This window comes from Myiozetetes cayanensis, unplaced genomic scaffold (genome assembly GCF_022539395.1).
Source record: "Myiozetetes cayanensis isolate MyiCay16 unplaced genomic scaffold, myiCay2020 scf1, whole genome shotgun sequence".
Classification (NCBI taxonomy): Eukaryota; Metazoa; Chordata; class Aves; order Passeriformes; family Tyrannidae; genus Myiozetetes; species Myiozetetes cayanensis.
This window is the reverse complement of record NW_026086604.1, coordinates 59,720,171-59,792,259: the sequence shown is the minus strand read 5'-3', so window position 1 is coordinate 59,792,259 and position 72,089 is coordinate 59,720,171. Positions and strand designations below refer to the sequence as shown.

The 72,089-nt window shown below is 38.6% G+C and overlaps 1 long non-coding RNA gene across 1 annotated transcript; it reads right to left on the bottom strand.

Annotated features, from left to right (window-relative positions):
• Nucleotides 1-33,529: 33,529 nt before the first annotated feature.
• LOC126643264 (uncharacterized) lies at nucleotides 33,530-47,604 on the bottom strand. Its single transcript, XR_007629695.1, has 2 exons — nucleotides 41,757-47,604; nucleotides 33,530-41,654 (listed from the first exon to the last, which is right to left on the bottom strand). It is a non-coding gene; the product is annotated as an uncharacterized LOC126643264 (long non-coding RNA).
• Nucleotides 47,605-72,089: the final 24,485 nt, after the last annotated feature.

Sequence of the window (72,089 nt, the reverse complement as noted above, 5' to 3'; positions counted from 1 at the left end):
TTCTTACAGGACAACACTAGCAGAGAATTTGGCCCTTGAGTTCCAGTTACCAAGACACCAGCTTCCATACATGTAAAGATCACTGAAAAGCAGTAGGGCTGCTTACATGCTTTGGTTAGACATCTGCTTCCTTGCCTTACCAGAAAAAGAATTCTGATTAGAGAAAACAATGGTTTTGGATTTAACTGAAAATGTATTTGTTTTAAAATGGATAATTGGAACTACAGATGTGAAAGCTGCTATATACTGTGGTAAGTTTGCACAGATGGTATGGCAAGGCATACATCATATATTACTCTGTTCCAGAGCTGGTGAAAAGGCAATATATTTTTCTAGGAAAGTATGTGAATGAAACCAGAAATGCCATTGATTTCACAAGTAACTGAGGTGCCACTATTAAGGACATTTTTGGACATGCTAGCCCAAACATGATCCCTCTAGTTATCCAAATGTAGGCATTGAAAATCTGAGGATAACAGTCATCCAGAAGCAATCACTGACATAGAGATCTATTTACTGGGAAAGAGGATGAGAAGAAAAAAGAGGAGATTTGTAGAGGAGTTAATAAGGGATTCTTCTGTGCATTGATAATTTAAAGGCTGCTTTAACTGTCGTCTGCCAATTATGAGCTACACAGAAGTTGATCCCACAGTTTTGGTTCCATTTTAGGACCTGACAGAAGTCTCCAAGATGGTATCTAGAGCAGTAAGAGAGGCAGGATTATATAGGGTATGACAGTATGAGTGCTCTCCAATGTACTCTCCCACTAAAAATGTAGAATGCTTACTATTTTTGGAGGTCTGACTTCCCTAGCCATGCATTGCCTTGCCAGAGCAGATAGCTGTAGGACTACCTGAAATGAAGGTCTAAAAATAAAGCCATGACTAATTCATTGTATGATGGTTTGAGTAGTTATGTGTCCACCAAATGGAACAATGCAGCCGTAATTTCAGTCATTCTGTTCTTTGACCATGAGAACAAAGAGGATGATGTGGCCCAGATGACATTCTTAACTCATTATTATTACACATCCCCTGAAAGGTATTGTAAAAATGACTCTACCTGCAGGTTTTCTGTAGGAAGTGCACTCAGTATATAAACAGCCCATTTGCCCTGTTCTTTGCCCCTGAGAGGTCCTTACTGGCTTGCCCAGAGAAATTGTGGATGCCCCATCTCTGGAAATGTTCAAAGCCAGGTTGGGTGGGACACTGAGCAACCTGGTCTAGCAGAAGGTGTCCCTGCCCATGGCAGGGGTGGGGTGGATGAGATGGTCTTTAAGGCCCCTTCCAACCCAAATCATTCTATGGTTCGTGTTGCAGAAACCATCACTGAAGCTTTTTGCAGCTGAGAAATCCACCTGGTTTGTGATTCATGTTTTGAGATAGTGTAGATGCAATTTGTCACAAGTGTGTCAGGCTGTGAAGAAACTGCTGCACTCATTGCAGCCTCCCAATAAAATAGCCATTATGTTTTGTATGTTTTTACATTTCCATAAGAAAGCACTGACGATCAAATTGTATCCTTGGCGCAAAACATGACGTGAACAATTTGCTTGGCCTGCAGGGCGTGTACCACATCTGCTCCATTACTGAAGGTACTAAAAGGGTGGAGTAGAGTGAGGATATTTGGCAATTTTATCATATCAGGAGCTCACTCTGAACTCCACTTGTAGGCTGTCTGCTGACAGATACACTGTCTTTCTCAGTGGGCAAGAAATTGGGCAGAGCATTTCTGTTGTGGTGTCTGTGTCTATCTGCCCTTGGTTCCACTTGTATTCCCACTCCTTTGTTTCCTCTCCGTCTTACATTTCCTGTCTTATCCCACAGAGCCAAAGAGTCTGGAAGAGACCTTACAAAAGGTTGGAACGTGCATCCTTCTGTAGTTCATTCCCTGGTGTGCTAGGTTTTTTTGCAGCAGATGTTTTCATATGTGGACCTTGGTTCCATTTCCTCATGATTATGAGTATACACATGCATCATATTGCATTATCTTTGTCTTTCTGATCTGGAGAACCACTTCTTCCTCTGGCCATTCCCAGGAGCATATAAACATGCTTACACACACAGAAATGCTTGCTGTAAAGCTAGATCAGTGGAATCACCTAATCTAGGCACTGCAAGTAAAGTGAATGCAAATGAACTGGAGCCTTTTTGGCTTCTGTTGCTGTCTGTTCTGCTCAGGCTAAGGGATGAGGTAAGGGAGTGGTGCCGTGGCTTGTCACTGACTGTTTGTAAGGACAGGCTGGGAAAGCAAAGATAGGAAGTTTACCCTTCATGTGAGAGAGCAGTGCATGGGCTCTGCCATGGGATGGATTATGAGCCAGTCAAGAACATAGGGGTTAGGATTAGAGGGCAGAGATATGGGGGCAGTGTTGCAGGATGTGTCTGCTATAGATCACCGCCTGAGGAAGAAGGAGATGATGACTTCTTCAGATAACCATAAGAAGCCTCATGTTCACAGGTCCTGGTGCTCCCAGGGGAACTTTATCCACCACAATATCTGCTGGAGGGACAACAGGGAAGGACACAAATGATCTGGTGACCCAGAAAGTTTCTGGAGTGCATTAATGATAGCGTTCTAACCCAGGTGATTAAGGAGCTGACAAGGGGAGGTGCTCCTCTATACTTTGTACTTACAAATAAGAAAGAACTCGTTGAGGATGTAAAGTTCAGGGCAGCTTCTTCTCAGTGGTTCCCAGTGGAAGGACAAGAGACAATGGGCACAAACCATAATACAAGAAATTCCACTGAGCACTTGCTCAGAAAGATTGTGGAGTCTCTGTCTTGGGAGGTACACAAAATCTAACTAGACAAAGCAGTGAGCAACCTGCTGTAACTGACTCTACTCTGAGCAGAGGGGAGAGGCAGTAGGAAGGCAGATGAGAGTGGAGAAGAAAAGGAGAAATGGGGATTGTATTGCATCCAACATAGCAGTAGAAGGAAGCACCTATCACTTTCAAAGTAAAGCAGAAAGACAGTAAAGTAGGGAAAAGCAAGAATGTCCCAGCCTACTGCCCATCCTTTCTAAGCAATAAAGCATTAGATAATGGCTCTTTTCCAAAGGGAAATGTGCCATACCTGGGTTGGAAGGAGGTAGTGAGAAGGGGCCAGCCCAGAGACAGTACTATTCTTCTGTCTGTGTTGTATGCTTTCAGCTGTAGATTCCTACCTTGTTTACCACGTAGTTCATCACATGCCATATGTGCTGCATGGACTGGTAGGACTGCATGTTTCTTCCCTGCTCCTCACCACCTCTCTCTTGCTTTGGAACTTCTGTGAACTTAGAGTCCTATGCTAGCACCTCTCTCCATCATGACCTGAAAGCATTGTCCAGCTGACCCCAGTATCTGCTGTACTGCAGAGGCACTTATCAGTCACATGTGGTGCAGCACTGAAGGAACTCACCCCCTTTGCTTCTGTGCCTGCACCGATGTCTTCAAACCTGTAAGATGATGCCTTTTTGCTGTCTTAAAATCTTTGTGCTTTGCTGATGTTTGCTGGGTATGTCAGGTCTGAGCTGGTTTACTGTTCATGGATACTTTTTAACTTGAGGGAGAACATGTCTTAAACAAAGAAAACCAAAAAACAGCTGAACGTGATTATATCCCTGTTTGGAAGAGCCTGGGTAACCATCCCTAGGGTAACAAGGAAAAGAGGTCACTGAAGAAATACTGCAACCTACAGCAAGAATGGGAGGAGGATTGAGGTATCTAAAGCGTAGGAGCTGTTGACAAGGAAAACCTGAACATTTATTAAAGGAAAGAGAAATTGTGTCAAGGAATATTTCATCATAGGTACCTTTCTGAAAAAGCTAAAGCACTGGCACAGGAAAGGGCTCAGGGGGACACCAGCAGTGGCAAACTTGCATGCCTAGGGGAAGTGATCAGCATTAAATGCATTTAAAGAAACTGCACAATGTTTTTCTTGCTGAAGGTGAAAAGTTAATGCCAATAAAAAGGTAGTAAAAAGGCAAGGAAGTAGCTTGTTTGTAGGTATAAAGACTCAAAAGATTTAACATGAAGAACAAGATGAAGACTCTCTAACCATCAAGACAGCGGTCCCAAACTGAGAGTCGAAAGGAAGGGAGGTCAAAGATGTTGCGAGTTCATTCAGTTTTGTTTATCTAAGGTATTTCAGCAGCTCAACAGCCTGTGGAGCAGCCCTAAGTGCAAATGTACATAAGTCTGTTTTGATTTTTGTGGAAATGTTCATGTCAATACACTCTCCCAGGATGCATACTTGAAATCATCATTGCTACTTTCAGTTACTGTCTATTTTTTAAAATATTAAGAAATTACCTATCGAAAATACCAGGAAAATGAAATGGATGTATCTGGTGTGAGAGAAAGGGCAGTTGAAGTGTAGGTCAAGCTCTAGTGTAAAGAGGCAGAGCACTGTGTGTGCCAAAGGAGCTGTTGAATGGAACTGTGCCAGCAAAGACAGTGTACCCTGTACAAAGATGATATTTCTTTCTACCCACAGAAGAAAGCTCTTCAACAGCTTGCAGAATCACAGTAGACATGAGGAAGAAATAATTTCCAAAGATCCCAGAAACGCTGAGTTGAAAGCAAGGAAGTGAATGTTTATGAGAAACATGTAGGAAAATATTAACTTTTAAGTTGAATGGGAGGGGTAGGGTTTAAGATTATAAGGAACTCCTTAAAAAATCATGCCAAGATATAGCCTAATGGGACCAACAGGGTACTGAAAAATACTCTTGAGAGTGCTGGTTGCATGCTTGTTTAACATGTGTAGGGCAAATTTAGGAAGATATTTAGTAGGAATCATAAAGAAGACATCAGCTGAAAAATACACTCACCCAATTCTGTCAGCAGTCATTTATTTATTATTAGTTGGTCAAATAATGAAGCCCTAGTGAAATACTTTCTCATTTTTTTCTTTTATTCTGGAAATATTGACTGAGTAAGGAAAATTAAAATAAGAAATAATGACTTAAGGAAATGAGTCTCCAGTCCCTGTCTGTATGGACCTTATACTGTCTGTATGGACATTATATATGAATTATGTTAGATGATTAGAAAATTTCTTTTCCAGAAAGGGAAAATATTGCTAAGAACTGTAGAAGATTCTGATATTGTCATTTCAAACTTCTTCTTGATTTTTCTAATACTGACATGTAGTAGTGACAATGCAGAACAGAGATTTAGGAGACAATGTTGGACAAAACAAGAACACTATAAGTTATTCATTGTAAAGACCATATGAAAAAGCTGGAATTATTTAGCTTCCATACTTTTAAAAAGAGGAAAAAGCAGGTCATGCTCTTTAGAAGGACTTTGTAACTTTTAATATACAAATGTGTATAATTTTCCAGATGTATGCTTTTTTTCCCTCAGCAGAATTGCCACATGTCTGACTCTATGAGGTTGAGGAGAGGCAGGAAAAACCTCACCAAAGGCTGCACCTTGTAGCAATCACTTTGTGTTGTAACTTGTTCTGGGTTGTAAAACACTTTCTGTAAATGTTTACTTTTGTAATGTATTTAAATTAACCTTTTAATTTAAAATGTTTCAGGTTTCTTGTGCATTCAGGTATATCATATTATCTTGATACTTCATAACTGGTCATATTCATGTTCTGTATCAAATTACTCTGACAAAAATCATTTGTGTGCACACCCCTGTGCTCCCACTGCAAAGGATTCAGTTGAGATCCACACCACCTAGGAGACATTTAAAACTGCTTTTTAATTTTAATAGATGGTTTCACTGTACGTTGTAGTCCCTGAGCATTTTGAATGATTCACCCAGAAACTGTTTAAAGAATGGGAAATCAGAGATTATTTTGGTGTCTAAAATCAATTTCTTCCAAGTCCTGTGTGTGCAAATTATGAGTATGGGTTTTGAGATTGAAATTATTATCTTCTACCTCCTGAGAAAAGATCAATAAAATGGATTTTAATTCATGATTTTGAAACTTTCTAGGTAGAAAAATGTGAGCAAATGGAGGAAAACGATGTAGAACTGAATTTTCTAAACTAAACTGATACCAATCATTGCAAATATAAACTTTCAATTCTTCAGTTTTTATTTTACTAGCATTAAAGAAAAGCATTAAGAATTCACATGCATTTCAGCATCTGGTAGCCTATGTTCTTATGTTTTTATGTTTCAGAACAATATTCCTGACATACAATCATAATAAAGCTCTATCTCATATAACTGGGAAACATTTTGTGTCTTAACTGGTCTTGGATATGCAATTTTGCATCCAATCCTATTATTTAGCACTAAAATATTATGGGCTGACTCTCATTTATATTTTTGTTCCTTTCTAAGTGTGTGATTGTGTAAAAGAGCTGCAGATTTGGCAGAGGCCTTCACAGACATGGCAGCTTTGATGAGTTCATAATGACTTATAGTGCCCAATATGTGAATGATGCAGAACAGAAGACAGTAGTTCATTTACTGTCATTTCCTACACTTGCCTCTGCTCATGCAGTGTGGCTGTGAAATATTTTCATACTGACAATATTGTGTTTTGCTTGCATTTTGCAGTCATCTTCCACATGTGTAAATGGAGCAACAGGTGCAAGATTCGTGCATTTTCAAACTTCAGTCCTTCCCACAGATGAAATTGTAAAACATAATAGAAAGAAGATGAGGGTACATATGCAGACAAGAAAATGTTTGTGCTTATGTTTATTATCTTGTGCATTAGAAATGCACGTGCTTTTTTTTTTTTTTTTTTTCCTCTCCCCAGGAAGCCCAGTCCTTTTGAGGTAAAGAGAACTTTAGGCAGAGAAAATTTTAGAAGTAGAAATACTATAGCATGCACTCAAATGCAGGCTTGGCATAGCACCACATAATAAATTCATGAAAACTATTCATGATGCTTGTTACAATTAGAGATTGGATTTATCTGTGGTGAGTAACACGAGCAGATGACATAAGGGGAAATTAGCTCTTTCATCAGTACTGTTTTTCTATCTCGTTACTTGTCATTATAATGTCAATAATAAGTTAGAAGTTTCCATTTAATACGAGAAAAGTTAGTATGCCCAGTACCCATGCATTTTCTGAAACCTGTATCTCAGATATAATTGTGTGTTCACTGTATTCAGGGTATTTATGTGTAGTGGTCACCACTGTATATTCAGTTCTTCCTTTCATATGCGTTGAGATCTTTAAAGGCTCTTCTGCTTGAATAAACTGTTACAGTTCGTGCAAAATTATATATAACTGAGCCTAAACAACACGTTTTGCTTCAGTTTCCTGTTTGGGTTCAGCTGTGACTAAATTTTTCTGTTTGTGCCAGTTACAATTCACTATGTGTAAATGACATATACACTGTATATGTATCTTCAGTCTTACACCTCCTGTGAGACTCTGCTTTCTGATATGGTCCCATAATAATCTCAAATTTACCATCAGCAAAACATTTAAGACCTTAGATAGCTATGAAGTGAGTCTGCTAAAGAGATTCCCTGTGAAAATTTACCACTCAGTTTTCAACAGTGCTCTGCATGAACCTTCGTGTCTAAGGGTAAAAGCAGAGATCTTTACAGCAGGTCACCCTACAGAAGGAAGTGGGGAGAAAAAATTTCTGGCCTTATAAGTTCTCTGATGAGTTGGATGAAGAGGAATGGAGGGCATTACTTTCTTGTCTATTTTTTAAACTTTATTATCTGGAATTATTAAAAGAAAACCAACACAATCAGTTTAGAAAGTAGATCACCTTTCAAATGCTAATGCAACTATGAAAATCGATAGCAGCAAATAATGTAAATCATGGTAAAACATATGTGATGCCTTAACATGGTTAAGTGAAGCCTGGTGTGCATCAGCAAGCATTCACAGTTAACTCATATCCCTCTGGTAGCACACTTTGGGATTATTTTTGAACATTTTCAAAGATAATTTTTTAAAAGCAACCCATTAAGTCCATTATGATTTCTTCCTCCAGAGCTTAGTTTTATTAAGAGATAAATATCCAAATTCTTCCTCATAATCATGCAATAATATTAAATTACCTAAAGAAGGGCTAGATACTACTTCTAGGTATGGTCTGGAGCAAAACCAATGGATAAAAGGCTGTCTGAGGGAATGCATAAGGAGAAACTGTACATTTTGAGACAACCTCTAGGAAGAGTTCCTCTGGCTTTCCTCCTTATTCTACCTTTGTGATAGGAATCTTAGCAACACAATTCCACCTTAAAAAGGCCAGCATTCTCAATAGAGATATCTTGTCAGCTCAACAGGATGTCTGCATGTGCAGTGGGTTGTCTGGGACAGAGCAGTGATTCTATACACTTGTCAGCGGAGGGGCTCAGAAATTTTGAGCAGAATGTTTTTCAGAAAATGCCAATTAATTCAGTTGTAAATGTTCTGTGGGAATGTGTGAGGATTGACTATACTTTGTTTGTTTTGCTTTCAATCAAAACAAAGCTTTTCGATAACTTTTTTATAATCTTGTCATGACAGAATATTTGGTGTTTCATTTTGGAACACATTTCATTCAGGATTGTGTTTGATATTATAAATTAGGAAATCAAAAGTCAGCATAAAAACTTTTCATATATGTTTACCTTAGGTGAATTAAAAGAAAATGTCCTAGGGGAAACATTTGCTTTGCTTTAATTTAGAAGGGGTGAAATGTTAAGATGTCAGAGTTTTCCAGGAAGTGAAAACTCTACTTTCATGACAAGTATCTGACAGAAGTCCATCACTTACTGTTAAAAAATGAAAGTTTTGCCATTCTCAAAACAAATTAAACATGTAGTTTAATTAATGAAAATAGCATAGAAATAATATTTTGGACTTAATTTTGAAACATTAAAAAGATAAGTTGATCTTTTATTTATTAAGTTACCCAAAAACTTTTTCCAAATGTCCAAACCAATATGTGGGTATTTGAGTCCTGTCACTTGGAACTACTGAGAACAGTCTGGCTTTTCTTCATTCCCTCCCATCAGGAGATGGAGAGATTATCCCCTGACCCATCTTTTCTCCAGACAGAAGAGTCTCAGTTCTCCTCATATGAGATGCTGCAGTCCCTTAACCATCTCCACAGCTGTTCACTGGGCTTGTTCCAGTAAGTTCATATCTCTCTAGCAGTGAGAGCCCAGAACTTGACACAGTATTTCAGATATGGCCTCATCAGTATTGAGTAGAAAGAAAAGGTAATCCCCTTCAATCCGCCGGTAATGCTTTTCCTGATGCAGCCCAAAATGCTGTTGGTCGCTTTTGCTTCTGTGGTGCATCGCTGGCTTGCATTCAAACTCATTGTCTAGGTTTTCGATGAAGAAATTAATTCCAGCTAATTATTGTTTAATTTTCAATTGAACAATATTGGCCTCGGTATTGACCCCTGGGGGACACTACCAGTGACTTGCCTCCAACTGGACTTTGTGCTATTGATCACCACCCGCTGGGCTTGGCTGTTCCGGTATATTCAGTCTGCCTCGCTGTCCACTTACCTGACTTTCCTAACCCATACAGTGTCACCTTGTCTGTAAGGCTGTTATGGGTGACTGTGTCAAAGGCCTTAGTAAAATTGAAGCAAATAGCATTTATTACTCTTCCCATAATCTGGCAAGGTAGTCATTTCATTGTAGGAAGATATCTGCTTGGTCAAGCATGAATTCCACTAGATAAATCCATGTTGACTACTTCTGATCACCTTCTTGTCCTTTGTGTGTTTGGAAAAGGCTTCCAGAATTAGTTGCTCCATCAGCTTCACAGGGAACCGGCCTGCAGTTCCCCAGATTTTCCTCCTTGTCCTTCTTGAAATGGCATTTGGTTTCTTTGAAGATAGGAGTGATCATTCCCTTCTTTCAAATTTCCTTTCCTTTTACTTATTCCCTTTTGCCATGAATAGACATGTAGTATTCCCATATTCATCTAATCCCTTACCAGATGCACAAGCAAGGCTCTGGATTTCCTTGATATATGCACAGTTGTTGTGGACTCCTGCTCAGAGCAGTAGGGAGATTAAGAGACAGAATACTTAGAGAGTACTACTGAGAAAGAACATTTTTTTTCACCCTACTTCTCTTTTGGAGGTACATCTAGAGGATATTTAACTTCTATTAAGGATGAGACGAAGAGAGCCGGAGGGCTTCTTTCTTCCCAGATTGAGAAATATATTGGACCCAGCCCACAACTGACTTGGATTGTCTTCCCAGTTGGGCTCAAGAACTACATTAATAAAACTGACTTTAGCCATATCCTATAGTGTAACTGGTCTGTCAGAAGTTCAGGGACATATGCAGCCCAAAACCAAGGGTTTTTTTTGTTTCTGATAGATACAAATAATAAAGGGCTTATTGCTCCATTTTATATTTTCACCTACACGTTAGCTCCTAACCAATCTGTCAGCAATTTGTCTGAGGCTGAAGTCTTTGTCAAGGACAGGAAAAAACATGAAGATGTAGAAAACTCCTGTTCATGTGGAAACTTGTAAACATGCAAAACCAGAACACCAAAGAAATAACTGAATACAACTGTAAAGATGAAAGAAGGACATCAAAACCCAGAAAAATGTGTCCAGTAACAGTGAGACATAATTTGACGGCAATTTTTATTTAAATGCTTACAGAAAGATTAAGAAAGAAGAAAATAAGCTGAAAATAGAATTGTCATCTTCTAGGGACCACCAGGCTAGATCAGAATAATAAAATATCCCAGATCAACTCATCTGGTGCTCAAACCCACATAGTTCTTTTACCCATGGGGAAATTTTAAACATGCAGACATCTGCTGGATGACAAACATTCAAACTTGGTTCATTAAAGTGCAGTTCTACTCTTTAAAGTGAATATGTGAGAATGACATCTAGGACCTCCATGTCTGTGGGCTCTCAAAGGTCACTCAATCAGTTTCTTTTTTTTTCTCTTACTGGTTAAAAGTTTCTTCTTTATCATCAGTACAAAAGCTTCACCTTAGTTCCTCAAGGTAGTCCGAGTTTTCTGCTTATTTGGTATGGTCATGAGAATTTTCACTGCATGATACATTTTCAGCCTAAACTCTTTTAGATATTTTTAAGTAATCAGAAAGCAGGAAACATAGCTGCTGGTGAGGCAGAAGGAGAAATAGAAGCAATTTCTCACTTGGTCTTTCATCCTTTGGGGCTTATTTTGTCTGTACCCTTACCAACTCCTTACTCAATATAAGCAATGGAGGGCACACGGCTGAAGCAGCTTCTTTGCCTTTTAAAGTCTGATTTCTTGTTACCTTCTTCTAGAAGTCACAGCCTGAAAATAATAGTATGAAAAGCAGCCATGAGAAATGGTTTTATGGAGACCAGTTATACAGTCTCCAGAAGAGAATAACTAAGAAATCTTAATTCTAAGTTACAGACCTGAACTGAATCTTAAAAAGAAGGTGCTCAGAAATATTGACCGCAAAACTGACCTATGATGAGAGAAATTAATTAAAATCAAGGGGCTTACTCTTGATTTTACTGTGCATTCTGCTTGTTAATGTAACCAGCTAGCTGGGCCCTCAGTCTGCCAAAGATAGGTAGAAGCTGAAAAACGAAGGTGGGAAATAACAAGATGAGATTCAACATGGAGAAGCTCAGAACAAAGTTGGAACAAATCTTTTAACTGGAAGGGAACAAGGAAGGAGAGAGAAAGAAAATGTTTAAAACTGAGTCACTCTGTTTAGGGTTGAGCAAGGTCATTTTCTAGAAGTACATATTGCTCTCATAAGCTTGCAATTTCTTCTGCCACATGTAAAATTACCCACTGAAAAAATGCTAGAATAGTCCTTAAACATGGATTAGAAGGAGTAGTTATAGCGTCCAGGCAAATAATTTTCCTCTAGTTGTTAGACTGGTATGTTCAGCCCCAACAGAATACTTCTATCTGACCTCTTCCCTCTTAAGTTGTGGCTTCTGTAGCCCTGTTCCCACAGAGAAGAGTGTTTTCTGCTGAAATTAGTGTCACAGGCATCTTGAGGAAGGACCCGTCCCCAGAGCTCTGTTACATAGCTGCCATAGGTGCATAGTTCTCTGTATGTTATGAATACGTGCCCTGCCCTGTATTAGTCATCTTCAGAAGAATAGTCAAATTTTATGAACTTGTGTACTTTCTGGGTCCCTATATGTATGTCCGGTTATTGTTTCCATCAGTCCAATATTCTGAGCCATATAAGATTTTATTTTAAAATAAAAAGAAGAGGGGAGGGAAGAGGGGAGGGAAGGGAAGAGAAAAGGGGAGGTAAGGAAAAAGGGGAGATGCTTATGAAATCACTATTTATCATCCTAGATCACATATTTTATATATGAAGGCCTATGATTTTTGAACAATCCAAGAATTCCAAGCCAAATACTACAACTATTAAAAAATTATATATATAAAAATAGAAAATAAAAGAAAAAGGTAAAAAAGTACATAATTCCCTCCTCATTGTGAATTATGAAAAAGTCTCCAATTATATGTTGTGCCCGTTCTTTGCTCCCCTCTCCCTTTTTGCTCAGGACAGACTGTGCTCTCATGGTGGAGAAGGCTAACACTGCCATGTAGCCTGCTCTCTACAGGCCTCCTTCATTAGCTGCAGAAATTGGAAGATGCACAAGGCTGCCGGGGCGGGAAATGTGGAAAACAAAGGTTCCTCTAAGAGAACTGGATGCTGTTCAGATAATTGAATTCTATTTGTTGTAGACATGCTGGAATTCCCTAAATTAAGTGTTTTGTGAATGATGACTTAAAAGCTGTTCTGCTACCACTTTACACTGTTGCCTGTGGATGGGATGGAATCAACAGTATCCTAATGTTGTATACATGAAATGTTGCATTGAGTGCTCTTAAAAATCCAAGTAGGAGGCATCCCAAAATGGACATCGATATTTACTGAATGTTTTTGTATTTATTTACCCTTTGTTTCTGTTGAGACACTGTAAATTGGGGACAGTTAACTCTGTCACTTTCACAGGAATGCTGCAAAGAAAAATTAGTTGACATTTTCAAATAACTTTCATACAGAAGCAGCAGTGGTAAACGCCATTAGTGAGCTTATGGAAAATTAATTTTAAAATGTTACAGATTTCATCACTGACTGACTGACTCAGTTTTGAACTGAGGTAGAAATCTTGAAGAAAAACTGGTACAAAGTTATTTATTTTGCATAATCAGTGCTGTATTAAAGTACAACTCAGTTAAAATTACAAGGAAATTTTTATTCTGACATCACACAACTTCTAAAAATTTTACTTTGTAAATTTAGTATTCTCCTAATGCAGATTTTTTGTGGTTTATAGCACAACACAAGCATTTTTCATAAAGCTTTATATGCAGGAATTGTTACTATATTATGTGTAGTAACTGGCTCTTTTTTCTCACCTCAATTACACTCATTAAAAATGAACAACTAATACTGTCATGTTCTTTAGGTCATATCCTGGAATGCCGTGCAGCCATTTCCCTCCTGGAAAAATGTGTTTATTGTGGATCACCTCAACTTTTGCAATGAATATATAAAATACTGTTGCATGAAGTTTTACCAATGTGTATGCAAAATGCTGTTTCTATAAACTTTAGCAAGAACAGAAGTTTGCAAGCAATTTTTCCTTTAAGGAAAAATATAAAACCATTTACGATTTAAAGGTCTAATGTGTTTAAAGGTCTAAAGCAAACATAGAAAAGAGAGCTGAAACAATTTCATGAAAATACCTCAGAAAATTTTCCTTCAGTTCTTTTTTGCTCACCTGACATACAGAATCACACAGAATTCCACAGAAAATGAGAATTCTACCTACATATATTGTACCATTTTTGTTCATCAAGCACAGACCTCTTTGTGACCTCAGTTCAACAGGGTACTTGGGACACAGTAATACTTAATAACTAAGGAAGACAGTCAAATTTAATGATGTCACTCAAGGATGTAAAAATCAACTACGTGCCTAAGCGCTGTGCTCTGGACATTACCTAACATGTACACACAGTGTTTCATTAAAATACAAAATTTCAGTCAAATACAAAGTGAAAGAGCTTTTACACATGTGCATTCTGATAAGAGGTAAAATTAAAAAAGTAAAGTACACATAAGTAAAGTACACAATACAGGAAGATAATTAAATGAGTATTCTATTTGTAACAAATCCCATCCCCGAGGCTGACACACTATTGGACTTTTGCATCTGCAGAGAAGTACGACTGATACACTGAGCTAAAGCTGAATCTACTTTTGAAGAAAAATGTTAATCCCACACCCGTCTGTTCTCAAAAGTTTTATTTCAATCTCCAGGAATACAGATCACTTCAAATCCAATATGATTATTTTTTCCTCAGTGATGCATCTTTTGTATCATTATCTTATACACACCAAAACAGATGCAGAAGTTAGGAAGGCTCTTTTTTTTTTTCCTGGAGAAATGTTATTGCGACACAAAAAACCATGTAGGTTTCATTTTCACAGCAGGTGAATGTTCTAGCATATAGAAAATGGAACTGAAATTTTCTGTGCTGCCATGACACTGCCAGGGGCACAAAGGTAGCTCTGTTACACCTCAATGCCCCGTGTTGCTTCTGGCATGTCCCTCGCTTTAAAGTCCATAAACTCCCCTTCAGTGCTGTTTTACAGAGATATGCTTAAGCTTAGTTCTGTGTTTATGTCCCACTAACTGGCTTCCCTTTCAGGATTTTCTTTAAAATTTGACCTTTATTTATTTATTTATTTATTTATTAAATGCATAACATTTGAAGTAACGAATAGTTGAACTTTGGCAAGTCTTAGCGCTTATTAGAAATACATCCCATTTAATACCAGAATTTTTCAAAAGTATTTTCTTTTAAAGAATGTGTATCTGTGGTGGATTTCCACATTTTTTCCAATGTCCTGACACTGCAGCTTCTGACATATCATCAGCATCTTGGTCCTCGGTTAAAACTTTCTTCAGATGTAATATTTTTAGATGTAATCTGTTTTACTGACGCCTTTCCTTTGCTCCTTTACGTTTCTCTTTCTGAAATAGTATTTTTTTAATAATTTTTTTATGGTGCGAGTTTGTTTAACAACTCTTGAAACCATTTACCCAATGCTTGATTTATTTCTTTTTCATTTGAGAAATCCTTCCTTGCTCATTCTAGAATGTTTCTAAACTTGCCTGCTGAGATCTTATTAGCTGATAAAATTTTACTATTTCTCCATCAGTACCCACTTCAATATGCTTAAAAGTACTATATACATGTTTCCTTTTGTCTCTTCTCCTGCTGCTTTTTATTATTCTCTGTTCTTCATTATATAAAGAATTTTTGTCCATTCTTGTACTTTCTGGAGGAGTTTTGGAGAAAGTGATTTTTCTTTATTGTGTTTCCTTTCTTTCTTTCTTTAGCTCCTTCTTTCCCTTCATTCTGCTTATTCTTGCTTATCCAGATTTCTATATGGCTTGTATCAAAACCAGACAGAATTCTGACAGGTTTTGGGCTGTTGCCACATGAAGAAAGGTTCATGATACAGAAACAATATTTTTTGGTGGACCTAAATTTTAGTACATAAACACTGTTCTGGAGGCAAATTTGAATTCACCACTTGTATGTCTTGCCTGTTAGCTTTCTACTGGCCTTCAAAGAATTTTTCTTGAGTTAGGCATCTGTTTTACCAGAGTCTGCAAGCCTAAACAACAGCGAGTGAATGGACACACAAGCAACCAGAAACTTAAAATCTGCCACAACGTGCAAAATACATGACTGAATGTCTAAATTCTAGGGGAGACTGCTCATCTATTAATTGCTTCTTTGCAGATGCACTTTTACTTCTGAATTCAGACAAGTATTTATGAACCATGTTTTTATTTTTAATACTTTATGAGGGCTGTGATTTAAAGGTATTTCTATCTGTTGTTTTCTTCATGAATTGATAGTTTCTTGTATGTTTAATTGCCGTTTAATTCTTAAGTTCTTTTCCATCCACTTTATGATGTCCCCTTTCTTCTGTTAATTGCTTTGTAATGAGAAGTACATAAAAGAAAGTGGAAAGGTCATTATGTAGCTGGAAAACTATTCTTGACACATCTTGGCCCCTTTTATGACTGCTGGACTGTTGCCATTTGCTTCGGGGATGGTGTGAACAGTGTCTCGAGGGTAATGTTCCTCTCTCATCATTGCAGCATGACTACACCTTCAAGTCAAAAGACTAGAGATTCAATATGTATGTCTTCTTATTGTGTCAAATACCCACAGTCAAAAAACAGGCCCTGAATGTATTAATTTCATTGCACTGCATGTTCTACAAATTCTGTTTGTTGTGAGCTAAGTGCAAGTTTTTAGTGTTTGGCTGGTTCTCCATAAATTCCCATTTATTTATGGGATATATATCATGAGTTGATAGTTTTGGTGGTGGTGAGCAGCAAAGACACCCAAGGGCAGCTGAGGCCCTGGAGGGAAAAAACATTCTCTTGGATACCCGAGGATGACATCGGTTAAAACCTAGAAGAGATTCATGAAATCCCTGGTTTTCAAAATATACATCAGTTTTCAAAAGGAGCTTGGTACATCATGCCTTGCATGACCAAACATGCCAGTTTCTGAAGTGAATCTAATCCTTCAAGTGCAGAGTAAAAGATAGTAGTTGGCTGTATACCCTGCTGATTAATTTTCTTTGAATTTTATTCCCTAATAAACATTCTGGAGTTGTTTCTTATGTTTCAAGTTATTGTGACACGATAGGGAGCACAATATTCTGAGCCTGTGGACATCCATAGCCCTCCCCCCAGCTTCAGTAGGGACACAGGATTTTTTAAAGTACAGTCTGGAACAAAAAGTTCTAATTGTGCATCAAATTCTAACAGTGTGATCATAGATCCAGTCAAAAATATGTCTCTGTTATTTATGAGTAATTTATGTTTGTTTGTTTTTTTAATTAATGTGAGTATAGAAGATGTTGCATGGGTTTTTCTACAGCCAAGATAAACTAATTTGCACATAGCTCATTTGCTACTTAGAATACTTTGCTGGCCACTTGAAACTTCTGCTTTCATTCAGATGTATCCAATTTCCCTTTTTTTTTGGGTGACAATTGTGTTTGTTAGGCTTTCTGAACTATACTTACTACCTTCCATATATATTCAATTCTATTATTACAATTTATTATTTTTAAAAATTGCTTGCAGCAGACCTGGTAAAGTATTATCCTTGGGTTTGGAATAATGACTGGTTTAAGAGTAATTTAGTAGACATAAATAAAAATGGTAAATGAATACAATTCTGCTTTTCAAAGGAGTCAAATGTTCTGCTTATTTCCTGCTACAGTAAGTTATCATTCATAAATACCTTAAGTTTGTTTTGAAGTTTATTTTATTATTAAAAACTCCAGAAAATTATATTAGTAGTGATTTTTGTGTGTGTTGTGACTTAGGAACAAATCTGATTTAAAATACTTTTTATGAATATTGGAAAGTATCCTCTGTGCCCTCCTTAAAGAAGCCAAATATTTCATCTGGAATTTAATTATTCAAACAAACAAACAAATAAGCTTTATTTGTGGGGAGTTAGAGTGTTGCTCCATGATATAGTCAGAAAATGTTCTCGAACAACCACTGCAGAAAAATGTAATTATGCCCACAAACAGAGTTGTTAGAGATGAATGAGCAATGAGTGGACAGAATGTGTTGCTTGATAAATTTAGCTCTTCCTCTGACTGCCACTTGTTTGTGAGATGCTTTGGTCTTTCTTGAATATATTTGTTACTCTAAATTAGTCTCCAGTCATGGTGGCAGCTCTTGTGTGTTCCCACGGCCCTGGGAGCTCTGCCAAACATGTTCTGCTGCAAGCAGAGCCTTCTGAACAGGGCAGGCTGGAGGGGAAGGGCCAGAGTCAGGATCTGGTCTTCTTAGCTTGGTCTTTGGGCAAAGCCTGAACACTCATGTCCTTTTGATACAAAGCCAAATAAATATTACAGATAAATGATAATACAGACAAATTACACAGGTACGGAAAACAGACCAAAAGCTGAGAAGAGGGAACATCTGGATCTCATCAAAGGCAAAAATCCCAGCCGAAGATGGAGTAACTATCTTGAAAGTACATTCTAATCTCAGCAGAATGGAAATGGAACCCTTGAGTATGAAAATCTGCCAGTGCAGTTACTGTCTTCGAAATAAGCTGCGAGAAAACTTGGTATCAGCATGTGTGCTCTCACTGAAGAAACAGTAAATCAAGTCTAGAGAGAACCTGAAGGAGCCTATACCAGCTCCCAATGTTGACATTAAAATATTCCTTACACTAAGGTTTTAAAGTAGGAAAATAAGAAGGAACTATACCTGTAACACAGCTGGTCGCAGTGGGATCAGACTACTCAGCAGTTCTAAATACCATTTTATTGGTATCACAACGGCATTTTTAAGAATGTATTAATATTGAGAAATGAAATTCTTGTCTACTAGATCAACCACAAACTGACTTAAGACAGCAGAATAACATTCAGCCCAAGGGAACCTACTTGTGCTTCAGGCCACTATTGTGCAAGAGAGAAAAATGCTCCTTTAAATGAATGAAATTTAGAGATGAGGCACAGCTAAAACAGAGAATCCAAAGAACAGGCAAGAATCACACAGTGATGTTGGTCATCAAACATTGACTTTAAAAAAGTATTGATTGAAGTTTACAGAGATTATCAATACTGTAGCTGTGTTATAAGGTATGCAGTGATATTAAGAATAGATGGACTGTTTTAAGGAGTATCATCGTGGTGAACTGGATGAAGACAAAGTTTCTGAGACATTTTATTGCAGCTGAACCACTTGCAAAAGTAGTATGTTTTAAAAGAGGGTAAGAAAGAGGGTAGATCATAAAGGAACAACGAAATTTCTGAGGAACTATTAAATTATAGGAAGGTGTAAGTTAAGTGAAAGATCCACCAACTTCTTTCTTATGTCAGGAATTTTGAAGAAAAAAATTACAATGAATACAAAGTAGAATTTTCCTAGGTACAGGACCTTCTTAACTCACAAGATCCCATCTAATTTTTACAGTTTTAAATATGCTTAAGAGTTAGACAGAGGATTTAGTAAGAAAATTATGAAGGCACTACAGAAAAACAGGTATGTTCTGGCTCAAATATTTTCAGTTTGTCAGCTGCTTGAGAAAAGATGGAAATACAATAATAATATATGATTTTACAAGAAGATATGGAATGATACAGCTGAAGACAATACTGTGGACACCACAAAAAAGTTGGATTCCCAGGAAAAATATTAAACTTTGTCTTTGCAGAGTCTAACAAGAGAATGAGGTCTCTGCCTAATTTGTTATGAAGTGATGATACGCAGAATCTACAGTGGACCAAAAGGAGGTGGTAACGAGGTGGGTGTTGGTCTCTCCTCTGAAGCAATGAGTTATAGGACAAGTGGAAATGACCTCAAGTTACAACAGAGGAGGTTTGGAATGGATATTAAGAAAAAATTCTTCACTGAAAGGGTTGTCAAGCATTGGAACAGGCTGTCCAGGGAAGCGATCCCTAGAAGTGTTGAAAAGACATGTAGATGTGGCATTGAGGCACACGGTTTAGTCGTGGACTTGGCAGTGCTAGATGGAAAGTTGGCATCCATGATCTTAAGGGTTTTTCCAATCTAAACAACTCGACTATTCCATTCCGTGATAAGGTAGGAAGTAATTTTAAAAATGGGAATGGAAAAAGCTGTGATAATTACAATATTCTGTCTTTGATGTAGGTGGCCTTTATTGACTTCTATTTTGTGTTGACGCATGCTAATGATCAATTTACCATGAAATAAACAAAAACTAGGATATAAATGAATGTAAAAACTGTGATTGAAGTGTCAAGGAACCACAAATATATCTAAAACTATAAGGAGATGCTGAGCAAGCTTGCTCAGTAATAATCTGATACCACCAACAAATCAGATAATGCAATACTTGGGAACATTTCTTGCTAATAATGCCTGGTGGATGGCTGAACTTAAGATGTGCATCAGAAGCATGATTTTCTGTTTCTCTAATGGGCATATTTATCCACCAACAACCACTGAGGAGAAGCAATACTGCACCCCTGTAACTTGGTCTAGGCATTTTTTTATGTGGTTGTATGATGAGCACATACAATAAGGATGAGAAATGCACTGGTTTTTAGTGAGGAAGGGCAGCTGATATATACAATGAAAACTCTGATAAAGATTCAATGGATGTCAATAAAGATTAATAACAATAAAAATAGTCATTCCCGATATTTTCTGTGGGCTGAAGTGCTGTGATGTTAGAGTAAAACTGGATTGAACATATCATGGTAGGCTCTTTGAATATTTTCTAAATGTGTAGCTGACCACAGTAAGAAAGAACAGCACTGAGTGAACTAAGCTTGAGAAGTCTCATGTAAAATACCTGTAACAGGAACAATATGGCTGTGGTAAGTTGTTAGAGCAGTCCAGGACCTCTAGCACCCTTCCTGGCATAGTGTCAGCCCTGATTGTTATTCAAGTATGTGATATGAAGAATTATGTAGGCTTATTTAATGGAAGAAGATGACTGTGGTTATGTCCAGCTAAGGAAAAATCTGTGAACCGTACTACTGATGTGAATTGCTGTGTGTCTGACTAGTACCTGCACGCTAAAATTGCTCTTTAGTTTTCACTGAATTTGCTATTTTGCAAAGCAAATTCCTACAGCTTACTTATCATGAATAGATGTGAAGAGACCCAAAAAGGTCACACAAGATAAATGAATGGAGTTTTCTGTCTTAGGTATTTGTACTATTGTGCTTCTCTCACCCTAATTTATTTATTATTTCATTTTCTCTCTCATTCAGAACTTCTTGATAAATCCAATTTATTTGTGAGCAATTGGCATCTACAGAACACACACTAAACTTTTACATAAAGCCTCTTATGAAATAGGTGTTGTTGTTGCATGTATAATGACAGTCAGTGTTTGAATATGATTTTTTTGATTGGACCACTGCGCACAAACAGAAACAAGGTCCATTAGAATTATGATTCCATTATCTCCTTTTTACAAATTAAAAAATCTCCAATGGATTTGTACCAATTCCAGCTGTCTATCTGAGCCAAGCAAACCATTAGATTTCTGAATTACTGAAAACTAGTTAATTGACTGTAAACTCGCAATGCTTTTTGTGATATGATTCCAGATTAATCTGAGAGAGGAGACTGTGGAAAAAAAGGATTCATATTGCTTGAGATAAGGGATGACAAGCGGCCAAGAATGTTTGCTTTAGTCTAAAAGGACATCTACTTGTAGAGGACAGTGGAACATGATACAGTTCTGCTTAGAATTAAGCTATATGAAGCCAATGATTTTGCACATGAAACAAAGAAGGAACCAGTAAACTCTGTATGAAAGAATCCTTCATACCATCTCTGCTTTACCTGGTTTAATGCTGTAACAAGCAATATATGTATTTATATTTTTTTAAAAGAGCTATTTTTCAGGTAAGTATTTCTTGATTTGTTTTGATACCAGATGGTATCACCTGAAATTAATAATCCACTTATTTTTCACTAAAAAGAAAAAAAATTCAAATTCTTAAAAGTATGTTTAGCTGTTTATATATAGTGTTTTATTTACATGTTTTTGTAATTCACTATTACATTTAACTAATATGTTTAATTTGTATTTTCTCTGTTGGTATATTTTTAGGCAAGTGTTAATACTACACTTGTGCAAGCATTTTCTTGAAGAGTCTAAAAATCCTATTTTCTGTGGTTAACCCTTATATGGTGGATAAAATAACCATCATAAACGCGTGGATAATGCAGCATCATTCACCAGACACACTGAGTAACTGAAATTTATGGGACTTGGAGTGCATCTTATTATTTGAACACTGACTAGCTAACACTAGGCCTGGCATTGCTTCCTCAGTACTCAGTGAAAAAAAAAAAAGAAAGCAAATTCTATTCTGTTTGACTCTTTATAGCACACTAAGTTTCCTTGGTATTTGAAGTTCTATAAAGCCATCTGTTAGACAAATGGAAAGGGGGAATAAGAAAGCCATGTTTATAAAGTCAGGGTCTAGGGCAGACTTTAGATCATCTTTTCACAGGCAAAAATGGTACCTATAATTCAAAGGAATTACATCAGAATAATTAAGATCAGAAAATGACCTTTCAGGACACATCCTGCTCATTTTTTTCTGACCTTCTGTACAGCTTTGTAGCACAAGTGGGACAGGGAGCTGCTCCTAATAGGTTACACAGAGATCCTCATGACATGAAGGATATGTGGGTGCTGTTAAATGGATATATCAGTCCTGTCTCTGTATTTGCACCAAGGGATGTCTGAGCTTTGCTGGAATCAGTAGCAAGTGCTGGGTAGCATGATAGGAATTTCTTTAGGAGAAAAAAACCCTTTAAAATAACAAATAAATTATGAGTATAACCTAGTCATGTAAAATCCTCCTGAAAACACGTGGAACCGGGAGGTTTGTATAACTTTCTGTCACTTTTGGCTGGAAATCACACAGATCTTTCCCTAAGAGGCAAAACACGGCCCTTTCAAAATAAGGAACGAGCATTATCATACAGATTTTCTTTTCTGGCCTATGGTCTCATACAGCTTCCAACATTTGCCTAATGTTTCAGGCACTGGTGTTGCCTGGCCCTTTTGGGAGGAAATAGAGGGAAAGGAAGGAAAAGAATTATATGGCTGCTTCAAAAGCTTTTGCTGACTTGAGAATCACTTAATTCAGGTCTTCACTGAGTATTTGCTAAAGAAATAGAAAAACAGGGCCTTCACCTGATGAATTTAGAGGAGAGTTATAGGTGGCAAGTGGAATCTAGTTTTGTAAGTGCTCTGGTTCTGCAGTGAAATAGCCATGGAGGCTGGTGGTCAATTTATTGGAAAAGGGATTTGTTTTCTGAGTATGCATAGCAAAAAGAAAACTGCATCCTTTTGTTTTCTCAAACTCTAGGTCTCATTTTGATAATGACAATAATAAAAAAGGCCACAAAAGACGAGAGTTGTAAAGACAAAGCTACATTAACACTGTCATTTCTCAGCAATGATCATATTAATGCCACCACTTAAAGAGAAGTTTTTAAACCTCAAAAAGTACATCAGAACACCAAAAATGGCCAAAATGAAAGATGCTGGCTATCACGTACAGCAATGCAGGTGTGCTGCTTAGTTACCACTTCTTCAGCTGCTGAGGAGGCAGGATGTCTGAATAGACTGCAGTCTTCACTCTCCTCTAGTTGTTGGTCTTTTCAGAGCTCCAGGTAGGTGAGTCCAGGTTATTGCTATCCCAGGTATATACTGAAATTCAATAAGGCTCAGTCACTTTGAAATTACATCACCCTCAAAAAGAGTATGGCCAGACTTCCCTTGATGTCAAAGAGTTGTAATTTTGCCATACATATTTACATTGATGGTGTGAAGTAATTACAGGAGCTTTTGAAGGCTGGAAAATTTTTCTATGCCAGTAACACAAACCAAGAGATGTCTAGTATTGCCAAGTGGAGTTTACTGAAACATTTTTGATTGCTTTCTTTGTACACAGAATAAATAAAAATATTTGTGAATACATGTTGTTTTAACTCAAAAGTTATCAACTTGATATCAATGTTTTTCAGAGATTATATTTTTATTAAAAAACTTTAATGTTAAAAGTTAGATACATTTAATAGTATGAAAAATGAAAAATTAAAAAAAATTCAAAACCCCACAACAGACTAAACCCCACCCAACCTTAAGAGTTTCATTTGATCTGAAATGGAAAAGCCTTCATTTATTTATTCCACTGTATAAAAAAACAACCAATAGCTGATGGTCAGATAAGTCAACTCTTTGTGCTGCCCTAGTTACAACTGCCTTTCAGTTCTGTGACAATTCAAAATAATTTGCATGTTTGATGTTTCTTTTCTTTTGGTACATTTTTACTGAAAACCCAAACATTATGCATGACCTCAAAGTGTGCTTTTTTTTTTTTTAATTGTTTATTTAATCATGGAAAAAATGTATAATTACAAGTATTAAAAGTTGGAGCTGTGAAAAAAAGTGGGTTTTTTACCTGTGACTCAACACTGCAGGTTTGCTGTGGAAGGCTGTGAGCACCCAAGAAAGTGATTAATGCTCAGTCCTGTCTGCAAAGGAATAACTACCTTCTTTGACAATTTTTATCTTACAGTCATGTTGTGTTCTCGTGTTTTCATTAGAAAATCTTTGCAAAAGAGAAAAGTGTCTTTACTTGCTTCTGCCATCGAGTATAACCTTCCAAAGCTTCATGTGAAAAAAGTGATTTTTGATACCACCAGTTCGAAGGGTAGCAACAGAAATTGGTCTTACTGTCATACTCCTCAAAAAACATAAAATAGCTAAAGCACTAGATAAATTTTAAAATACTTGACATTTACTTGCAATATACTTATAGGAACTGATTTCTTTTTCAGTGTTCAAAAGGCACAGAAAATATTTTCATTAATTGAAACTTAAATAAAAGAAAGCTAGAACTTTCCCTCCCCATTTCACTTAAAGAAATGTGTTCAGAAACGCTGTGCTGAAAGTTTTTACCATTTTAATTGCACACTGTCCAGTCCTGCTCCTCGTAGTTCCTGAAGCTTCCAGTTGAGATCTGGGTCTTCCTCCTCCAAACACTAACTGTACATAATCAGGGGCAATCCTGGTTCTAAGACCTTCGAGGCAAATGAAGCAAGACAGGAAAAAAAAGCACCAGTGTTCTTGCTTTTTCCTGCTGGGCACTAAGGGACTGAGTGATTAGGATACTTGCCCAGTGTCAGTAAAGTTTATTGCAGTAACAGGAATTGAACATATGTCTTCATTTTCCCAGGCTCCTGCTTTAAATAGAGACTGTCTTTCCTTCTGTGAAACCTTATTCTGTCTGAAATGCTGTATTCAAAATTCATAATGGTCGAACCTGAATATTTGAACATATGTTTTTCAAATTTCTTATATTTTTACAAACTTCCAAAAAATTGCCTGCTAACATTTAAAGGCCATTAAATACTCTGGGTTTAGATGTCAGGCCACACATGCAAAAACTTTTGCCAGCAAAAATATCTTCCTTATGCAAACAAATCAATATTTATGTGTCCTAGCTGGACATTTACATGAACAAATACGAGTTTTGCCTGGGCAAACACTAATGGATGGAGACTCCACTGGCATATCTCAGGACAGAGCTGTAATTAAACACATTTTCTAGCAATAGGTGAAGTGTCCATTTTGGAAGTGTAGTGTTTTATGATATAAGAAGAATGATGATTTTTGTATTAATAAAATCTGGAAAAATAAATAGTACTAGGACAGAACAGACATGTTTGATTCTACTCTTTATACTAATTTTTCAAGTTTAACATATCTTCCTCCTAGACAGTTATTATTTTCTGCTTTTGCAGTGTACTTTACATTTTTGCCATAATTTATAGATGCAAGGTCTCCTGTATAAATCATTAATTCACGTCTATTTAACTTCTTGGGTTTGAATGACATGCTTTGATTGTAAATTCAAGACAATGAATCAACAATTTTTGAGGGGGCAGGGAAGAGAGAAAAATCCTGCAATTTTAATTTCCACAGAAGGACTGTTTGTCTTCTTTTGCTTAGGATTTGTCTTGGGTTATCCTTGTTGGTTGTAGCTGCCCACCAACATCAAATGGAAGATCCTGACTTGAGAACTGAAGACTATCCAAAATTCATGGAATTTAAATAAATCTAACTAAATATCATCTCACCTGCAGCGCAATTCTTCTGTTCAGACTGGGAGGTCTTGAAGGAGTCTATCTCCTTGATTCCTTTTAGTGCCTTGGAATTCAATCCAGAAATAAAAAGTAGGTGTTTAAATTTAAAACTGCAATCCAAAAAACCACTGCTCAGTTGCTACCAACCTATAGTATGGTCTGAACTCCACAGTATGACGTGTTTTTGTCTTCAGACATTCTTTAGCTACCTGAAACATGTGCCTCTCTTACAGATCATCTTATGAGATCCTTTTTCAGCCAATTCCTTCTGAAGAGGACCATGAGAGGATGATTTTGATAAAGAATGAAAAATCTGTATCTGTTTCTTCCTTGACTTTTACCTTTCCTTTGAAGATTTGTTTAAACCAAACCTCCCATTTCTCCTGGTCAATAATGGAGTCAACATTGCAGACAGCACCAGAGATCTTTCTCAGCTTTTACCCAACTGCAGAGGTGTGCCACCAGGTTCACTGAAAATGTATTTATACTGATACTGCAGTCCCTGTGGTGTTGCACAGTGCAGTCATTCCCTCAAGAGCACAGCAATCCCTGCTCTCATCTTCAGCCTGCCTCTGTTTATTATGACCCACCAGAGCAAGGGTAAAACAAGAGACATGGTAAAACAAAACCAGATTGGCCCACTTTTGGGAACCTTCTTGAAAACAAAATTCACAACAGAGGTTTGTTTTCAAGAATATTATACATTGGAGCCATAAATTGTCATCAATGTAAAAACAAGATTCCTTTCCACACAGTAATCTAACCTTTGCTGAGAGAATCCATTGCCCTTTCTATCATTTTTTATTAGATAATATAATTCTGCTTTCCTCTTCACATCCTTTTCACTATGCAACAAATAATACCAATTGTTACCTGTCGCTACAGGTGTCCTGGGCCACATACAGTGTACATTCATTGTCCCTTCATGAAGGGTGTAATCTGTCTGGGCCTCAAAATTAAGGATGAATAGTTAATCTTCTACTATCACAGTTAAAAGTTGAACAAAGAGAAAAAGAAAAAAAGATTGTTTAGAAAAAAAGATTGCAAAAATTAAAATGAATACATCAGTTGCTACTGCTACTTGAAATATAAGGCAACACAACTTCAGAATTTCTCTTTTTTAGATATTTTTCTTACCTTTAAAATCAGATTGTTTAATAAAATTCTGGTTTTGATCTTTGCCACAGTAGCTTAAAGTAGCTTTATTTTGTAACTCAGGAGATACAAAATAAAAGATCAACCTGTCTGAGTTTTCCTTGTCATTCTCTATGTGCTAAAGTGCCTGAATGAGTAAGATCTGTGGAGAAGCCTCGTTGAGAATAGTCTGAAAAGTCAGAATATGGAACAAAAAGTGATTCATACCTTATCATTCATTCACGTTCAAACAGGAAGGCTTACAGAAGATTCAATTCAAAGAAGCCTGGAAGGTACTAGCTAGGAAGAAACCATGCTATGGGATATTGAATGCATACTTACCCAGCATTAGTATACAGGGAATTAGGAGGTGCACTAGACCTGTCAACAACAACAGGAACAGGGAGTCGTGGGGGAGTTTTTTTGTTCACCACGTATTGAGAGGAAACACCCACTTGTATGGTTCAAAGAAAATGTAACTATAGGAATGCTGTTGGCTGATCTGCATTCTCATCTAGTCAGCCACTTCACACAGAGAGGAAAATCCTCATAGGAGCCCTCAATTTTGCTTTAAAACCTTCCCTTTCAGTGTTTGACTGCATGTCTTCCATTCTGTGTAGTGTTAGGAGAGGTCTCTGGGCTGGTGGTTTCCAGAGCACAGCTGGAAAATGGACTGTAAACAAGTGGGAATTTACACTACAAATGGAATTTATTTATCAAAAGTGTCATCTTTTTCCAGGGCTGGAGTCCTTCTACCCTGCATCAGAGGGGCTTGTGTGAGAAGTGAAGCTTCAGGAATAATTAGGAGATACTCACCTATAGTCATATAATCATAATTCTGTGTCACATTAAATATAGCTTCTGAAGAAACCATTTAAAGATGAATTCATGTTCATCTGAAGATGAGTTTTTGAAAACCTGACATTTTCATGCCAAAATTTCCCTCCATTTTTACCAGATTTGGCATTTTTCCATATGGTCAATATGCGTTATTGTACATGTTCTCCAACCTAACCATGAGGACTTCATCCTGCTTTTCTGGGTCTGCCCATAGATGTGGTTTTAATGCCAATAGCATGCAAAACACACTATCACAGGTTTCAGCAGGAAGGGGAGCCAGGAGCTGAACGTTCTAAACACAGACAGAGACGGTGTCTTTGTCAACAAGGGTGCCATCCTGCAGCACCTGAACATGGCAAGCAGAGCATGTTTTATGATAACATCTTCGAGAAAGAAGTCTAGACTGCCAGAGAAGCCCACAGCGACACAGTAGGTCTAAGGTCAAGCAAGCAAGTCAGAAAGTCAGTGATAGGGTCACTCTGTGCTTGGATGTGGTTGCCAGGGTCAGACACAGTCTGTTGGTCATAGTGATGAGGCAGGTCCATGGTCAATCCAGGGAATCAGCTCAGGGGGTAAGGGTAGAGGTGCAAATCACCAGGTTACAGTGTTGAGGACTGGACAAGCTACAATGCAGCCACTCTGACCAAAGCTGAGACTCTCAGATTAAAAGCTGCTCTGGAGAGAAAAAAGGGAGAGTGGCTGCTGAGGCATCCTAGTGGTCTCGAAGAGCTCTCATCTGGGCTCAACACCTGCTGAAATTGTCCCTGATCCCAGACTGACAACACCCTGGGCAGAGAGGGTCTTGCTCCAGTGAGCAGTGTGCTCCATACAGACCTGTACTTGTGCTGCAGTTTGCCTCCAAACACACTGAGGCAGGCATTGCTCAACTGCGGTCTGTGGGCCAGTGCTCATTTGGGACGCATGAAAACCATGATCCCCAAAGTGGTTGCTGGATCCTGAGTTTTCAAAGTGCCCAGGGAAAGGACCTGTTGCATTTTGTTTGCAATATTAATTATAGTTTTAATGGTTGCAATTATAACATAATACGCATTTGGTAAGCAGTGACATTGGGGGAATTAATCTGAAACTAATTTAGGGATCTAAAAATTACATGGCTAAATCAGACATCTCGAAAAGCTGAAGTGTATCTCTTGAGTAAATCACCATGAGAAATTTTGGCAATTTGGTGATGTGCATCACCCAATTTCACAAGATATACAAATGTTGATTTTAATATTTTGTACTCAGGTATTTTTGCCTTACAGTTTCTTGTATTCTGTGAATTAAAACCTTCAGTGCTCTCAGTTCACCTGAATTCATTCTCTCCATGTCCTAGCAGGCCAAAGGTGACTGCTAGACATGCAGAAAAAAAATTATGTTTATTATGTACAAAGGATCTGGCATTATTTGTATAAAAGTTCACTCACAGCTCCTGCTAAAAAGGAGTTTGAATTCTATATTACTTCTCATGAAAACTCTTAAGTTTTCACAAAGGAAAGTCTCACTTAAATAGAATGTAACTGGTTTTTAAAAACAGTTTCTTCTTGCACCTTTTCCCTTAAATGTGAACACAGCTTATGAATCTGTACTGTCACATTAGAACTCAAATTTGTACACTAGATATTAATAAATGCATTTCACTTGCATTTTTATAGTTTATAGCTCTGTTTCAGACATGTAAGGCATTTTATGCATCAATTCTTCACACATTTTATGGCTCCACACAACCTCTCAAATAGATTGTCATAGATAAGGGTCAATGAAAACAACAAAAACAAATGGCATCAGATCTTATGAAAGCTCTAGGTTTTTCTCTCCTACCAAAATTGGCAAACTTCTGACACATTGTCTTCCTACACTTGTTAATGTACTGGTGCTAAGCCAGTAGGTCCATGTCCATATTGACGTAGATAATGAATTCATTTAGATGTCCTTTATGAATTTCAGGCTATTTTTTTGGATCAGTTCTTCAGTTTGAAGACATTCAGCATACTTGTAGACCCCTCCTCTTTTGTGTCATTGGCTAATTCAAGTAAGCACTCTGTTTCTTCAAATAAACTGTTATTGAAAATATCAAATACCTTTAAATCCAGAACACCTTCTCATGGTTGTCTATTCAACACTGTCTTCAGGCTGACAGTGAACCATTATTGATCTGATTCAGAGAAACAGAGTTATCAGTGGCCTATTTATATGTGTTGGTTTAGTTTTACAGAAGATTTTGGAGTGTGTGACCTAGAGTCTTTTGAGATGAAACGAAATCTGAATTTTGGCTCCAGGTACATACAGAAAGCTCTGAAAATCTGTCCAGAGACGGGTGGAGTCCAAACTAGTGATTAGTTCTTTTGGTGTCTTTGAACACAGGCCTCTAGTTGTGTCTACTCCTGTTGTGCCAAATTAGTTGCTGTGTATGTATGTTTTTCAAGCTTGTTTATGGACTATCATATAAGACATATTTGAGAGTCCTATTAAAGTCAAACCCACTTTAGCATGCTTCTGATTCCACAACTGTGTTCATGACTCTGATTCCACAGCTGTGTTGCAGTGACTTAACTCCATTGCTTTAATGCTTTCTTTAATGTGCAAAAGCTCCTTTGTGATTTGTAACTGACTAAAGGAGTATAAATCTACAAATGGCTAAACTGTCTCTTAATATGTCATGGGAGTTACAAATTGTCACATCAGTCAGAATCCTGTGAAGTAGCACAGCCTTTCTCTCTGAAAACTGCCATTTTGAGCGCAATACTTGTCAAAACTGGCTTTTGTCTCTTTTTTTGTTTCCCCTCCCCCTTTTTTCCCCTTTTTTTCCCCCTAGTTCACTTCTATTTGTCCATTTTACAATCAGGCAAAGAATATGTCTAGTAAGACAGATCTTTATCTGTATTGCTCCCCGAGAAAGGCTGCAGTTGTTGGAATTGTCTGTTGCCAGCTTCTTGGAAGAAAATGTGCTGTTTGCTCATGGTTGCTGCTAGTAAAATGAACTGTATGATCTTCTAAGCAGCAGGAGCCTCTAAAATTTTCCATAAAATTTGTCTTTCCAGGGCAAAGTACCAAAGTGTGCAACTGGGGGAGACAAATGAAGGAAAAGACAAATTTCCTGTCCCTCCTCCTACCTTTAACGAATGCTTCGTGTTGGGAAGTATCAGGCTTCTAAAAAAGGTACACTCTAGAACAACAGAACTGGGATGCTCAAAGTTTGTGAGAGGAAGCTTGAGCTGAACACAGACGAAGATGCTGTACCTAGTCCTCTTCTAGCACAAATGGGTGGAGCCTTATTTCTGGAGAGTGCACTGTTTTACACTTTTTTCATGGCACTTCCAAGTGTCTTTTCTGACTGCAAAACTTTTGCTTTATTCTCTGACTCTGATTTTCTAAGAACTATATATTTGCTTAGTAGTATTTACTAAAAGATTAAGTGCCTAAAAATGTTTGATGCATTTATCACACTCTTGCTTTCAGGTCTAATTCTCCTACCAAGCTTTTCATCAGTCTGAAATAATGCATGACAGCAGTGGCAGAGCCTTTGGTGAAAGCTGCAGGAGAATCAGGCCCCACATATTTTTGTTACTTATATTCCCAGAAGTTCCTGCTCCTGACAGCGACTGCAGGACTGTCAGCACCAATAGTGACTATGGCAACAGTACTGCTTTGCAGACAGAGTTATCATCCCTTGTCATCACTTTGGTAAATCAAGAAGCCCTCCCCAGATATGCCCAGACCTCCTTATTTCTTGTTGCATGGCACACAGGCCTGTCCTTTGGTTCAGCCTCGTGCTTGCTGTGTCTGGACTACGGCAGAGAGAAGGTCCACTCTGGTGGTTTGTGTTCAAAGTGCTGTGACCAGAGAGGTCTGTGCATGCCCGGATCAGGCTGTCACTTCACATGGTAGCCTTGGTGGTAAAGCACGTGGTTAAGTTAGAACTGTAATGATCCTGAGGAGCAGTGAGAGCCTGGGAGGCTGGGAGCCTTCCCTGCAGCAACTAACCAGCTTTGTGTGGTGCCTTTCAGAAGAGTAACTTTGATATAAGGAACATCTCAGGCTGTTGGAATTGGTCTTCCTAGATTTCTTCAAGGGGGAACTACTGATTTAATCACTTGACTGGCCTTTGCATCAGATCATTGATTCATATGACGAAGATCTTAATTAGGGCTGAGGTCTATCACTGCATGCAGCAGTCACTTTCTCTGTCTCTTTCCTGGGGATCTTTCAGCTTCAGGAAGTGAAGTGGCAAGCAATAAAAAGCCTATTTTGTACAGTTTCTGATGAGTTGTGTGGGCCAGTCAAAAGGAACAAATACTTCTGAGAAGGCTTTGAATGAGTATGAGTGGATCTCTGGTTATCATCCAATTGGGAAACAAATCATCTCCTTTGTAACATTTGAATTTTTTTCAATTGCTCATTGTTGCTTGTGGTTCTGGTTCCCAGGACTTAGTGACCATAAATCTTCATGTGAAAGCAATGACTTCTATTTTGATTTATGTAAGATGTATTAATATATGCTAAGATACGGGGAAAAAAATATCTCAGAGTAGACCAGATTGCAAAGGACATCTTAATGCAAACAAGACAGAATATTTGTAGGTCTAGCTGTAGTCCAAATCCTGCTGACTCAGACTTCTTTGCATGTAGCAGCCTCCAACATTCTTTGCTGGCTTAATCTGTAGGCAGCTTAGGCTGGCTGGTCCATAATTTCTTGAAAGCAAATCTATCAGTCAGAACTTTAAATGTCTCCAGAAATGGCAGTTATTAACACAGAAGAATGTTTATCTAGAAGATCCTGTCATTGTGGCAAAGTAGTGAAGAGAAGGCCCTTGGCCATGCCTGAGAAATAGGACACAGTGATTATATGGATGATTATGATTAGATTTATCGCTAATACAGTATCTAAATACCACCAATGCTGTATCTTAATAACAGCTCTATCACCTATTAGAAAGGATTATAGTAGTATCAGGTCACAATCCCTCCTGTTGTGTCATGAGCTTCAGTGAGACTCCTTTGCTTTCTAAATTTCTCAGAGATGTCTAGGTGCAGCTAGGTCCACTTAGTCTCATATTGATCAACACTTCATGCCTAAAGGATTATAATATACAAAGGTTCAGCTAGACACATAGAAGTTTAAAGTTTCTGGCCTTGCAGATTCCCAATGACAAAACAGCAAAACACCTATGCACCTATTTTGGATTTTATCTCCATATTTGACCAGGTCTTAGTGTTTTTTACACTTCTTACCAAAACTGAGTGTTGCCCATCTTCCTGTTGGACATACTCTTCAGGTGTCCCTGCCAGGGGTGGGGATCCACCCAGAACCTGTCTGCAACCTCAGGAGACCAGTTTGCACAACTGGCCCAGTCTTCAGCAGCATTTTATACCCTTATTCAGACTGATGTGCACCAAAGCCAATCACAAAGATCTCAGCTCCCCATCTCTGGAATGCATTAATTATGCGAGTATCCAGACAGTTCACCCTGAAATACTCAATTGGTGTTCTTATCTTAGGACAAACCACATTATCCATCAGAGAGGGAAAGTGTGCGTGTGTATGTGGGAGGACACATGCAAAGACATGACTGTCTTTCATCACCATCACAGTCATTCTTAGTTTTGTCTACAACTTCTTACGTTTTCGCAGTGTTGCAGCATAAAGTCATTTGTCCTGATTTCTTAGTCAGCCTCCAATATGATATAACACTTGAAATAATATAAAAATTTGCCTATAGTGGGTATCTTGCTACTACTTTTGTGTCAGTGATAACATAAAGGTGTCCCAACTTTATGCATTTCATTTCCCATCTAACATGACTGATGGGTGATCACTGAGTGCTTGCCATCATTTGAATGGGTTTAACTAAAGAATTTTGTTGTAACCAAGATATTTGTGTCCTTCTGTATACCAATTAAATACACACTAAGACCCCATATCAAATTATCAAACATCCCATATCTTTATTGTCATAATAATTCAGTGTTTTATATTATGAGAAAGATAAGAGAAGGTGCTTCATCAAACTTATCAAGACTTGTGGTTGACTGAGGAAGCTGTGCTTCTTCTCCACAAGTTACAGCTCACTCTTAAAACATTCAAGTGAAATCTGCTGCTCGAAATCTGATGGGAACCCCAGCCTGCTCCTCCAGAATTCAAAGTATAATACTGACCCATGCTCTTAATAAAGTAGTGGGCAGCAATATGGTGTTAAGTTTTACATGGAACTGGATATCATCTGTTGACAGCTGAGTCACATGTGTCCTGCTGCTGGTTCGGGGCAACTTGCTCCACCTGAGTCACGCTGCTTCTACTAGGTAACATAATCAGTTATGTTAAGGTTCCAAATACATTGATACGTATCTGAGTGAGTGCTATATATGTTTTTATCTATCCCTGAGTGTTCAAACATGTTGGATAATCTGGACAAACAGGCTGTTTTGTCTACAAACATCAGTGAAACAAAATGAAATGAACAAAAAACCTATCACTGAGGTGAGAATGGTGGCACATTGCCCATACTCCATCTCCACCTTCAATTTCAAAAAGACCTCAGATGGACCAGCATTCATGCCTTCGTGGATTTTGACACTGGTAGTAGTCATTTGCAATGACTTCTGGGAAGGGTAATGAGAAATACTGATTTACCAACGATCCTTTCAGCAAACCCTTTGGATCCCTAAATCACCACAACAATTCTCTGGACTTGGGTTGCTTCACCACTGACCATCACCTAGACCAGGCACTGTATCAGTTCTAATTGGAGCTGTCATAAGGCAAGCATACACTGTGTAATGAAGTGGACTGGTATCACCAGATAGTATGACGTCCTGTAAGATGTGCCAGCTCAGATATAGTAGGAGCAAAACTATGGGAAAACATCAGTCTTTTGGAGTAAATAACCTTCTGTAGGGTTATGCTCTAGCAGAAACTTTTGGCTTCCTCTTTTCCCTCCTGACCGTTGTTTTCTGTGGTCTCTTCTCCCAGGTAACAAGCAAGAGAACCAAGAGGAAATGGCTTCAGGTTGCAACAAGGAAGGTTTAGATTGGATATTAGGAAAAAATTCTTCACTGAAAGGGTTGTCAAACATTGGAACAGGTCGCCCAGGGAAATGGTGGAGTCACCATTCCTGCAGGTATTCAAAAGACGTGTAAATGTGGCACCGAGGGACGTGGTTTAATGGTGGATTTGGCAGTGCTGGGTGAACAGCTGGACTCAATGATCTTAATGGTCATTTTCAACATAAATGATTCTGCAATTCTATTCTATAAGGAGTTGTACATCTTGTTGAGAGGTCTTGGGTGGAGATTGTAGAAATTCTTCATAACCAAAGAAAGGGTTACTAATCCACTTCTTACACTTTCTCAGAATTTCATCTTTGTTGAAAACTATACTCCTTCTTCTCAAAAGATAAAAAAATACACGAATGTGACTAGTTTCCCTTGCAGAGGGATGTTTTTGGAAGAAAATATGTCCTTGTATTAAAGTTCTTACGTGCAGTTCTTCCATCTACATAACAATCAGAAATTTAGCTCAGCTTCACTGTAATTCTTGCTGTCCTTGGGAAAGTAACCTCCCAGGTAAACAGATATGTCTTTTCCATTTCTAAAATCTGTACAACACAATTGTGACTGTACTTTTGTCACAATGACAAAAAGAAAAAAGAGAGAGCATAAGTGAGAAGAAGAGCAGTACAACCAAAATACTGCCTGGTATGAACTTCTTTAAGTAAAACCTGGTTTAGTTGATGTCCCTGCTCATTGCAGGGAGAGTAGTTGGACTAGATGACCTTTAAAGGTCACTTCAAACTCACACTATTCTATGATTCTATAAAAATATTATGCAGTCAGGTCTGCAATAGTCACAGCCAATCTTGGAGACAATGAGAGAATGGATGAAATCAGTCTGTCCTTCCTTATGTTTATCGAAATCAGAAATCCATGTATGAGCTGGATATCTAGTGTTCTTACTGTTTATATGGAGAATAAAACACACCTGGAAAATGAGTCATCTAATCCTAAAATAGATTGTGGATAAGATATATCAAGTGAACCATCATTTGGAGAGTTCTGTTTCTCTTCAGTGACTTCAAGACAGCTGAAGGTGACTGCCATTACAGACCTTATACATGATATTGGATTGTCTGAAGTCAGGTGACATGAAGTCTATATCCTATGTTATAGCTGAAATAATTGGGTTAGTATATGAAAGTTTCACAGCCCAGTAAAGAGCGTACTAGGTCTTCTGAGTCCCACCAGTAACAAAGCAAAGAGAGGTAAGTTGATTTCTTACCTGACGTAAAGCAGCAAGATCCCATTGGCAAGGTTGCAATGACTCAAGGTTTCACTTACTAAGGTGAAGATCTGTCTATTATGTTTTACATTTTAGCAGCTGGAATCAGGTTCCTCTCACCTCATTACAGCTGACTTTGCAATCCATGCTGGCAATGGAAAGCAATGAGAACCATTAGCATGGGATTCACTTGACCTGTCTTAAAAATCTGCTCAAGGCATAAAAAAGTAACTCCATAGTTTGTGTTAATTAGATTGACTAGATGGCCATTGACTCTAAGAACAATTTATGGTGCTTAACTCCTGTGTAAATGTCCTCATTGTACCTTTCAACCATCAGGCAAATGGTGTTCCTAATACAGAAGGAATCAGTAGCTGATTCCACCTTAAATAATCAAGCTCACAGAGGAAATTTAGAGAATCCTAAGATTTATATAAAAAAGCTATTATTTTATTTGGTGCTCCTACTTCTGACCCATTTTGCTCCTCATACAGCTTCCATTCTTATTTTTCATTGGAGTAGCATGGGACATGTGTATCAGGGTAGAGAGAACAGAGCAGGGCACATTACTTCTCCCAGTAAAATAGACTTCGGTTCTGCTGCATAATTTGCAGAAAGCATTTAGCATGCCTGAAAAGCAAACTACTTCAACTTAGGTGTCTTCCATGCAGTTTGAGTGCTCTTGTCCCAGGCTTCAGCTGTGAAGAAAGGGTGGTTGTGATATTGGGCTTTGTGTTGGAACATAAAGTAAAGAAAACCCTCCCACTTTTACTACCCAGAAAAAAAGGATTCTCTCCTCTCTCTCCTAACTACTACTCAGATTTTAGAAGAAGAAAAGGCTAGCACATTTTTTGGCACAGAAACACTTCCAGATTGTGTCTTATTTCTTTGAACTATGCAGGCTAAGATAATGATATAAGGATAATTATATTTCATGCTTCAAACTGAAGTTGATAGGAGAGAAATATCCTTCTGTGTGGAGCTTTTACATCATGTTTAAAACATCTGTTATTAGCTGAAGCCAGAAAGACCTATGCATGTATTTAATGAATATATTTAAAGAATGGAGAACACAAGTAGCATTAAAAAAAAACCAAAAACAAAACCAAAAAAATCAACCAAACCTTTTTTCTTTATATTAACTAATCTGATATTTTAGTTGCATCAGCAGTAAAATCACCAATGATATATCCCACGCTGATCACGAGTGTATCAGAAAAATAATTCATGAGCAGCTTCAAAACATGCACTTTCCAGAAAAAGATAACGGTAAGATTATTTTTTTCACAAAACTCCCCAAAGGTTCTTACCACACACACAAAAAAAAAAAGCTTCAAGAAAAATAGAGGACACTTTCTTTAGAAACAACCTCACCAAAATGTAAAGAAAATGCAATGATTTAGACTACTAATTATAAAATGAATCTTTCAATTCTGCACACAAAACAGATTTGGACTAGAAATCAGGAGGCTGTTTCATGAGGGCTGCTGAGCTTCATCACTGAGGGAGACCATGGTAGGGCTGTCTATAGCCAGGCAATGCCTCTTTACAACCCCTGTCACTATTCAGGAAGCTGAGCAGTGATGTGTTGAAGGTTATTTCAAAATTAGTTATTAGATAGACGGTTGCAAAGGGCCTGGGTTGACCCTCTTTTAGGTTTTGTACATTGTGAGACCATACTTAGTGAACATAGATTGTGTGATTGAATAAATAATGAATAAGGAAACTTTTTGGAACTTCAGGAGAAGAATTCTTCTGCCGGTCTTTATTGCTGGGAATGGAGCTGGAGGAAGAGCACTCCAATAATGCAATAGTAAGCAGTAAGACTGGGTTGGCATTTGGCTCTCTGCTGGGACATGAAGCAGCAGGACTTCTGTGCGACAGCTGTCAGGACAAGACTAGCAAAATGCCTAGTGAAATAAATGAAACCCATCTCCTGGAAATGAAGGAAGGTTGTGGATTGAGACTGATTATACTGCACCCGAAATATCTGTGATATGAAATCCTTTTTCTTTCATCTTGTTTCACCTATAACACTCTTGCTGCAGGTGCTTTCATGAGAGGAACTGAAATGTAATTAAACCTTATGTTACCAGATGAATTCCTCTGGAAGAAGAAGGAATTCCTTTGTTGCCTTCCTTTATCCTCCAGAATAGATTTTGTAAAATTCTGGACATTTTGTTTTTCTTCTTGTCCATTAAACTTACAGAATGATTGGACAACTTATTATCTTTTTCTTTCCTGTCCCTCACTAGTTTTGATACTTTACATTTAATCACTGTGAGGTCTTAAAGGTGTGATAAATAAATAAATAAATTAAAAGCTAAAATTTTGGAGTTAGTTCCAAATTTGTGATTTGTAAAAAGGGATGGAATATCAAGATCACTGGACTCAGTAAAGATAGGTCTTTCACACTGTTAGGATAAGAAAGGGCTGCAGAACATAAAGTTGTGGCATTTACAAAGGAGTTGGGGCAGCATCTGACAGGATATCTGACAAAGCAGTTTGCTTTTATGCGTCTTGGTGTGTGCAACACAAAGCTGAGCGCTGGCAGAAACTCTTTGAGTGAAAAGATGTTATTGGGTCCCCCTTGCCCCTGTGACTGGCAACATGACTGTGGCTGACTGATTAGCGAAATTGCTGATCATCACTTTTAGTCTTGAAATTGTGGGGCTGTGTTTTTGTTTTGTTTTATTTTGTTGATAGAGAACAGGATAATAATTCATGATGAGACCATATAGGCTACAATAAAACAACCCCATAAAACAAAAACCTTTGCATAGCAGTTGGTATTCAGTTCTCTGACAGGCAGAATTTAAAATAAAAGGTTGCTAACATTTTGGCAGAGTTTTCCTCAGGCTTTCTCTTGTATTTCTGCCAAATATCTCACAAGGCTCAGATTTGATTAAAATGGCAATGCTCTCTGCTACTTGCATGTAATTAGAGCCATTCATTACAGCTTTAGTTGACAGTTTGGCAACCTGTACATTTTTCTGAATATGGACAGTATTCCATGGAAACAGTTCAAGGGAAGAGTGCAGGAAGAGGGTCCTCTCTTGAACTGCGGCAAATGGAAGGCTGTCTATGTTTAGAGAAGTTTACAGGTTTCCAAACTGTCAATCGAAGCTGCAAGGAAGAGCTCTAATTAGATTAACCTAGCAGAGCACTACAATTTTTGTCAGCCAGCTCCTGAAACCTCCTGCTGCATAGTTATCACATATGCTATAGGGCAATTAAGTATTTCTATTGCAAGTCACTCTATTTTGCTGCTATTAACCCTAGCCTTAGAACACTGTTGAATGGCAAGTAAATCAAGAAAATGTAAACCTTCTCTGCAAGCCAGCTTTTTGCAGAACTTAGGATAAGATTTTTAACCTGTTTGAATTTCCCACCCTTTCTAGTATGTGTAAAATAAAACATGACTCCAGTCAGGTCAGAGCAGTCCTGAGCTTCTTTCAGATTCCAAATGAATTGTATCTTTCAGTTCAAAATATTAAGTCAACTACTGTTATTTTCATTTTGCGTTCTTCTGTGCCGTGTCCTGAAGATGATAAAACACAGAAAGAAATATCATTTAAAGTATCCTCCAAATCATCTGAAAACACAAACCCTGTGGATTCCAATCAGTTTTTCTTGTGATTAAAGTAGAAGCGTCTTAGTCCAAAACCTGATGAGAACAGCTCTTTGTTTTCCTTGTGGCTCATCACTGTTAAAAGGGAAAAGGAAAAGAGCAGAATAATGGACGGGGCAATCTGTAGTTTGATTTTTTTCATTGCTTGTTGCCGGGCTACCTCACTGTGCAAACCAGGGGATGATAGCCTCATTGCCCTTTTGGTTTCATGGCAAACTGAATACCTCTCTTTGCAGGAGAGAGGGTGCATCTGCATGAAAAATGGGTTCAAATTTGGTAGAGTCTTGAGGTCATTTGTTTGTTTACGTAATTGTACACAAAGCCCAGTTCCTCTCAACGGCAATAGGAACAGGCAGACCATGAGCTTTTGCCAAAGTCTCCCACCAGACAGTTTAGCCATGTGCCAGGGAAACATCTGTCTCTTTCTGCCTCAATTCCTTTATCCCCTGACATTTAACTGCTTTCCTCATTCCCAGCCTTATTAGATGTCCCTGGGTCTGGAATGTCAGAAAACCTCTTAGCTCTGGGTGGAGCCGTGGCTTTGGGCTGGACGCTTGGAAATGCTTTTTTCCTGCTTTGGTGTAGTGTGAGTTGCAGAGCTGTCATAACTCGGGACATGGAAGGCATCAGGAAGCTGTCACCTTCCTAATCCTGAGCCTCCCCCTTTTCCTCCCAGATCATCAGAACCTCTCTGAGCAAGTTTGATGCAATTTCTTTTACAATACCTATGATGTCCCATGGGGTAGTTGTTTGTTTTGTCTGCTCTATTTAATTTCTCTTAATCCTTGTGTATTTTTATACCATGTTAAATACATCAGATAAGAAATTAAGGGAAGCTAAGTGAAACAGCATCCTTACTGTCACAAATGTAATCACAAATGATTAACTATTATGCAGTATTCTCTCTTTCCAACTTTTCAGCTCATCATTGCAAATCCACTTTATTTCCTTCCCATTCTTCTTGGGACCTCCCTCTGTGTGATCTCCTTTCTTTCCCATACAGAATGTAAACAACAGTTTTCAGGTGCTGCTGTTTGGCTGGGCAGAGGACCTCACAGGTGATACCTACTCAAGTGATTCCAGCTCATAAAATGGGATTTTACTGGCAGGCCAACTGTACTTGGTACTCACCTCTGCACAAAGGTGTCACAGTTGTGTTACATTCTCCCATGGGTTAGTCTGTTTAACTTCTCATGGGAATGCAGTAAATACATTGCAGTGCTGAGAGTTTTCATATTCCTCAGAAACAATTTTATGCAGTTCTGTCTGAAAATGTCTCTAAAATGTATATGCACTTAGATGAGAAGCCACTCAAATCCTTAAGAAGCATCCTTAGTTCCGTGTGTTCTTTTACTAAGCCACAAACATTAATATCTGTGTTGAATATGAAAAGGAAATTGAAACATATGTAGGTATGTATATGTAGGTGTAGTTAGTACACAATTTGACTCTGAGACTACATAAAGTCGATTGAAGTCAAAATAAAATTTTCTTTGGAGAGCTCTGTTTTTATCTTGGTTTCTATTATTATTTCTCTTATTTCTAGTAGCTCATTTGTGGTTCCCTTGTCTGTATTGCAGTCTGCACTGAACACATGACTTAGACAGAGACGATCACAAATGGGCTTCAGATGCATTCCCTACCCGACTAGGATGATCAGCAGCACTTCTTTCACCTGATGCATGGGAACTGTTGTGGCCAAATATGTCTCACAAGACTCCAGGATTCACACTTCAACCTGTTTCTCTCTTTTCTTAGAAGACTATTATATTGTGTCATATTACAAGGTCAGTCCCTGGCATTAGAATCACAGAATGGTTTGGTTTGGAAGTGACCTTAGAGATCATCTAGTTCCAACTCTCCTGCCATGGGGGATTGCCCCATCCAATCTGGCCTTGAACCCTTCCAGGGATGGAGCATCCACAACTTCTCCGGGTAACCTGTTCCAGTGCCTCACCACTCTCAGAGTAAAGAATTTCTTCCTAATATCTTTTATCTAAACTCTCTTTCAGTTTGAAGCCATCTCCCCTTGTCCTGTAACTACATGCCCTTGTAACAAATTCGTCTCCATCATTCTTGTGCGATCCTTTCAGGTACTGGAAGACTGCAATTAGGCCACCGAAAATCTTCTTTTTTCCAACTGGATAAAGAGAAACAAAGACAAAAATTAAAATAACAACATTCCCATCAACACCCTCTTTTCCCAGGCTCAATATCACTCTTTCATTCTTGACTATTTTACCTTCTTCTCCCCTAAGTAGTGCAGGAAGATGGGGAAAGTGGGCTATGATCAGTCCATAACAGCTCTTTTCTGATGCTCTTTCCTCCTCCTGTTCTCCTCCTGCTCTTTCTGGGTTCCTCTCACAGAATGCAATTCCTTCAGATAAATCTGCTCCAGCATGGGCTCTTCCCCAGGGTTTAGTTCCTTCAGGAAACATCCACCTGCTCCATATGATGTTCCCCATGGGCTGCAGTGTGTGCATCTTCTCTGCCATGGTCTCTCCAGAGACTGCAGGTGAGTCTCTGCTTGGGTACCTGAGACACCGCCTCCCCTTCCTTCTGCAAACAAAACTGGCATGCTTATTTTGGCTGTTCAGACTCCCCTCTGTCACCACCATCTCTCACATGGTAACTGAGGCTGCACTTTTAAGTTGGGGTACTTTTTCCGTCAAGCTCTTCAGGACCACAAAGGTGGGAAATCTGTAAATACCCTTCTCTGCACAGACTCTCTGATTGGCCTGTCAGCTTGTCAGGGTATCTTGCTTTCAGCCATCTGCAGAGGGGAAGGATGCTCTGACAACTTGGTTGCTCTTCTGGGCCTCCCTGGCATCTTGCTGCATGTCAGAGTGCTTTCCTGGTTATCACCAGCCAGTAGAAGACACTTTCATCTGTTTTCTATGTTATGTGTGTGAACTAGCCCCTGACATGATCCACTCTGCTGCTTTTTAGCTACTCTGGAAAGTGTGTTGGGCAGTGATTTTACATGATGAGGTGCTCTGGGGCCCTGCTTTGGGATTTGCCACGTTTGTTGGTCAGAAATGTATTGGTGATATGCATACGAAATTATAACTCACTAGCATCAGGTCACATTAGGGTTACATGGCTCATACATTAATATATGTAATGTACATATTTCACTTATAAGAGATTTTAAACTACACAGGGAAGAAAACTCAGGCTTAATCCATTAAAAATTATATCAGAAAGGTTGCTCTTTCTGCCTCTTTCGTCCCTGTGGTGGGTGGACGTTTGCTGGATGCCAGGTGCCCACCGAGCCACTCTATCACTCCCCTTCCAAACTGGACAGGGAAGAGAAAATAAAACAGAAAACAACTTGTGCATTGAGATAAGGCAGTTTACTCAAGCAAAAGCAAAAGCTTGTGTGTACATAAGAAAAGAGAAAAAACCCAAAACTGTATTCTCCCCATCAGCAAACAATATCTGGCTGCTCCCTGGGAACAGGGCTTTAGCATAAGTAGTTCTTGTTCCAGAAGGCAAACACTGTAAATAACTAATGCCTCCCCTTCCTGGTTTTTTACTTAGCTTTTATATCTGAACTGACATCATATGGTATGGAATACCCCTTTGGTTAATTTGGGTCAGCTGGCCTGGTTGTGTCCCCTCCCAGGATCAGCCTACTGATGGTGGGGGAAGGTTGAGAGACAGCGCCAGCACAGCTCAGCAGCAGCCAAAACACTGGTGTGTTATCAACACCATTCTAGCTACCAGTGCACTGTGAGGACTGCTATGGGGAGCTGAACTCCATCTCAGCCATACCCCTTGCCCACCTAACTTCCTGTTTCCACTGAAAGGGTTATCCCATTCAGTCCTTTGTATAGTCTCGGAGCACGACAACTTTCAGTAAGTTTCATGAAGAGCTTCTTGTTAAATAATTTCACCCCCAAACCTATTCTATATTTTCTCCTGGCCATCCTTCTTGGATAAAGTAGGTATAATTTCTCTCCCTTGTGATCTGCAAATCACTCTCTATTAAGCTAAGGGTGATTTTCTGCACAGTTCTGCTGATTGAGAAATAAAATTAGTTCCCATCCTTTGACTTTGGTGATTTTTAGGTCCATTTGCATGTGAAATGGATTCAGTTCCTACAGAAATCACTAAGTTAACAAACATGCTGGACACAAATGTGTAAGGAAGTTAAGTGCAGGTAGATAATTTGCTTGGTTGAAATCAGATACCGTGGCACTTGCTCCTACAGCAATTTGACCCTCACCCTTAGCCTTTCTCACTTCAGCTCCCTGTAGCACAGCTGTCATTCTCAGCTCTCCCTCTCCTCTCAGCCGTGTGACCAAGGCTGTGCCTACACCCTGGGTGCCAGAGCCAGCTCCAGACTCACTGCATGGTGTTAATGTGTTGCCAGTTTCCCAGAAAGGACTTGATCCCCTCTAAGGCAGACTGATGAAATTGCTTAGGCAGCTCTTGCCCTCTAAGTGCCCACTCTCTTCCTCTGAATTTGAAGGGTTTATGTGTGGGTATCTACACTGCAGATAGTGTTTCAATGCTGTGCGTGTAAAACATGAGAATTGCAGTGGTTTGTAGCCTAACAGGGCAAATGTGAAGATAAATACTGTGCTATTTTAATCAGATAGTTGGCTAGGTAGCACTTTTGGGCTTTTAAAAATTCTGTTCCGTAAATCCTCTCTGCAGTTCATGTTTGATCAACTAATTTCAAGTTTTCCAGATTTTATAGAATCACAGAATCCTAGAATCATTTAGGTTGGAAAAGGCCAATCATTAACCTAACACTGTCATGTTTATATGTCCCTGAGGGCCATATATACATATTTTTTGAGCACTTCCAGGTACCATGATTCCACTGTTTCCCTTGGCAGCCTGTTCCACCCTTTCAGTGAATAAATCTTCCCAAAAATCCAATCTAAGGCTCCACTGATGCAACTTGATGCTGATCACAATGAGGTACAAATAAATTCTTTGTATGCATTGATTCTTACGAGGAGCTGGATGTAATTGAAGCAATTTGAAGGGGGGATTCATGACCTTTAAAGAAAGTGTGACAGCTACAGAAGCAAAGCCACATTTTGGCCCATATGCTAACATAGCTACCCAGTGCAATAGGTAGGTTTTCAACTGTGCTGAACTTCCCAGCACTGGGAAGAACGCTTCTATGGGTACTAATATCTTTAGCTTGCCATCCAAGCTGAACAGTGCCTTACTGATGAATTCTGGCCCAGAAACAGAGACCTGAAGCCATACCCCTGCATGGGCTCTGGGTGAGTGAGTATTTGTTGCAGAACATCAGTAACACTGCATATTAGATAATTATGGATATCTGCCTCCGTTTTGGCAATCCTGAGGGCTCATTGCTTATGTGCCTTTGGCAGTGCTGGGATCTGTTTTATTTTGTGCTGCTGTGTACTTCCGGAGGCTGGAATCCACACGTCTCTCTGAAAAGAGAAGCAGATTTTCTGTGGATCAGTTCTGATATCCCAGCTTTGTCGTGGGAGTTTTGCCTGACCAGATGGGTGAGTGGCAGCACATGGTGTGGCAGGGGCACAACCACACGAGGTTGCCCAGTCAATATACATATGCTGACTGGCCACCTGGCTACCATCTCTGGCCACGCACAGTGGCTGGATCTCTTTGGTAGAACCAACTTGATTAGTTTTCCTTTACCCAAACAAAAAACTTGGACAAGTATTTCATCTTTGACATCTTCATCCACCCAGTCAAGTATAAATAAAAATACTTTGTTGCTTCAAAAGAGAGAAGGAAAGAGAAATGTATGAGTAGACAGATTGTGATCATCTAAACCTTATTTCCTTAGGAACCTAAAGTAATCATTGCTCTCCAGAAACCTGAAAAATAAGAAAAAACTCGTTGGAATGTTACAGAGGGGTATATAATATAAAGGGTAAAATATGTCCTAGGTTTATTATTTTGGTTCAGAGTCGTAGGATTATGAACCCAAAGCTGGAATACATATTGGAAGGAATTTGATTTTGGTGACTGGAAGTCAAAACATGGCCATCTCAACCCAAATTTCCTTCCTTCTGCACAATTTCCTGAGGTAGGGTTTAATGTTTTCCCCGGAGAGAAAAATTAAATATTTTCTTGAAGAGCATTTGTAAAACTAAAGAAGTCTACATGCTTGCGACATCAAATCACAAATGGAGTGCTATATTGCCCTGTGGGCATGAAAATTTCAAGCTCTTTAGTACACTATTATAATAAGTTTAAAATTCATTTCTTGCAAACAGTGTAATTCCAGGAGACACTTTAGTTGTACTTTGGCTTACAGATTGTTATCACAGTTATGGAAAGAAAAGAAGAAAATATTTCTCTTTCCAAACACCAGAATCAGACTGACAGGCCTGTGCTCTCTTTGAGGGATCAGCGGTAACTTCTGTTTTCCTTTGACTGTAAAACTGCTTTCCAACTCTTATGCAAAAGCATTAATCTTTGTTAGAAACAAAGCAAAGCACATCTATTCATAAAAATCCCTGTGAGAATTTATCTCAGTATGCTTTCAAGAAACAGATTTTAAATGCTTTCACTAAAGCAGGTTAAATTAAAAAGAAAGATCTGACCTGGAAAAATAGCAATGACTTTTAGTCAGATACCCCAGTGACTGGCCTTGCTGTGACATTCAGGTTATGAGGCCATTGTCAGCATACTTGCCAGTCTATTCCATCTATTTCAAGGAAACTGGGTTGTAATAAATGGGGGCAACTTGTGACAACATAACATTTAGCTCACCAAAGCCATTTCTGACGATTTGGGTGAGAAAAAGGTAGACTCCCCAGTTCATGTCTTTGCCTCCTGAAAGCTCTGACTGAATTACGCTGAAGTAACTCCCCACAGACTGATGTCTTGAATATCCTCCATGGAGTTAATTTCATAGCTTTTCCTGGCATCTTGTTTCTGATTTGCATCTGCATTTATTCTGCACATAGTTATGAAAATTTCCCTAATTTTTAGTCTGCATTTTTTCATGTTAATGCTTTATGTTATTACTTTCTGGTCTTCCCTATTGGTTAATAAGATTGATTTATCTCTTGTCCAATATCCATTCATATGTCTGTGAATAATCCTGCTTCCCCCAGTCTTTTATTTCCATGAAAGTTTGTCCATAGTTGAAGATATTTTCAAATTCAACAACATTTATAAAATTTGCCCCTATATTTAAAAAAAAAAAAAATCAAGGTTGGAGCTAGCTGTAGTGACATAGTTGTATTTTTAACATGCTGTTTTTATTAATATTACCCAACATAGAGTTTAACTTTTCTCTGACAGTCATGGTAACTTGAGTACAGTGCATTAACAGCTTTAATCTTCTGATATGACTTGCTGATGTCTTTATAATGGTGGGTTTGAATAAATCTAGATTAATTTGAATAAACTTTCCCCATCGGACTCAAGTCATATTTATTTCTCTAAAACCCTGGACTTCTGTACAAAAAATCAGTAGTGAGTTTTAACTGTCTCTTTTGGCCTGTGAACAGACTTAAATGCAAAGTTTTTGATGCTTAATTCAAAAAACATAATACATTTTAAATTACTCAGCGCTTGAAAAGTTTTAGAAAGTGCAAGCTATGAATGCCTGGCTTTGCTGACCTAAGGAGAGCTAACTACACTGCTGTGACGTGGTAGAAACATAAGCAAAGGTAGGAGAAACTGCTGCGATAGTGGGAAGAAGCTGGTAGCTGCTACCAGGAAGAAAAACACATGCAAAGACAGAAAAAGAGACCAAATCTGGAACTGCCAGCAAGAGAAGAAATTTTGTTGGAGCCGTGACTGAGAACTGAAACATTATAGACTCGTAAGAACCTTTGATAGCAGTACGTGATTTCATAGTAACCTGCAGAAGGTAACTGGATAACACTTTGGACCGGATAACAACAATTTCCAGCCTGAACAGCTTACCCACGCTAATGAAAATGGAAATGGGCTTTCACATCTAACTCTTACATGGTTTTCCTGTGGCTTGGCTAAAATGGATTTTCATTTTATCACTGGCGGCAGGAACTTACCCAGGTCTTAACTAGGATGGAATAAACCTACCCAATCCAGGTATGAAATGGTATTCTTTGAAAACAATGCCTTCCCCTTGCACTAAGTTTTTTCCAATGTGATTTGTAGTACAGATTTCCTGCATGTCATTAATATGAAATGGATTGCTCAGTAAATCTTCTAATTTAGGCTTCTCCTAGACTAAAACCATCCACTTCAAGGATTGTCCATGTCACATCAGTGAAAATGGTCTCATTACTTGTTTTAAAATTCGGAATTGGGAGTGGTATTTTAGTCAATCCCAAAATTGGTTCTAGTTCCTAAGAGACAGATTCTTAAATACGTGCATTCAGTTCCTTATCCTGGTAGAATACTACAATGAGACTGGACCGGATTATAATTACTCATCAAAAAGACTGCTACAGAATTTCCTTGAGGAGATTTAAAGATTCTTGCAAATTTTGTTCTTGTTCCTTTACAGACAGTATCTTTTCCATTCTTGCCCCAGATCTGCTATTACAGAACCAGCAGCTGATGTTCTGTGGCTTACTGGTCCCCCAAAAAACACATAAATGCTGTACCTTTGCTTCAGCTTCATGCATCCTTATCCCTTACTTGCCTCTTGCTAGAACAAGTAATATATTTTGTGCTGTTTTGAAAGTGCTCCTGCTCAAATTGTTTATTCATGTTGATGATCTTCTGTGATAAGATACTGTACAACTTTACAGTGTCACACAGTAACCACAGCAGCATGCAGGAGCTCACATGATGGGTCATTTAATATCCATGACTCACAGTCCACAGGACTAGGATTCCAGCCAGCTGAGATTTGTTCTAAGTGGCATGAAATGACAAACAGTGCATGATATACAGCTCAGATACCAAACATGGTGGCCAAGCATTAAAAAAAAAAAAAAAAAAGGCTCCTTGCCCTCTCCAGTAAAAAAACTTAAAAAAAAAAAAAATAAAAACCATGCAATAGATTCACCCAATGACTACTGAATTTTATTTTCGAAAAATTAAGTGCCAAAATAAAGAACATGGCACCTCGGTCTTTCTAAGTGGTTTCTGCACCCTCTCTGGTCTCTAGTTGTTTTCCTTTGTTTAATTTTTCAGTTTGAGTTTTATGGTGGCAACTGATAACTGCTCTGACTGTGCTTGTGATACCTCTACCTGATTTTTGTACGTAAAACTGCAACTTATTTTCCCTGGCTTGATATTCAGCTGGGATGTTATACAGTTGCAGAGTGCAAGAGGGATTAGATGTTACTCTGTGATTCACCCAGTCCCCGAGGACAGCTATATAAAGATCATCCTCTTCCCCTTGGCCCCAGGGAAGCTAGGGGGCAGATTACGAGCTAGCGGAAAAGACGAAGGCATAAAGTAAAAAACTCACCATCTGCAAAGAGGTTCCTGGAGCACACATTCCCCTGCTCTCACACTGTACAGAACTGGGAAAAAGTGCGCTCCACTGCTCGGCTACTGTTGGTATAGCCATAGAGGGGCAGTTCAAGGGAGAACAAAGCCACTAAAAGTTCTTTTTCCCACATTGGGACTGCTCCTTTCACAGAAGTTTCTCAAGGTTTCCTTTTCCAAGAAGAAGAAGGTGATGGGAAAGGCAGGACCTAGAGACTCTGTTGTTTACAGATGCCTTTTCCCTATGGCCTGGGAATCCTGAAATGTGATTGCCTTGTAAGGGCAGGTTATTTTCAGCCACTCCCTTCATTATGTTCCTGTTAAACCCATGGCTTAAGTGGGGCTTCTGTCCTGGAGAGATTTTGCTCTGGCTGTATGCCCAGGGATAGATTGCAGCAAGAGTAGCCTCCGACAGAAATAGGTGGCTATGTGTGTATACCTCCAAGTCTTGAAATGAGAATGTCCCTGCTAGAGGTCAGGGTTTACGCTTGCCAGTATTTCCCTCATTTACTGAAGTCATTTGACACTCCTTTGCCAGTGCTGGCTATTTTTGTAGCAGTCTCACAATGGCAGGGATTTTCTCATTTCAGCACATACAGAAATGTCTCAACTTGGGATACTTTTGCCTCTGAGACTTCGTTAAGAAGTTCAAGCTCTGTGTTTTCATGCTAAAATTTCTTCGGTATTACTTGTTTACAAGTGGGAAGTAGTTTAAATTAATTTGAATAAAATATTTAGTTTCATTTTTATGTGTTTTATCTAAGCCTTTCATATTTTAAGACTATTATTTTGTCCTCTGGAAACTCTTTTCTTTCCTGGTCTCTCAGAAAGAAAGCTCTGAATTCAAGAAAAGAAAGATAATTGAGTTGTGGGGTTCTTTGGGGTTTTTTTGTTTGTTTGGTTTTTGGTTTTGTTTGTTTTGTTTGGTTTGGTTTGTTTGTTTTTTTGTTTTTAAACCAATATTCAGTGGTTTTATATTGCTTTTCAAAACACTTGGAATTATGGATTTAAATCCAAAAGTCTCATATTTGGTCCCTATTTTGCTTTTCCATGATTTTTATGGAAGAAACAAGTTATGATTTGAAAACTGAAGAAAGAAGGAACCTGAAAGCTGACAGTTGTGACAACACTTGCCTCAGCTTTCTGTGTTCCAAGTGACACATTTAGTTACATTTATCTGTCTACTTTTGCATCATCATTTTGTCCTTCATCTTTTCACATGCAGTAGGGTTTTGCTGCTTCAAAGTCTTTGTCAAATACAAAGTCACTGCTCCATGTAGCTTATTTATGATGAAAAGTCTTTCCAAAGGAGGTTTGGCATTTTTACAACAAGAACAGTATATTTTATTTTATTTTTTTTCAATTTTTAATTAAGAGTTTTGCTGTAGCACTATCTGGTATTACCATTGGCTTTACTAAGTCTTCACTGCCTTAACTTTTGTTTTTAATGTTCATTATGTTCAAATGTGTTTTGTTTTAAAATTCATGTTGCTATTCATGTTACTGAGAGCAAACTCAAAGTGCCCTGTACAAGAAGGTAATGAGATTTGTGATGATTCTCAGTTCCTTGGGGAATGATTTCAGCCTTAGATGGCACTTTGGGAACACTCTGTCCTTCCACAAGTAAGCTTCCCTTAGTTATAAGCAGATACTTAATATAGGGCCAGACTAAAATTCATGACAAAGGTTTTAATGATTTCACTGGGTCAAGGATTTTATCATAGCATAGTGAAACACAAAAATGAATGGACATCAACAATGTTCTGCATTATGTCCCTTGTTAAGGGAGATCACTTTTGGCATGAATCTTTTATCTCAACAAAGCACTTCTGAAGTAAGAACTGTAGTGTACATGAAGATGAATCCATAAAAAGCTACACACTGGACTTTTTGGGTTGTTTGGTATTTTTCTTGGCAATAGCATGCAAGGAAGAGACAGGTGAATCTGTAAACATTTTTCCTCTATTAGTAGATTACATTGGTAAAATGTGTTAAAAAATTCATCTTTCTGGCCTTAATTTCTTTACTGCTTGGCAGTCTAAGCTATTTATTACAGATTACTGAGCACTGAATCAGTAGATATCAAGCAGAACATTTCAATCACTTTTTGACAATAGATACTCCTTTCTAGCAGTTTCTATTGAGTATTGAGCCATTGAGAACCCATCTTTGGTCAGCTAGGCTCTGGAGGCTACTGTTGTTTTCTGGTACAGATACGGAAATAATGGACGGGATTACAGTTTTCAATAAAATGTTGAGTTACAAAGAACCTAAAAGACTAAAAGTTTTCAGAGAAATATTATCCAATCTTAACTCCTTAATGCCATATAATTGGGTGGGAGTGGAGGTGATTTAAAAAAAAAAAAAAAAAAAAAAAAATAAAAAGAATGAGATAATTAGGAGTTTCTCAGGTTTGCTCTATAGTTTATATTTCCAAAAGAGAAAACATTGGCATTGTCACTGTGTTGATTGGGAAAAAAATGGTATTCTGAACCCTACTCTAAGTTTTGCAGGGCTGGCAGTGTTTCATTACCTGGTCTCATGGTACACTACGTTCCACAGGCCTGTAGATAAAGGGCCTAAATGAAGGCACTTTGCTCACCTAATTCATGACACAGCCTCTCTCTCTGTGCCCACTGTTAGCCCACTGTTCCTTTTTTCTACTGTCCTGCACAATTTCTTCTGTCTTGTAAGAGAAATGCATGCAATTGTGTAGGTCTAGGTGATGTACATTTCAATTCACTTTGCTTAATAGTTTCGGTGTGTTTGCTTTTGTTGCCACCATCGCTCTACTCTGGTTCTCTGACTGGAAGTCAAGATTAGAAGGTCATGTCTACATGGACATAGTGTGAAGACAGGATCAGAAGATGTTCTTATCACAAGTTTTGGAGAGGGCCTGGTAAAACTTCAGTGAAGTTAAAGGATCTGTTTTATCATAGCAAAATGTCAAAAGAGTCCAAAAGGTTTTTAAATGGAAAGTATTGTAGGAAACCACCTTCTCATCTACTGATGCCTGACTATCTTCTCCTGTAGAAGAATGCCCCAGTGCAACTTGATAACTTTTGTGGCTTCAGTTTAGCAGACAGAATGAAAAGAATTTAAAGAAAAAGACAGATCTACTGTCTGAAGGAAACAAATTGTAGAATTCAGCATCTCACTCCACTTGGACCTTGAAAAAAATCATTTGAGGCAAAAGAAAGGTAAAGTCTGTGAGACCAGAAGCCATAAAACATTACAATCTTGCGGATCAAACTTCTAGAAAGACTGATTTTTGTAGCTGAATTTGCCAGGGACTGAAATAAATGAAAAAGTACCCAACTTCAAAGACCTGGACTGAGGCTGGGTGTGAGCTCATTTCACAGTAAACTCTGTGTACCCAGGTCTAAGGGGAATGCTGGTGACAGTGGGGTCAGTGATGGCACTAACTTTACTCACCATTTGGGGAGATGCAAACAGCTTCAGCACAACACTTCTAGGAGAAGAGAAAGTGGTCAGTAGAAAATTCTCCTATTCCTCCATCTGTCATCCGTGAAGATTGGTGAACGTCTCTGCATCTCTGTCCTGTCCTGGTCTTTTCAGTGAAAGGATCTTGCTAGCTTTCTCATAATGGCAGAAGTAATTAAAAAAGGGATAAACTTCAGAGGAACATAAAACACACACCAAAAGCCTGTCTCTTTAATGATATCCCCGACATACTTTCCTGGCGGGCATTCTGCTAATCTAATACCTGTTAATTCTATTTTTAGTTAGGACTATAGCTCACCAGAGGCTATTTTTTATGGAATATACATATGGTTAAAGGGTTTAATCCTTGATTAGGGAAATAATCAGGAGCTATGGAAGGAGATTTTAGAAGAGACTGGAAGACACAATACACAAGACAATGGAAGTTCAATAGCTTATTGTATCTTGGCTCAAAACCACCTTGGAAGATTCATGAAGCTTCCCCTACTTTGGGTAGAAGGGGATTTTACAGGGACAAAGGTCATTGCGTCCATAAGTGTATTAACTTTCATTATAGCCATGTTTTACACAATGTTTGACAACTCAGAAATTTAGGGCTGCTATGCTGTTAGAAGAATGGAATTATGAATATGAGGCATACTCCTCATTCCCCAGTGTCCCTCCATCACTGAAGTGAGGCAAAGAGAACACCTGGCTGCTGGGGAAAGACAGCCTCTGAAAAGGAACTTTATATGTATGTGTACATATTACCTCTGTTGAGGGCAAATGTACCACTGTTAAGCTGAAATTTCTCAATTAAATTAACGTGTAGTTGAGACGGAGTATTTTACAAGTATTTTTCATTTCTTTGTAGCACAGATGTCCTGTAGAATTCCTGTCTGGGTTGCTGGATTCCTGGAGAAGCAGGTCACTCATCATTCAGTTTCAGGGGAGATCCACGAGGCATATTGCCAAACTTTGGGTTCCCAAGCATGCGCAGAGCCTGACATTTCCTAAAACCATAAGCCTGAAGGCTCTGGGAGGGAGGAGGCTCTGAAAGCTGCAAGGCTCCCCATCACAGAACTCAGATTTAGCTTCTATAAGTTCTGGAGTAGGCTTCCAGGGTCTGTACTGGAGTACTTTCTGTATGATTAAGTTATCACAGAACTGTGAATCACATATGCTGCCCAGAGCCTATAAAAAGTGGCCTGCAAACATGGATTTTGTGTTGCAATAAGATTAGTATGTATTTAGTCGTGACTTTACTAAGATTATTTTGTAAACCAGGCCATCCCTGAATGCACTAATATGGCTTCCTGTGCCTTATAAAATTTGCTTGCTAGCAGAAAACCCTCTGTTTTTACCTCCACTTTGTCAGAATCCTGTCTACAATTCTTCATGAGCAGTAACTTTGAGTTAGGTTGAAGATAAGGTGAATAATTAGAGTTTTAGGAATCATGGCTGTACTGTGGAACACATTCATTCTAGGTCATCTCCAACTTGCATTGAAGAATAATAGATGACTGCCTTGTCAAGAAATAACAATTTCCCACAGTTTTTCAGAGGCTAATTGAAATTACATTTGGAAAACTACTATCGGATTATTTAGTCTTCATCCTCGTATTTGCAGAGATTTTTTTTTGCTATGTAATATCAATCGCTCAATCCAACTGAAATTCGTATATGAGGCTTTTGCAATTGTTCTGCTCCTTGAAAGGTCACACTGGGCTGGCTTGCAAAGCATGAGGAGCAAACTTCAGGGATTCACCAAAGAACTTGCACTTGAAGAATATTGGCAAGTATTATCACACTGGAGATGGCTTCTGTAAGGAACTGGATATGAGGTTACAAGGAGGGAATGCCTGGTAAGTCTTTGAATTCTAAAGGAGCTTGTGGCCATCTATAATGCTTGCAGTAATGAAGGGCACCAATCAGAAGGAAATAAGGTTATACATATCCTTTATGAACTTACAGTTATTCCTAATAATAACACCTTCCATCACTGCAATTCTGTTCAATTCTGACAGTTTGTGTCTCTCAAACTCCTGCACTATGTTTTAATCCTCCGGTTTTTAACTTGGTGCCTTTTTTTTTTCCCAAATATGCATGTACTTACACACTGACAGAGCTTGCACAAGACTAAATCAAACCAAACGAAAACATCTGGAAATGTCAAAATTGGATGAATGGAAGTCTCAGCTGGATTGTTCCATACAATTTTGGATACCATATTTCAGAAGATATGTGGGCCAAATGGATGTACTCTGCAGAGATTAAAAAAAAATATAACTGGAAACTGTGATCAGCAAGGAAAACAAAAGCAGAATTAGGTTTATTTAGTCTGAAAAAGAGAACTCCAAAGGAAGATAGGAGAAATATTCCTTAGGTATGCAAGTGTTTGCTGGGAAGGAATTGCTTGCTCTCAGAGCATTCACAATGCACAAGACAATAATGTGTGTAAACTGCAGTAAAGGAGATTCATGGCCAAATCGAGGGTAAAATATGAAAGGGTGCTTTAGCACTGAATTATACAGCCTGAGAAAGCTGTTAAAGCTCCATCATTAAGGGACATGTTTGCCATTGTTTTAGGTGAGTATTTCTCAGGTATATCTAGATGTGGGTTAGAAGGAGGGACTAGGTTGAGTTTTGAGAACACATCCAGCCATATTTTTTATAATACGTTTTGGAAGTAGGGAAGGAGAAAACTATTAGAGTTTGGAGGTTAAATATCCAAAAATTATGATCTTTCACATTACTCTTTTATTGGCAAATACCACATATAAAAAGTAAAGGAGTTACTTGTATCTTCCCTCATACATTAAGATTTCAAAAAATAGCTGACTGCTCTTCTATTTTTCAAATGTGATGAAGTGGTAGTCCTGTTATTATCTCTTTCTTTGTCCTGTTACTGAAAGAGCAACAGAATAAAGTTATAATATTTACCCTACAGGAGTTTTAGGCATTAAAGCCCAGATATTGTTGTCAACACTGCAATAGACTCACTCTCTCTGATCTTGTGCAAGAGTCAAAACCTTTGCCATAGTCCATTTTATAAATGTCATTAACCTTTTGCCTCACAGACAAGGCATAAGCTATTCAATATCTGCAGACAGTTTGATCTGTGTTTTTGAAGAATATATAAGGTATTAGTGTCTTATTAGTATTTTAAAATATCTCCTAAAACCTTCCCCATTTTTCTATCCTTGCTTGGTTTTGTTTATTTTTTTTTAATAGAACTTTTACAAACTGTCAAAAGGAATTAAAGAGTCATTATCATGTGATTGATATTTTTTCCTTTCAGCTTGCTGTCCTAAGGAATTACACTCATGCAATCCCACTTTATCCCTTTTCTTTCATTTTCTTCACATGTGCATTTGTCTTTTTTGTCTGCTGAACAGTTTCAGTGAGTTCTGATAGAGAGCCAGAGATCTTGACCATACTCTGTTCCTGGATGCTTCATGCAATTAGGTACAGAGTAAGAAAGGGTGATACTCTTAATCCTCATGGAGGAAAAAATAGGTTTTCTGTCAGAGAAACTCTTGGAAAGGAGTTGTTATGATTGACCAGCCACAGGAAGTGCTTCCTGCAGACAACACGGGATATGCTCTACCTCAAAGTTTTTACTCCTGTGTAGATTCTTATTCTCTGGTCATTAATAAAGGGCTAAGGAAGTTTAAAAGTCAGTTATCACAAGCCCAGAAGCTGCCCAAAATTAGGCTGCATTAGTTCATGTGTTCACCCAGCTACTCGTCATCTTGTGAAGAAACTCAAAAAGAGAGTAATTATCAGAATCCTAAGAGTGAACTGGAAAACAACAAAAGCTGAGAAATCCAAAGGCGCGGTGCTATCACCGCCAAGACCCGGGTTTGATTCCCGGTCAGGGCCACTCCCGGGCAGGTGGGGCTCGTTAGCCCTTAAAGGCAACCCACCTACGTCCTAAGGACCTCGCTGCCACCGTCCAAGCTCACTTGGCCCCGGCAGATGAACCTTAGGATTAAAGGGTAGGCTCAGTTCTGCGCACACTGTGTCTCACCTAAAAAATCCAATGCGCAGGCTGGAAGGTGTAAAGACCTTCCCCGGATCTTCGCTTGCGAAGACTGGCCATTAAAAATTATTAAAAGACCATTTATGTAGTACTTTGTGCTAAATTTTATAATGATTGTTTTAAAATCCGTTCCAACCCAAAGTCTTTAATGCTCCTCCTAGCCCCCCTTAAGAGTTTGTTTACTGCTGACTTTTCTGGGTGTGAGGAAAGCAAATGTCACACTGGCTGGCTGCCTCTTCTCCTGGGTATGGTCACCGCATATTGGTGCTAACCAATGTTTTTCAAATGTTCTGGGGAAAAATGATGGGACAGGAAACGTCTGAGCCTGTCTGACACTCCTGCAGCATGAGCTCTGTTGGAACAGCTGAAGCTTGTTATTTTGCTGGGTATCCCTTGGCTCAGGCCGAAGTTTCTTGGCACTTTTTCACCTCTCCTGTTGCACAGCTCCCAGAAAAATTGTCAGAGTTCTGAGTGCATTAATGATCCTTAACTACTCTGATCAACCTCACACAGGGCCTCCACCCATGTGCTTTGCTCAGGGGGACCATTGCAGCTCAGTCTCTGCTGAGTTATGGTCTAGCTCCAACTATGTTTCAGTCATGCCTGGCCACAGCCCCTGCTCCTAGATTGACATTGGACCTGCCCTGTCACTATGGACTTGTCTGTTAATCATAAGAATTTGTTTGACCCTGGCTACTATTGTCAGACCTGGCAGGGTCCTGACTTGATGATTTGCATGTCAGGCTTGACCTTGAACCTACAAATGCCACTACGAAATGCTTGAGACTATAAGAAGCCTCCTGCCCCAAAGGTGCAAGGGAGTGGCTTGTCTTAAATGGGTTGGGGTCTTTCCACTACCTGACCTCTCCTGTGGCCCTTCTGTGAGGAAAGTTACCTAGGTCAAGCAACATTGTAATTTTGACCATCTTGTGTACGTGCTCTTATACCTCATTCTTGCATATCAAAAAATCTTGTCTAAATTCAGGTGCATACATGCACATAATGGTAACATGTGGTGTGGGCACACTGCTGGGAGGGCTACCACTAGGGCATGACTTGCTGTTGCTAACCCAGTCCCCAAGGAACAGATAATATATCCTTCTGACAGGGCACTGTGGGACTTACGTTCCTCGAATTTCAATTACAGGTGGAAGAAGGGAGAGAGGGAAGGAGAGCTGGGTATTGTTGTTGTCTGCTTCCCTGTGCACAGCACATATTTCTGCATGGATTTCCAGCAGCAGTCATTGATGATCGCATCAGCAGTAATGTCCCTTGATGCTTGCAATCCTTCTTAAGGAGTCCGGGGAATGTGGCAATGCGTGGGAATAGGGCCGAAAGCAGCAGGGGATACTGGTGACAGGTGGGTGGAGAGCAGAACAGCAGAGAGAATTAAGGAACTGGCTATTTCTGGAGTGATTCCTCCTTTGTTACATCCTTCTTCCCTATCTTCAGCAACCGCTGGGCTACAGACTTACTAATCAAGAATCCAGGTTGTTCTATTTGAAGACTCCCAGTGGATAAGACCATCATGCATATGCTTCAGGGCAATTTAATTGCGGCCTTCCAGTACCTGAAAGGAGCCTACAAGAAAGATGAAGAGGGACTTTTAAGTATGTAGTGACAGAACAATGGGAAGTGGTTTCAAACTGAAAGAGAGCAGGTTCTCTGGAACTGATGTGTTGTTTTAGGATGACATGACATCATTCTCAGTGTGTGACTGAACAACTTTTAAGTGTCATCCTTCTTGGCACACACAGAGATGGAGGTGAGGTTTATTATTTAGCAGGTATCGGTGACCCTCTTTGCTCACCAATTTGGGGTCAATGACATACTAATGCCCTTGTTTACCTGGAAGCTGGCATCCTAGATGCAAACCAAAGATTGGTCAGTTCCCTGAGCTGGCTTACAATGATTTAATAAACTGTTTTATCATTGGACTTTATTATGTTCTGGTCACTAAAGAACCATGGACTTGGTTTATCTCTGATGTCTTATTTTTCTTCTGATAATTTCCAAGCTAATTCTTTATCTGGTGCACAATTTCTTTGTAAACTGTCCTGGCGAAAATAGCATTAATGAAGATGATTCTTTCAGGTGTGTGTTTCAGACAAATAAAACTTAGCCTCATACCTCAACAACATTTCAAATTCTTAAAAGCAAATATTTTAAAAATTACAGAAATACAAGGAGAACACTTCAGAAAATTTGTTTTCTGTCTGGTAACAGCAGAGAAAGCATTTAATTTATTTTTTTTTCTTTGTATAGCACCCTATGTCAACCTTGGAAAATAGTTGAACTGAGGATATTTCCTGTCAATTCAAAGATGGGTTTGAGTTGAATTAAATCAGCACTTAGAATTCCACCTTAAAATCTACAAAGATGGCACTTGCTTAAGGTTCTGAAGATGGGAATATGATCTGCTAAAAATCAGACAAGTGAGCAGAAACAAACTATGACTTCTGCCCCAGGGGTAATGGAGACGGAGATGAATCCTGACAAGCACACACATGACAAGACCTAGGCAGAGCAAGAACGCGTGACTCACAAATTGTAGTGGCACGTTCTCTCCAAGGGCCTCAGTGTGCAGTAATGCCTAAAAGATCTCAACCAGGATCACATGATGCATACGGTGGTTGGCTGACTGTTGAGCCATATAATAAAACCCCAACAAATTAAGTATAAAACAGCCTCTGGTGAGCTATAGTCCTAATTAAAAATAGAATTAACAGGTATTAGATTAGCAGAATGCCCGCCAGGAAAGTATGTCGGGGATATCATTAAAGAGACAGGCTTTTGGTGTGTGTTTTATGTTCCTCTGAAGTCGATCCCCTTTTTAATTGCTTCTGCCATTATGAGAAAGCTAGCAAGATCCTTTCACTGAAAAGACCAGGACAGGACAGAGATGCAGAGACGTTCACCAGTCTTCACAGATGACAGAGGGAGATCAGGGGAGTTTCTTGCCGACCAGTTTCTCTTCTCTTGGAAGTATCTGCTGGAACTGTTTGCATACCCCCTCCTCCCCTCGTGCCATCTCCCATGTCCCAAATGGTGAGTAAAGTTAGTGCCATCACTGACCTCACTGTCACCAGCACTCCCCTTACATGTGGGCACATGAGTTCCCTGCTGTTAGAGTTTACTGTGAAATGAGCTCATGCCCAGCCTCAGCCCAGATCTTTGGAGCTGGGTATTTCAAGCTCCCAAGGTGCTTTTGACTGCCTATCTATCCTTCTTTTCAGCTGTCTGTCTTAGTCCACTCTGGCCCTTTTTCTCTCTGCCCAGTCTCTCGTTATTCCTTTCCTTTCTGCTCCCTCTGCATCTTTTTTTCCTTTTCCTTTTTCCTTCTATATCCTTTTAAGTTTTTCTCACTTTGGCTATTCTGTGCAGAGTGTAGGTCTCCATTGCTTCTTCCTCATTTTGCCACATCAGAATACTGTCCCTTTATGCCATCTGAGTAAGGATAATCCTGGACACACAGATATTGCGTGCAAATCTTCATGCAAGCATGGATATAGCAAATACTCAGAGCAGAACAAACAGCAGTGACAGTGAGGGCAATCAGAGGTTGTCTCATTTTTTAGTTCATCAGTGACCTCCTTCTAGCCCATCATCCTGAGATTCTGAGTCCATGAAAGAGACAAAAGGATTGTATCCCCTAAATCTGCAAGAGTGGACTCTGCAGCAAGCCATCTCTCATGCTGTCTGCTGGACCTGTAAGCATACTGTTGGGATGTGTCCCTGCCAGCTCTATTGGGTAGAATAAAAGCCACTAGCTTCCAGACCTAAAAGTCAGAGGGGTCCTTGTCTCCCACACACTTACTGCAATTCTGCTGTGCCTGCTCAGTACAGATCACCTGTCCTAGGTGTAGTAGGTTTGCTGCACTTATAGTGTAGAGCTTTTCTGTACAGATGTAGTGGTTATCTAATCATGATTATGATGAAATAGCGGTCAGGTCTTTGACTTTCAAAGTCTGCTGTTCTTGCACATATCCCTGCCCAGAACAGCAAACTTTTGGTGAAAGATTTTTGATTGAAAAGCCTCTGCAAAGAGGCCTACCGTCAGAACAGTCATGTCGAGGGAACAGATTGGGCAGACCACAGTGTTCAGAAAAGCAGCACTTTTTACAGTGTGCTTATGAAGGTCCTTTGAGGAAATCAGATATGGGCTTCAGATAATTCTCTGAACACCCAGAAAGAACAATTGCCTCCCAGATTCTCAGGTAAAAGCAATTCTTAGAAAGTGTTTTTAAAAGTGTTATTTCAGGTTTCAGTTATGCATCTCAGCCTGGATAGTCCCATTTTGCCAACATGAAGTGCTCCCATTCAGGGTCCAAAAGTATTGTGTACTTTCTCCCAGGTGTGCTCTGTGCTGATGGGTTTTATCTATTTCCTTCCTTTTAGATGTGATTACATTTCATGAGGGATGGAGAGGGTTCCAGCTGAAAAGATGGATAGATTTTGGCAATTCTATTGTCCTTTTAAAGCCGTGACCTTACAAGGCACACATGGTATGAGTTGGCCAACAGTATTCTGGCAGACTCTGTAGACAGCTATTGAAGTCAATTTTTGGCAAGGATCTAGCTAGCTAGGTTGTGACCACACATTTTTTTATAGCTACTGTGGTTTACTTTGAGAAGGAGGGAGTGATGTAGCATACACAAAAAAGCTTAGATTTTTACCAGTTTAATGCTAAGAGTATAGACATCAAAGGGTGGCAAATGTGTGCCTGAAGTTCAGTGAGTTACTGTTTGCCATACGAATCAACCGAGGAGTGTTAGCTAGTTCAGTTCTGATAACTTGTTTGCTTGTAATCTTGTTTTTAAAAGATTACAAAATAAACTTGTCACTGATCAGCTGTGAGCACGTCTGGATGTGGATCAGCCATCCTGAAGCATGAAGGGGAAGCCACATACCTCTAAAATAACTGCCTACTTCCTTAGCGCCATCTCATTTTCTCTTTCAAATCTGTGCAATGATGACTGCATTTATGTGTCTGCTGCCCTATTGGCTGACTATATCTCAGCCAGGAAATGCATTTAAGGGTTCCTTGTTCTGTATATGCTCCATATATGCTTCCATGAGGGCTTGAAGAAATAATCTAGCTAGAAAGTCAGGCTGCATTTGTATTTTAGTGAGTTAAAAAGCTACATTGGGTCATAAATGCGAAAATTAATTTGCTGTCATCAGATCTGATAGTTTCTGTTTATATTTTTTTTCTACATACAGAAACACAGAGAGACACACACACAGTGTTTGTCACAATTCAGTACAGCTGGTAATTTTCAGTTCACCAGAAACTCAGAATAGCAGAGAAATTGTTCAGTCAGGCTTGATGTGGAGAACAAGTGTTTGCACACACTCCTCGCTCTCGTTCTGGGAGGAAACTATCAAAAGAGGTTTGAAAAAAGAAACGTCAAAGAGAAGAGAGGCAACACATTTGCCTGTTCTTTTTAATACACTTATTGCTGATATACGGGTGCAGGTTTAGCTGAGAAGTCAAGCAGGAGTTTAGATGCAATATAGCTTTAACTGGAAAAGTGAACAGGAGCAAAGCAGGTAGCACCTCATTATAGAGAATCTTTTGCTAAGTGTGTCATATCAACCTGAAAGGCTTGAGAGGTTTTTCTAGAGAAACACCTTATTTGTTCATTTACTTCATATTTCCTACCCTACAAGACTGGAAAACTTGAGACCCGTCACATCCCTCTGAAAAGGCAGAGACACACACAGAGACAGAGAATAGTTTGTTAGCTCAGGAAATAAAAAAAAAAAAAAAAAAAAAGGCAAACACTAGATAAACACAAACTGATGATAAAGTGGCTCTCTTCCACTCTTCCACCCACCAGACTATGTCCCAGAGAACAAAGTCTTTTGATTCCATCACTTCAGTCATCCACCAAGCACCACACAAAAGTCTCTTTGGGGCTGTGTATTCAGTGTGAGAAAAGCTAACTTCTCTCAAGAGCCACCAGTAGATTCAGCTGTTCTAAGAGAAGTTAGAGTTATGCAGACACTCAAAGCCAAATGCTTCCTCCTCTCTTTCTCTCAAAGCCAAAATATTTCCTCTGATATACATATTCATCTCCATTGAAGATAATGGGAACTAAGCAAGTCTCAAAGCAACTCCACAGAAACCAACTGGTGTTTTCTGCAGTGAAATACAATTTTCTACAGAGTAAAATATGTCGCTTTTTTAAAATGCAAATTCTATATATAAACTCCTCCTGACATTATACCAATATCTCTAAAGAATCCCTTTCTTTTCACTGTATTAGCTGAACAAGGAGACTGACCAATTTATTAACTGGTCTTTTATGACTTAGGATCCTACATTTTGGCTAGAACATTAACATTAAGATTTAAAACTGAAATGCATCTTTTCTTCATGAAACAAATCCAAAATTTCGTTTTCAGTTACATATATTTTATCTACATCCAAGAGCACCAGACAGTTTACTGAAATCCATCCTTGCCTGACATTGGCAGTATCACAGAAAGAAGATCTAAATGTAAAATGAAATATGAAATTATTTAACACATTACAAATATAGATAAGTATATTTTTAATACAGATACATTGAAGAGGCATGGCAACCAGCTAAGTTCCTTTGAAAATGCCAAACCAATTGTTTATCTGCTGCATGAAGTTGTAGGCAAGTATCCTAGTGATTTGCCTGCAATGTACAAGCTTTTGTTCGTATTATACAGTGAAGATAGACCAAATCTGCAAACTTCTCAAGTTTGTTTACAATATGATCTAATTAATTCACATATGATATTGAATAACCAGTTTTGCTGTATTTAGTTGCTAACCATTTTTGACACCAAGTATTTTTCCCAGTGGTTTCAGTATTCATGATCAGGAACAGGTGGTGGAGGGGATGAAAGCTTGATGGGACTAGATGGGGGAGTTATAATCTATTTGTTCTTAGTCTCCACTATAATAGACAGTGGAAAGTCAAAAACCCAGTATTATCTCCCTCACTCCCTCACAGGCAGGCAGACTCTCTACAGAAACTTTTAAGCTGAAATTTACATAACGCTTTGGAAAATTTGAAAATCTAGCATAAAAACTATGCAGTATTTTAACTACAAGGATGACTTCACGGTTACCTTGCTTTCACTGCAGCTTGTGTGCATTCTCAGATCTTCCAAAACCTTTCTAGGGATTCCACCAGGAGGTAATTGGTGTTGCTTCTCTGTGGTATATACACTGGCCAATTCAAGCAGAAGACAATTTTGGCTGAGCAAACTATGAAGCATGATGTGTATTCCATTAAATACTGCCATTCCAGCTGAATGTGGTTGCTTCAAACTAACTCTGTACTGAAGATAGCAAGCTTGGTTCAATTATTCATTTGCACAGAACTTACCTCTGTTCTATTATTTGAGATCAATCACAAACATTCATCTGCAACATATAAATGAATATTGTTCATGATATGTCGAACTGTTTGTTTGCTGCCAGTTGCTGTCTGATGGGTACTTGATGTAAACACATGGGAGCCACTCACGATACATTTGTTCTGACTGTGGAGGAATAATTTCTAGTCTGTTTTTTATGTAATCCTTTTACAAATATTTTAAACCAGCATAAAGATTTTAATGGTGGAAAGTACTAACTAATGAATTAAAAAGACTGGGGAAATAAAATATTCTCCCTGTTTGTGAAGAAGTACCTTTGTCCACTTAAGAAATTAAGTGTGAAATGTGTGAGTGCCACTTAGCAGCTATCAGAAGAATAGATGGACACAAGTGGTCCTGTAAAGGACCCTTCGGACTACAGCAAATATAGTTTGTTTCTGAGTGGAGTAACAGCCTCCCAGCACCTGCACAGGCATGCATCACTGCTGTTCTGTTTTCATCCAAATACTGCCAATGGGTAATCAAAATCATCAGGGGGCACTCACAACAGTGAAGCATTGGCTGTCTTGAGCAGTTCCAGTGCATTCATCTGGAAGAAAATGTGAGTGTGGTGTAAGTCCATTTTGCAGATACAGATTGGAAGGATAATAATAACAGCAAGGACTGACCAGGTATTATAACTATATGGGTGTCTGGGCTAAGTCTGCTCAGATGATACATGCAGAAATAGAGTAACCTCTTCTTTGCACAAAGGATAATCTGCAAAGTGGTGACTCTGAAAGAGACTCAAATATAAACTGAATAATTAGCTGAATGTGAACTTCTGTGGTCTCTGGCTAAGAGTGCTAGAGAACGCTCTGTAAAAACCAGTGCTGTCAAGTAGCAATAGAAGGTGTTACTGCCTTGAGGAAACTGCCACTAAAATCCTATCTAGTCCTGCCATTAGGAAAGAGTTCAGAAGAGAGTTACAAATCTGTAAAACCTATGTAAATGTGACTGATGCAATATGCTGTTTAGTATCTATTAAAAAAGAGCTTAAAAGAAGAGTCACTTATGGTAGAAAAGAGCTGTTGAAGACTAAAGAAAATAGAAGAAATGAGATTTGTATTTCTCTAAAGTGGATAAATCAAGGTAGAAATTATGTGCCTAGTTCTTGGTGTGGTTAGCTGACCCCTGGAAACCACTTACCTGGACATGAACCTTGCTCCTGTCATTTGAAATCTGTACACCAATACTGGATATATTACAAAAGTTGTATTCCATCTCAGTCAGGAGTTGACTTTGCAAGTGTTCTCAGCTCTTGGACAAAAGAGGTCAGCAATCTAATAATCCCAAAGACCCAGTTATAAAAGAAACAAGTGTTTCAAATAACTTATTTGAAAAGCACTTAAATGGAAATATTAGTCACAGACCATAGCAAACAGATTTATACAATGTTATATATAAAAGCAGGATAATTTTATGAACTGAACAGTAAGGAAGTTATCAATGCTGAAATTCTGAGCATTTTACCACAGTAAAAAATAATAACTGGCAGCTTGCCTGTAACAGAGGAATCTCATCTAAGTTTTTGTGCGGAAGCAAGGGCCTCATAGCACTTGCAGCTGAGTTGCAATGCATCTCTGGCATAAGCATCATTTGATAACCATTATGCTTTCTAATCACTTTCTAATTAAGCTGCGTTATTACAAATATGATGTGCAGCTGTACATTATTTGTCATATTCTTCCTTGGACTTATTGGCTCCAACCTGTAGTCTGATTTTCATCCTATGGGGCTTCCTGAAAAAGTTCCTCTTGTCAGTTCTGGCTGCTAAGCTGAAAACATCATTCCTTCTGCTGTCTGTTACCTACGCTAATCTCCTTTGATATCTCCCTCCTTTCTTTCTTTTTTTTTCGTTCCCTCCCTTGCCATCCTTTCCATTCCCCCTTCCCTTTCTGTTTTCCTCTCTTATTCCTTTCTCTCCCTTCTCTCCCTTCTCTCTTTCCCTCTTCTCTCCCAACTTCTCTTCCTTTCATCTGTTCTCACCTTCTCCTTTTCCTTCCTTCCTTCCTTCCTTCCTTCCTTCCTTCCTGGAAGTTCCGTGGCATCTGAAGTAAGAACTAGTGTAGTCTGGTGTAGAACTAGCATAGTCTGGTGTACTCCTCTTTCAGCAGACTACATACCTTTTCAAATCTTGAGCTTCACCCTTCCAGCAGATGCTTGGTATACATACTGCTCTCCTTCCCACCAGCATGATGCTACAGCCCTCAACTTTCCTTCCTGCAAAGGTGGAATCTGTTTCAGTGACCAGTAACAGGACCGGGATTAGCTTTCATAGCCTTTCCGCCACAAAGAGAAGAGGAGGGGATAACTGAATCGTGGAGTTCAGAGAGACAATTTAGTGTACCAGGATAACTACATACTTCCTCAGGCACTCAGATGTAATAATGCATTTTTACAGTGTGTAAGCTATAAATATAATATACAAATTTTTGGCAGTGGGAGCTCCTGTAGCTTTTATCTGGACTTGTGACCCCATTGCTACTGAAATGAAGCATTGTATGTACAGTGAGACAGTATAAAAGTGACTTAACTGATGTTTCATGGATCTTGTGACTAAGGAGTAAAAGGTAAAAGAGGTTTTTGACAAAACCAAACAATGTCAGCTTCCGGACAAAATGTATTCAACCACTGTCCATCTGTTTGAATGACAATCACATCTGATGATGTTTTGTTCAGTTTCTCACCTAAAAGTACTATGCATTCCCATTGTTGCCTCTAATAGCATTTGTAAAGCTCATTGACATCTCTCACGTTTTACACTACTTGTTTGTTTTATTTAGTACAAAAAGAAATGCACTAAAGTGGACTGCAGCATTACTAAGGCATAGTGTTTCACAGCAAGGGGCTTGGATATCATAAAAAAGCCTTCAAAATTCCAAATGAATATTATAAGTGAGATGGGGGAAGAACTACTGCATTGTAAATGAGGTTGATACCATTCTACTGACTTCACTATCAATGTTGCAAGACTGCAGGACAACATTTTCTATGTTCAGGTTTCTAAAGAGTAATTACATGTATGTTTCCATTAACCAAAAGGAAGAGAAAAAAAAGAGAAAGCGTAGTTAGTTTCATTCATTACTACTCTTGGTTACTACTCTGTTATTTCTGGGTTTATGTAACTAATGTTACGTAATGTGTGTGACAATTATTTTAATATTTCCTTTGTATGTTTCTAAAGAAATGATGACATTTAAAATGTCTATTAACTACCAATGTAATGTTTTATCATCCCCTTATTTGGTTATAAAGCAAATACAGAATTGAAAAGATGAATCTCCATATTCTCACGCTATACAAGCAACATTAATTAATTCAACATGACAAGCTTTGTGAAGTATCTGGGTAAGTCAATCTAGTATCATTTTGTTCATGAAGCCCAAAATATAGACTGACAAAGCACAAGTATGAAATGCATTTCAATCAGTTTAATCAAATAGAGTCAATGTAAAGAAAAGGGGCATTGTCAAGATGTGTCAGTGAACATTTGACCTGCCTTGCAGTTAATATTGTTTTTGTGCAAATTTCTCTTGGGGGGATACCCGCTCTGCTCTGCATTTCAATTCTAAAAAACAAAAATTTTATTTTTGATCTGGTGAGTGGCAATCTATAGTAGGAATGGTATAGGAAAGACAACATTTGCAAATCATTATCCACACACAATCTGAACATGTGAAATCAGACCCTTTAAAGAAACTAGACCATTCAGTGTGACTTTGCGTGGATCACAGGAAATTCTGGTTTCTCTGAATGACCTTTTTGTCTGTTTCTTGCATAGATGCTAAAGATAAGACCAAATCCAAAATCTGCTGGAGACTTTAGCTTGTTCTCTTCTCTAAAACTAGCGCAGGAAAAAGATGCAAGCACACAATAAATCTATAGCAGAGCTAAGCAGCCACAGAACTCAGTAAGCCGTGACTTTTTAAGGGCAGTGGAGGGGACTTGCCACAGAAGATTTCAGTGAGACTTCAAGAGAGATCCCCCGGTAAAATAATTCAGGATTTCTCCTGGGATAAAATTCCCAAATCTGCCTTACTTCTCCCAAGTAAGGGTTCTCCAAAGGGAGACTTCATCCCAAGTCTCCCTTTATCACTTTTCCATGATCCCAGTGACAAGTAAAGCAGAAAGCAGATCTATATTTATTTCTGAAAATCTCTTCCCAGGTCTCTTTTCACAGTACTTGATCTAATGCTGTAGTTTCTGATCACACTCAATATGCAGGATAACATTAATAGTCATAATATTTCTTTAAATCTACCCCTCTGCCAGGGAATAATGTAATTGTTTAAAGGGCTTAAAAAACTGTTACTTTCTCTGAAAACTATACATTAGGCAGTATTTAAACTCACTGAGTGTGAATATATACATGCATGCACAGCAGAAATCAGAAAAATAGCTGTTAACTTTTCTCAAGTGAAGACAAAGCTGTGGGGGTGATCAAGATTTGGAGAACAGCTTCAAAATCCCATGTCTGACAACAATATGTATCTGATGGTCTTGCTCAGTTTCCCGGACTTTCAGCTTTTGCTGCATAACAAAATCATCACTGTCTAGCAGCTGTGGTGATCTCAGACACATGAATCAAGGTTGGCCAAGGTATGGAGAGATCTGCAAGGTGAATTTTTAATGAATGCCTGAGCAAACTTCTCTATCCGCCTCCTTGAAGTGTTGAATGTTACCCCCAGGAATGAATGCTGCCTTTCAGTGGTAAGTTTCATGCCTTTCCTTAGAGACAAGAGGAAACCCATAAGTTTTCTGAATTTCATCCCCACTGATGACTGCCATTTGTACCCCCTCCCCTGATTCCTGGTCCCTTCCCCTCTCCAAACCTTGATGGAGCTATTTCCAGAGCTCAGCAGAGGCTATGGAGATACTAAGAGCATGCCCAGAGGACAGTCAAGCCCTAGAATCACAGTGGACCAAGGCATACTTTCGATATGTGCACACTTTGATCTGAGCAGGGGCCATTTTGGCAATTCATCTGCAGAGCAGGTTTTTGAGGCAATACCCCAAAGATCACGACTGCACATTTTTCCCAATTTGTTGAGGGTGAACTACAAGTTCATGAAGTTCACAAGTCTAGAGAGCTCTCCATGTATTTCAGCATTTCTCCCGGATCTCTTGGAACCTCAGTACTGCGTTGAAGTATTGCAAGTTCTTTTATGGCATTTTATTGAATGCTTCCTTCTTCCAGCTTCACTGGAATGAGTTTAGAGATACATGGAAAGAATGATTATTGCAGTTTAATGAATCACAGGAAAAGTTGGTGGCTGGTTTCAGCTCTGGAGATATACCTGTATCAATCTTATTTATTTGAACTGGTTTACCCTTCAGCCAATAAACTAGAATAACCAGAATGGTCTGAAGTGTCCTATTTTTACATTTGCAGCACTTTCACCCCAGTATTTCATATAAACCTTTCTGTTTTTCATGAATATATGCTGCTTAGTTCTTGACTAAAACATTTAACAACGTGAGAGTGGAGTATTTTGGTGCTACAGACTTAGACCTTCTGAAGAGCCTAATCAAAACCAGATTTTTTTCCTTTAATTGGAAAAGAAATGAGTGTTTTGCACTACATACTAGCTAGTTAGCACTATCATAAGCAACCCCCTATTAATCACGTACCATTTTTTGCAGCTGTGTACAGTAACTGACCTGCCTAGATACACTATAACTGAAGCAATTAAGGATCTTTTGTATTTTTTATGTAATTACCACTTCTGAGCTAGGTTGCTAAATACTTGGGACATTTGGGGTTATAATTTCAAGGTCATTATATTTTTGTTCATCTCATTTCCTAGGAAACCTATTTGCAGACTTGCCTAAAGCATCCCAGATACTGTATATTAAAGTATGGCAAATTAATTCAATCCTACCCTCTTCCACTCAGTAGGTGCATGTCCATTTTTCCAGTCTATAATACACAGTGTATTTTTAAATCGTAAACTATTCCAGGTTTTAATGATGCAAACAATGGAGAGACCAAATAAGCTAAAAGAACTAACACATTTATCTCTACATTCTGCCATCTGTTTGAAACTGCTGATGTAATTCCAGTTTTAAATTGCATTAGATCCTGCCTTCTGGACCCCTTTCCCTATTTACTTTTTTTTATTATTATTATTTATTTAAGGCTTTAGAGAAAGCAATGCCTTCAGGTTGTTGACTACTTAATAAGAAACTCTGACTTTCAATCTGAACTTAAATTTAGGTTTCCTGGACAAAGAGGTATAGTGGAAATACTAGCTTTATTTCCAAAAGATGAAACTTATTCTCTGTGTACAATTTGATGAGCTCTGTTTTCAGCAATAATGCTAGCAACCAGCAGATTTGTTTATACTGAAGAAACGGCAGAGATTAAGATTTGTGTTCTTGCATACTCTATTGTCTAATGATGGAATTTCCAGTTTTATCTCTGTGTTTATGCTTCAGAATTAGTTTAATTTATTTTATGTAACCTCTCCCCTTTATTTCACTGGCTTAATTAACAACCTTATATTTATTTTGCTCAGTACTTCCTTTGCCTTTTCAGTCCACAGTGGTGATTCTCCATTCTCTTCTGGCATCTTGTGGCTCAAATCACTTATTTGTCTGGATCTGATACTAATGTTGATCTTTTAAGGATTTGCTTCCAGGCATATTGGTCAGGCTCTGTCTTCAGCAAATCTATCAAACACAAAGGCTGATTTTTGCACAGTTACATTAAGGTCTTGAAATGGAAATTCGGATTTTAAAACATTTGCATCACAGAAATTAAATTAATGTATTTCATTGTACTTTAAAATATTATTATTTTTACTTTGGTTACATTCATTATGTACCCATAGAACAGCCTGGATATAAGGACTTTGGAAGAAAGATGGAGTCCTGGGTTAAAAAGTTTGCAGACTCCTCATTTGAATTGATTTTAGAAAGAGAGAACACATAATTAAAATCAAGAAAAAACACATTTCAAGCTTCATTTTACTCATCTTGGTAATGAAAATTTTCATGAGCATATTTTCAAAAGTCATGATAACATTTTAAAAAATGGTACAGATTTTAGGATGATTGGAACAACTTACTCATTTAGAATTTCCAAACCACACCAGGCAAAAGTCTTAAGAAAACATGGAAATAGATTCGTTTGATTTTGATCCTTCTACAGAAAATCCAGATTGCTAATGAAAATTAATTTCATCACTATTTCCCTAAATTTAATTTGGAAAATTATTTAAAAATAAAATGAAAACACTCAAAATTAAACCTTTTTTGTTTGCTTTGGAAGGAAAACAGACACTGGGTTCATTTGGAATTTAAACAGATGATTTTATCTTTCACCATCTTTCACTTAAACTATATAGAAACTTGTTATTAATAACATTTAGAAACTGTAATTCATACGCAACTCTAGTCCTCTTACTGAATGGTATCTAGGAACTATGGCTACTGTCAAATGAGCATCTTAAAATTTCTAGTTGAACCAACTTCCAGAATGGAGGCAATTTTGGTAGATCAGTCACTGATCCGTGCAGGTTTCTGGGAAAGAACCTTGACCCAAGTTTCAAAATCTATGCTACCTATAAAAATTTACACAATCAATCACTGTGACTTTAACTATCATCATGCTTAGTCACAGCAAAAGTCTGGTGATTAAATTGCAACGAACTTAGAATAGGCTTTCTATGTTTCTTCTCCAGACACTCAAATCAATGGTTAAACTGAAGTGGAGGCCAACTGTTGGCTTGTTTGTTTATGCCCATACTGGCCACCACCAGTGGTGAAAACCTGAAGCAGGAGGGTGTTCTCACTCCAGCATTGCCAACCCTGGCTGGATGGATACGGAAAAAGTCAGCAGCTTCCCATGAATTGCTGAAGACTAAGTCAAGCATTTCAACTCCGAGCTGCATTTTCAGAAGTTGGTATAGGACCAAGTAAACCATTTATTCCATATTTTCATACAAGGCTATATTCCTTGATGATTCATCTTGCTATGAAAATATAACTGCAGAAAAGTTAAACCAGAGATGTCCAGGTAAGACAAAGCACATACATATTTTAAATAGGTCTGAAGCAGATGAACGTGACAAAATATCATAGTCATAGAACGGTGGAATGGTTTGGGTTAGAAGGGACCTTAAAGACCATCTAGTTCTAAATCTCCATCCATGAGCAGGGACACCTTCCACTAGACCAGATTGTTCAGGGCCCCATGCAGCCTGGCCTTGAACACTTCCAGGGATGGGGCATCCACAATTTCTTTGAGCAACCTGTTCCATTACACCTCACCAC